The 72,089-nt window shown below is 43.6% G+C and overlaps 2 long non-coding RNA genes across 8 annotated transcripts; both read left to right on the plus strand.

The window, feature by feature from the left end:
* The first annotated feature begins 13,275 nt into the window (after positions 1 to 13,275).
* On the plus strand, positions 13,276 to 17,001 carry LOC130276682 (uncharacterized). 5 transcript variants are annotated; one of them, XR_008845216.1, is made up of 7 exons: positions 13,276 to 13,448; positions 14,266 to 15,119; positions 15,221 to 15,257; positions 15,886 to 16,025; positions 16,208 to 16,244; positions 16,605 to 16,702; positions 16,821 to 17,001. It is a non-coding gene; the product is annotated as an uncharacterized LOC130276682 (long non-coding RNA). The 5 variants fall into 5 exon arrangements; XR_008845215.1 differs by having other exon boundaries at positions 15,930 to 16,025; XR_008845217.1 differs by having other exon boundaries at positions 14,266 to 14,362; positions 14,911 to 15,119; positions 15,930 to 16,244.
* Positions 17,002 to 17,954: 953 nt separating this feature from the next.
* LOC130276681 (uncharacterized) lies at positions 17,955 to 46,403 on the plus strand. 3 transcript variants are annotated; one of them, XR_008845210.1, is made up of 9 exons: positions 17,955 to 18,837; positions 20,642 to 20,758; positions 21,444 to 21,573; positions 28,950 to 29,087; positions 31,825 to 31,950; positions 42,681 to 42,779; positions 43,850 to 43,983; positions 44,721 to 45,123; positions 46,301 to 46,403. It is a non-coding gene; the product is annotated as an uncharacterized LOC130276681 (long non-coding RNA). The 3 variants fall into 3 exon arrangements; XR_008845212.1 differs by having other exon boundaries at positions 28,953 to 29,087; positions 43,847 to 43,983; XR_008845211.1 differs by having other exon boundaries at positions 28,953 to 29,087.
* Positions 46,404 to 72,089: the final 25,686 nt, after the last annotated feature.

Here is a 72,089-nt window from a genome sequence, read left to right on the forward strand (position 1 = left end):
GCCCTTTTACTGTGCATGCTGGGAGTTGTTGCTAAGCAACAGCAGGAGGCAAACAACTCCCCTCCTGCTGTGTCCGTCCACCGCCGCTGACACCGCTGCTGCCACCGCTGCTGCCCCCGCCACCAGAGACCCCTGACCGCCCCGATCGCCATCCAGATCACCGCCCAGCAGGCTAGATGATTGGTTGGTTGTCCGGAGCAACCAATCCTGCTATTGTGAGGTGATACATTATTTCAGACCGCCACAAATAGCCGGTCTGAATTGACCGGGTGGGGGGGGGGGAGGGGGGTTGCATGGCATGCCTGCTGAATGATTTTAGCAGGCATCCTGTTCTGTTCACGACGTACAGTTATGCCCTGGGTCCTTTTGTCCCAGGTCGCCAGGGCATACCTGTACGCCCTGTGTCCTGGACAGGTAAATTTTTATGGGGGGGGGGGGGCAGATGGGTAATTGTGTAAGGGTGAGTGTATATGTAGTGTTTTACTCTTTATTAAGTGTAGTGTTTTTAGGGTACATTTACACGGGCGGGGGTTTACAGTGAGTTTACCACTGGGAGTTTGAGCTGCATCTGAGAACTTGAAGCGGGAAACTCATTGTAAACTGTAACCCCCCCCCGCCCCTGTGAATGTACCCTGTAAATTCACATGTGGGGGGGGGGGGTGGAGTGCACAAACCTTCAGCTGTTGCAAAAATAAAACTCCTACATGCACTGACAGACGGTGCATACTGGGAGTTGTAGTTATGCAACAGCTGGAGGCACACTGGTTGGGAAACACTGAGTTAGGTAACAAACCCTAACCCTGTGTTTTGCAACCAGTGTGCCTTCAGCTGTTGCAAAACTACAACTCTCAGCATGCACTGACAGCCGAAGGGCATGATGAGAGTTGTAGTTCTGCAACAGCTAGAGGTACACTACTGCAACTCACAGCATGCCCTTTGGCTGTCCGAAAATGCTGGGAGTTGTAGTTATGCAACAGCTGGAGGCACATTTTTTTTCATGGAAAAAATGTGCTTCAAGCTGTTGCATGACTTCAACTCCAAGCATGAACAGACAGCCAAAGGGCATGCTGGGAGTTGTAGTTTTGCTTACATCTGTTGGAAGTAGGAAGCACAAAGGCCTCCCATGACAGTGTTGTCACAGGATGCCTGCTGAACGATTTCAGCAGGCATTCCATTCCGTTCACTGCTTGGTTACCGGCAGTGAACGGAAATGCTGAGGGTGTTCATGTATGCCCTCGGTCCTTATGTATCATTATCGCACTGGTGGGGATAATATACAATCCTTATTAGGGTGGGTTCACACCACGTTTTTCTAGTATGGTTCTCGTATACGTTTTTCTTACAGACAAACAACTGAAAACCGTATGCACCCGGATGTATCTTGATGCATTTCCCATTGACGTCCATGTTGAAAAAAAAACGTATGCGGCTGCAATACATTTTTTTCCCGTACTCAAAACCGTGGGTGGCCACGGTTTTGTCTCTGGGTTAAATACCGTATTGCAACCGCATAGGTTTTTTTTTTTTTAACATGGACGTCAATGGGAAATGCACATGTATACGGTTCCATACGGGAAACTGTATATGGTTTTTAATTTGCACATACGCATTTGCATCCTAAAATTTAAATTTAAAAAAATGTATTTATTTTAAATAAAATTTTCAAAAACGTATGTTTTTTTAAAATTATTATTAAAAACAGACAAAGCCGTATGAACTTTTAAAAAACGCATACGGTTTACTTTTTCCCAGTATGGCAAAAATGTGGTGTGAACTCAGCCTTACAAGGAATTTCCTTTTTACAAGGAATTTCATTAGTTCAGCACTGAAAGGGTGTTTGTGATTCCTCCTCTGGAGGAGGCGTGGCCAGCTAATTAAGGACCCTTAAATACAGCTGCCTTAGTGCAGATCAGGTTTCATGGAGGAGATGAGGATAGCTTTGCACCAGACTTTTTGGAGGGAACTGGCAAGTGGCAGCTGTGACCAAAGTAAGTGAACCTTGTGGTGTAATTGTGTGGAGGGCTCTTTAAGAACATGTTTCCTATGCTTTACTGCACCTCCATGTGGGATTTGAGATCTGTACCCAAGCCCCCTGATCCCTAGGTGTTATGGTGCTAGTTGGAACTGACCCTATATCAGTGGTCTTCAACCTGCAGACATCCAGATGTTTCAAAACTACAACTCCCAGCATGCCTGGACAGTCAACGGCTGTCCGGGCATGCTGGGAGTTGTAGTTTTGCAACATCTGGAGGTCTGCAGGTTGGACTACTGCCCCATATACTAGTGCTGGGGGCGGCCATGTTTTATGTGTACATATACTCTAATGCTGGGGGCGGCCATGTTTTATGTGTACATATACTCTAATGCTGGGGGCGGCCATGTTTTATGTGTACATATACTCTAATGCTGGGGGCGGCCAGGTTTTATGTGTACATATACTCTAATGCTGGGGGCGGCCAGGTTTTAGGTGTACATATACTCTAATGCTGGGGGCGGCCAGGTTTTAGGTGTACATATACTCTAATGCTGGGGGCGGCCATGTTTTAGGTGTACATATGCTCTAATGCTGGGGGCGGCCATGTTTTAGGTGTACATATGCTCTAATGCTGGGGGCGGCCATGTTTTAGGTGTACATATGCTCTAATGCTGGGGGCGGCCATGTTTTTGGTGTACATATGCTTTAATGCTGGGGGCGGCCATGTTTTAGGTGTACATATGCTCTAATGCTGGGGGCGGCCATGTTTTTGGTGTACATATGCTTTAATGCTGGGGGCGGCCATGTATTTGGTGTACATATGCTTTAATGCTGGGGGCGGCCATGTTTTTGGTGTACATATGCTTTAATGCTGGGGGCGGCCATGTATTTGGTGTACATATGCTTTAATGCTGGGGGCGGCCATGTTTTTGGTGTACATATGCTTTAATGCTGGGGGCGGCCATGTTTTTGGTGTACATATGCTTTAATGCTGGGGGCGGCCATGTTTTTTGTGTACATATACTCTAATGCTGGGGGCGGCCATGTTTTTGGTGTACATATGCTTTAATGCTGGGGGCAGCCATGTTTTTTGTGTGTAGCTATGCACTTGTGCTTTCATCACTGATCCTGTATGGTCTAGCTAACTAGAGTAACTACATTAATGTTTTGGAGCCATATTATTGGGGAGATTTATTAAAACCCGTACAGAGAAAGTTGACCAGTTGCCAATAGTAACCAATTAGATTCCTTTAATTTTAAAAAAGGCCTCTGAAAAATAATATAAGCAATCTGGTTGCTATGGGCAACTAGTCAACCTTTCTTCAGCACAGGTTTTGCTAACACTCCCCAAATACTGTGACTCTGCATGGTGTATTTATATCAGTGGTGTCAAATTGTGGCCCTCCAGATGTTGCAAAACCACAACTCCCAGCATGCAGCATGGGAGTTGTAGTTTTGCAACCTCTGGAGGGCCACAATTTGGACACCACTGGTTTATATGGACAATTGGCCTTCTGATAATGTGGAATACATTTTGCTTTACTTTTTTACCTTTCTTGCCTCAAATATGTAAAGTTCATGACTAAGGCTAAGGGGGAGATTTATCAAAACCTGCCCAGAGGAAAAGTTGCTGAGTTGTCCATAGCAACCAATCAGATCTCTTCTTTCATTTCTAACAAGGCCTCTGCAAAATAAAACAAGCAATCTGATTGGTTGCTATGGGCAACTGGGCAACTTTTCCTTTGCACAGGTTTTCATAAATCTCCCCATAGGGCTCACATAGAATGAAAGCTCCGTTCTGAAAAAGACAGTATTACTATTAGACAGTTTTTGATTATTCCAAGCATGTCATTTTGGTAAATATTCTTCGCCAAAACCATAAATGTGCCTAAAACATGAGTGGTAATTGAGTGGTAATTGGTGGTAATTGTTCCATTATAGTTTATTGTGGTGGTACACTTGTTTTGACAAAAAATATAACCAAATGGGGCCCAAAAACTGTCCAAACTACATGTGACCCTAGCCTAAGAACCATATAATCTCAGCATGCTTTGAACCAACTCCCACTTTTTTTTTAACTAAATTTTTGGAGCCATATTATTGGGGAGATTTATTAAAACCTGTGCAGAGAAAAAGTGGATCGGTTGCCGTTAGTAACCAATTAGATTGCTTTGTTAATTTTTAAAAAGGCCTCTGAAAAATAAGATAACCAATCTGGTTGCTATTGGCAACAGGTCAACCTTTCTTCTGCACAGGTTTTGATAACACTCCCAAATGTTGTGACTGTGCATGGTGGGGGAAATTTATCAAAACCTGTGCAGAGGAAAAGTTGCCCAGTTGCCCTTAGCAACCAATCAGATCGCTTATTTCATTTTTAACAAGGCCTCTGCAAGATGAAAGAAGCGATCTGATTGGTTGCTATGGGCAACTGGTCCACTTTTCCTCTGCACAGGTTTTGATAAATCTCCCCTGGTGTGTTTAGATCAGTGGTACCAAATTGTGGCCCTCCAGAAGTTGCAAAACTACAACTCCCAGCATGGCTGGACAGCCGTTGGCTGTCCAGCCATGCTGGGAGTTGTAGTTTTGCAACATCTGGAGGGCCACAGTTTGGATACCACTCATTTATATGGACAATTGCCCTTTAATGTGCAATACATTTCGCTTTACTTTTTTACCTACCTTGCCACTTCCTCAAATATGTAAAGTTCATGACTAAGGGGGAGATTTATCAAAACCTGTCCAGAGGAAAAGTTGCTCTGTAGCCCATAGCAACCAATCAGATCGCTTCTTTCATTTTGCAAAGGCCTTGATAAAAATGAAAGAAGCAATCTGGTTGCTATGGGCAACTTTTCCTCTGGACAAGTAAATCTCTGAAAAAATATCTTCCTGCCTACATTTCAGGCTAGGTCCACACTGTAACTGGGGGAGATTTATCAAAACCTGTTCAGAGAAAAAGTTGCCCAGAGCAACCAATCGGATCGCTTCTTTCCTTTTTACCAAGTCCCCTGTAAAATGAAAGAAGCGATCTGATTGGTTGCTATGGGAAACTGGGAAACTTTTCCTTTGCACAGGTTTTGATAAATCTCCCCCATAGTCATGAACCTTACATACTTGAGGCAGTGGCAAGAAAGGTAAAATGTAAAGCATTGCACATTATAAGGGCAATTGTCCATATAAATGAGCGGTGTCCAAACTGTGGCCCTCGAGATGTTGCAACTAGAGATGAGCGAACTTATAGTAAATTCGATTCATCACAAACTTCTCGGCTCAGCAGTTGATGACTTTTCCTGCATAAATTAGTTCAGCTTTCAGGGGCTGGAAAAGGTGGATACAGTCCTAGGAGACTCTTTCCTAGGAATGTATCCACCTTTTCCAGCCTACCGGAGCACCTGAAGGCTGAACTAATTTACGCAGGATAAGTCATCAACTGCCGAGCCGAGAAGTTTGTGACAAATCGAATTTACTGTAAGTTCGCTCATCTCTAGTTGCAACAGTAGGAGGCACACAGGCCTCCCATGACAGATGTTGTCACACGATGCCTACTGAACGATTTCAGCAGGCATTCAGTTCCATTCACTGCCTGGTTACTGGCGGTGAACGGAAACGCTGAGGGTGTTCAGTTACACCCTCGATCCTTTTGTATCAGTATCTCACTGGTGGGGTTAATATACAATCCTTATTAGGGTGGGTTCACACCACGTTTTTAAAGTAAGGTTCCTGTATGTGTTTTTATTATAGAAAACGTATGGAACCGTATTGAAAACCGTATACATAGACAAACAATTGAAAACCGTATGCACCCAGATGCATCCGGTTGCGTACAGTTTGCTTGCAATACATTTTTTTCCCATACTCAAAACCCTGGTTGACCACGGTTTTGTCTCTGGGTTAAAAACCGTATTGCAACCGCATCCTTTTTTTTTTTTTTTTTTTTTTTTTTTTTTTAATAACATGGATGCCAATAGGAAATGCACATGTATACGGTTCCATACGGGAAACTGTATATGGTTTTTACTTTGCCCATGCACTTTTGCATCCTAAAGTAAAAATTTTTTAAAATGTATTTTATTTAAAATGTTCAAAAACGTATGTTTTAAAAAAAATTATTATTAAAAACAGAGCTGTATGTACTTTTAAAAACGGATACGGTTTACTTTTTTCCAGTATGGTAAAATGTGGTGTGAACTAGGCCAACGGCTGTCCGGGCATGCTGGGAGTTGTAGTTTTGCAACATCTGGAGTTTCGCAGGTTGAAGACCACTGCCCTATATGCTAGTGCTGGGGGCGGCCATGTTTTATGTATACATATACTCTAATGCTGGGGGCGGCCATGTTTTATGTGTACATATACTCTAATGCTGGGGGCGGCCATGTTTTATGTGTACATATACTCTAATGCTGGGGGCGGCCATGTTTTATGTGTACATATACTCTAATGCTGGGGGCAGCCATGTTTTTTGTGTACATATACTCTAATGCTGGGGGCGGCCATGTTTTTATGTGTAGCTATGCACTTGTGCTTTCATCACTGATCCTGTATGGTCTAGCTACCTAGAAGTAACTACATTAATGTTTTGGAGCCATATTATTGGGGAGATTTATTAAAACCCGTACAGAGAAAAAGTGGATCAGTTGCCGTTAGCAACCAATTAGATTGCTTTGTTAATTTTTAAAAAGGCCTCTGAAAAAGAAAATCACTCTGGTTGCTATGGGCAACTGGTCAACCTTTCTTCAGCACAGGTTTTGCTAACACTACCAAATATTGTGACTGTGCATGGTGTGTTTATATCAGTGGTGCCAAATTGTGTCTCTCTAGAAGCTGCAAAACTACAACTCCCAGCATGGCTGGACAGTCCAAAAAAGATTAAAAAAACACCTGCAAAAACGCCAATGTTAAAACCCACATATCGTTTTTATTGGCGTTTTCTCACTCCCATAGACTTCTATTGGAGCAAAACGCCACGATTTTGACTAAAAACGCCGGTTTGAGCGACATACAGCGTTTTTTTTTTTTTTTTCAAAACTCCAAGGAGTTGAAAAAACTGAAAAAAAAGTGAGAAAACGCCAAGTGGAATCAGAACTTTCCGATTTATCATTGATTTACTGCTAACATCTGGCCGCAGTGTTTTTTGGCCGAAAAAACGCCATGTGGCAGAATTGGCGTTTTTCTTGGCGTTTTGGGCAAAAAAAAGTGGAATCCTAGCCTTACTGTGCACACTGGGAGTTGTACTAATGCAACAGTAGGAGGCACACAGGCCTCCCATGACAGAAGTTGTCACACGATGCCTGCGGAACGATTTCAGCAGGCATTCCGTTCACTGCCTGTGACTGGCGGTGAACGGAAATGCTGAGGGTGTTCATTAACACCCTCGGTCCTTATGTATCAGTATCGCACTGATGGGGTTAATATAAAATCCTTATTAGGGTGGGTTCACACCACGTTTTTGAAGTATGGTTCCCGTATACGTTTTTATTATAGAAAACGAATGGAACCGTATTGAAAACCGTATACATAGACAATCAATTGAAAACCGTAAATGCACCCGGATGCATCCAGTTGCGTACAGTTTGCTTGCAATACATTTTTTTCCCTTACTCAAAACCGTTGTTGACCACGGTTTTGTCTCTGGGTTAAATACCGTAGTTGGAACTGACCCTATATCAGCGGTCTTCAACCTGCAGACCTCCAGATGTTGCAAAACTACAACTCCCAGCATGCACAGACTGCCAACGGCTGTCCAGAGAAAAAGTTGCCCAGTTGGCCATAGCAACCAATCAGATCGCTTCTTTCCTTTTTTAATAAGGCCCCTGTAAAATGAATAAAGGGATCTGATTGGTTGCTATGGGAAACTAGGCAACTTTTCCTTTGCACAGGTTTTGATAAATCACCCCCATTGTGTATGTTTAACATCTACATTTATTAACCCCTTAAGGACTCAGGGTTTTTCCGTTTTTGCACTTTCGTTTTTTCCTCCTTACCTTTTAAAAATCATAACCCTTTCAATTTTCCGCCTAAAAATCCATATTATGGCTTATTTTTTGCATCGCCAATTCTACTTTGCAGTGACATTGGTCATTTTACCCAAAAATGCACGGCAAAACGGAAAAAAAAATCATTGTGCGACAAAATCGAAAAAAAAACCCCATTTTGTCACTTTTGGGGGCTTCCGTTTCTACTCTGTGCATAATTCGGTAAAAATTACACCTTATCATTCTGTAGGTCCATATGGTTAAAATGATACCCTACTTATATAGGTTTGATTTTGTCGCACTTCTGGAAAAACGGTATGATTTTTGTTTTGATCTGACTTTTTGATCACTTTTTATTCATTTTTTTAATGGTATAAAAAGTGACCAAAATACGCTTTTTTGGACTTTGGAATTTTTTTGCGCGTACGCCTTTGACCGTGGGGTTTAATTAATGATATATTTTTAGTTCGGGCATTTACGCATGCGGCGATACCACATATGTTTATTATTTTTTTTTTTTTTACACTGTGTTATTTTTTTTATGGGAAAAGGGGGGTGATTCAAACTTTTATTAGGGAAGGGGTTAAATGACCTTTATTAACACTTTTTTTTTAACATTTTTTTTGCAGTGTTATAGGTCCCATAGGGACCTATAACACTGCACACACTGATCTCTCATGCTGATCACTGGCGTGTATTAACACGCCTGTGATCAGCATTATCGGTGCTTGACTGCTCCTGCCTGGATCTCAGGCACGGAGCAGTCATTCGTCGATCGGACACCGAGGAGGCTGGTAAGAGCCCTCCAGGTGTCAGATCAGCTGTTCGGGATGCCGCGATTTCACCGCGGCGGTCCCGAACAGCCCGACTGAGCAGCCGGGATACTTTCAGTTTCACTTTAGAAGCGGCGGTCAGCTTTGACCGCCGCTTCTAAAGGGTTAATACCGCACATCGCCGCGATCGGCGATGTGTGGTATTAGCCGCGGGTCCCGGCTGTTGATGAGCGCCGGGACCGAAGCGATATGATGCAGGATCGCGGCGCGATCCCGCTTCATATCGCGGCAGCCGGCGCAGGACGTAAATATATGTCCTGCGTCGTTAAGGGGTTAATAAATGTGCCAGCATGGTAGAATCTTGTTTCCCTTTGACTTGACTTGCATTATTTTTTGTTGTATATGATAGTTTACTATACGCCCAGGCGACAGCAAATTTACATAAAACTTCAACTAACCATCTGCAGCCCCCAAAACCTTTCCAGAGGAAAAGTTGCCCTTTGCAACCAATCAGATCGCTTCTTTCATTTAACAAGGCTGCTGCAAAATGAAAAGCAATCTGATTGGTTGCTATGGGCGGCTGGGCAACTTTTCCTTTGCACAGGTTTTCATAAATCTCCCCCAAAGGGCTCTCATAGAATGAAAGCTCAGTTCTGATTGGAAAAAGACAGTATTACTATTAGACAGTTTTTGATTATTCCAAGCATGTAATTTTGGTAAATATTCTTCGCCAAAACCATAAATGTGCCTAAGGCTGGGTTCACACTACGTTTTTGCCATACTGTTTTCAATCCGGTTTTCTAAAGAAAACCGTATGGCAAAAAAACGGATGGAACAGTATGGAAAAAAGTAAACCGTATGCGTTTTTAAACAGTATACTGTTTTTAAAAGTGCATACAGTTCCGTCAGTTTTTATAGAAAAAAAAAACATACGTTTTTGAAAATTTTGTCCATTTTTAATGGCAGGGGTCTTGGGTGGGGACTTTAGGATTCAGATGCGCATGTGCAAAGTAAAAACGTATACGTTTTTCCCGTATGGAACCGTATACATGTGCGTTTCCCATTGACGTCCATGTTAAAAAAAAAAGTATGCGGTTGCAGTACGGTTTTTAAACCGGAAACAAAAATGTGGTCAACCACGTTTTTGTCTCCGGTTTAAAAACCGTACTGCAACCGCATACCTTTTTTTTATTGGTGGTGTAGTTCCGTAACCCAAAACCACTCTGACCAGGCTTCACAAATCTAAGGGGTGGTTGCTGACCACAACCGCCATATGTCCAAGAAGACGTCATGAGTCCTCATTGCTCTATCGGACATTTCCTCAAACCTGCACACCTGTTGAACCTTTGTAGACCATTCCTAAAGCATAGGTGGATCTTTTTGTAACCAGTGGAGCGGAATCAAAGCTTTCGCTACTGCAACTAACTGAGTAATCAGAGTGCTTATTTGGAGTGAAACCACCAGATGGCAGACTGAGAAGCACTGCCTCTGGGGTTAACGTGACCTTATTGGGAACAATAGTTAATTTTGGAGTTAATTTCATGCCAGTAAGAAGCTTATAGGGCCACCAAATGTGCAGGTGAGTCCCCACATGCTGTGTACACCAGCAGAGGTTTGAAGATTCTCGCTATGCTCTGACACCACTCCAACTTTTTTTTTGCCAGTTACCAGATGTTTGCCCCAACTGGGAGGAGGTGCCATTGGAAAGTTAAGTATCTTTGTTTGATATATGCCATGTCTTTGTTCTATAAAACTTAATCTTCATACTTTATCCAGAAGGTGTTTATTATTCATCCTGTCTGTTTTTTCAGTGTTCTGATAATCATTATGGTTAGGTCCATCTCTAGTACTAGCAGGTTACCAATGGTTACCTAGCTACCTAGGTTGGATAGCTACCAAAGCATGACGTGCTGCATTGCAGTTCTCAATGATACCAAGTAAATATAGCCATAATAACTAGTTAAACCTAGACTGTTAGTATTTCTGTAGGTTAGTCAGCTATTGTCATAAATCTTAGCAAAATGGCAATTTACCACATAACTTAACAGTGAATATCAGCCCCTTTCCTAGTACAAGCAGGTAATACATTGGCTACCTATGCATGACTTGTTGCATTGCTAACTTGGGGGAGTTATCAATGTGACACCATGTGTAAATAGTCATAATAACTAGTTAAACATAAGGTATCAGTGATTCTGTACATTAGTCTCCTATTGTATTAAATCTAAGCAAAATGGCAATTTACCATACAACTCTATGGTGAATGTCAGCCCCATTCCTCGTACCAGCAGGTAATACATTGGCTACCTATGCATGACTTGTTGCATTGATAACTTGGGGGAGTTATCAATGTGACACCATGTGTAAATAGTCATAATAACTAGTTAAACATAAGGTATCAGTTAGTGATTCTGTACATTAGTCTCCTATCATATTAAATCTAAGCAAAATGGCAATTTACCATACAACTCTATGGTGAATGTCAGCCCCATTCCTCGTACCAGCAGGTAATACATTGGCTACCTATGCATGACTTGTTGCATTGATAACTTGGGGGAGTTATAAATGTGGCACCATGTGTAGATAGCCTTAGTAACTAACTAAACCTAAAGAAACAGTTAGTGGTTTTGTAGATTGGTCAGATATTGTAATAAATCTTAGCAAAATGGCAATTTACCATACAACTCTATGGTGGATGTCAGCCCCATTCCTAGTACCAGCAGGTAATGTAGTGGCTACCTATGCATGACTTGTTGCATTGCTAACTTGGGGGAGTTATCAATGTGGCACCATGTGTAGATAGCCTTAGTAACTAACTAAACCTAAAGAAACAGTTAGTGGTTTTGTAGATTGGTCAGATATTGTAATAAATCTCAGCAAAATGGCAATTTACCATACAACTCTATGGTGGATGTCAGCCCCATTCCTAGTACCAGCAGGTAATGTAGTGGCTACCTATGCATGACTTGTTGCATTGCTAACTTGGGGGAGTTATCAATGTGGCACCATGTGTAGATAGCCTTAGTAATTAGTTAAACCTAAAGTAATTAGTTAAACCTAAAATCAGTGAATCAAATAAGTGAAGGTCGGAATGCATTCGGAAAGTCATAGCTGTAAGTATCTGCAGCCACTATCGTTGTTGTTTTTAACATGCTGCTTTTTATCTGTTTCTCCAGCACTCTAAACAATGTATAAGAATATAGAATTAGTGGCACACCTTCCCTAAAGAGCAGAGGTTACATGCGCAGCACCCTCTTAGTACTAAAGCAAAATTGTAATAGAAAATGGCTGACTCCTCAAGGCTATACATTACAGGACAAAATGGATTTGGATAAATGACTAAATTAATAATGAACAATATAATTTAGGAATATAATATTTTATAGATAATACAAACATTTTCATGTATTTTAAATTTGGAATGCATGATGATCTAAAAGCTATACTTTGTCTTGTACTCGAATAGTTGCAACAAGAGATAAAAGGTATCAAGTGTACCTACAGAAAATCATAAAAAAATAGGAAAAAATTGGACAGTAAGACACAGGGTAGTAATGGCTGAAGTGGTATGGAGTCCTCCTTCTGTCTGTATGGCTATATGGTATCTAACAAAGTTCCATTATGGATGGATAATTTTGACTCAAATGAAGCTTTTTAGTTACTTTTTAGGAAATGGCAAAATCAGAATTCTTATTAACAGAGAGTATAACCCTACACAGACTTCATGTTATGTGGTGGTAGCACTACTCATGGGTCTTCTTGAGTGATGTCTGCACTGCTCCCCTTTCCGTGATGTCCTGTATCAGAAGCGCTGCTCCCCGATCACCTAAAGCTGTAACAGCACAAAGTTCTGTCAGACCTGGCATCCCATAGCCTTGTGGCTTGAAAGTGCCTAAAAGAGTATCGTCCACCACAGGACATCATGAAGTCTGTCCGTAGGGTTACACCCTCTGTTTATGAGAATTTTGATACTGCAAAGTTTTTTTCTAAAAAGGAACAAAGCTACATTTTAGTCTGAATTATCTATCTATAACGGAACTTTGTTAGATACCCTATAGCCCATGCAGACATCGCATTATCTGAGGTGAGGAAGGACTCAATACTACTTCAGCCATTGCCCTATATTTTACTGTCCATTTTTTTTTCCCAATCATTTTTTTAATTTTCTGCACTTGTGATACCTTTTTATATGCTGTTGCAACTGTTGGCGCAGAAGATAAAGTGCAACTTTCAGATTGTCATGCATTTCAAGTTTAAATAAATATTTTAATATTTGTAATTATATATTTAATATTCCTAAATTGTTTAATTCATTCTTTTACCCAAATCCATTTTGTGTGGTGTTGTATAGCCTTTTCTTTTTTTTTTTTTTTGCTGGACATGTAACCTCTGCACTTTAGGGAGGGTGAGACAGACATTTTTTTTTTATATTTTATTACAATGTAAAAGCTGCTTAAATTTTCTAACTGATTTTGTCTTTCTCTCAAGTATCTAGGTAGGCTTTTTTTTTTTTTTTTTTTTTTTTTTTTTTAAATTCTTTCCCTGTTAGGAAGAAAATTTGATGCTGCCTGCTAGCCCTGGACACGAATACTAAAGGGAGAGTGAGATGACCATCCACCCAGACTGGAAGGAGCCCTGTTCAGATGTTAAGGTCTTCTCTATATGGCCTATGCCATTGGCTTGTTCTGATAGCCTCCGTCTTTGTGCTTCCTCCAGAAGCTGTTCTATTGGGTAAGACAACAGATATTTGTTTTTTCATTAATTTATCAAAATCCATTTTGTACTGTACTGTATAGCCTTGAGGAGTTTAATTACAAGTTTCCTTTAATGATAATAGGTGGTGCTGGGCATGTAGCCTCTGCTCTTTAGGGAGGGTGAGCCAGACATTTTTAGATTTTATTACAATTCGAGAAGAGTAAAGTTACAGTAATTTGATTCGGCACGAACCTCGCAGCTCAGAGGCTGCTGACTAGAGATGAGCGAACTTACAGTAAATTTGATTCGTCACGAACTACTCGGCTCGGCAGTTGATGTCTTATGCTGCATAAATTAGTTCAGCTTTCAGGTGCTCCGGTGGGCTGGAAAAGGTGGATACAGTCCTAGGACTGTATCCACCTTTTCCAGCCCACCGGAGCACCTGAAAGCTGAACTAATTTATGCAGGATAAGTAATCAACTGCTGAGCCGAGAAGTTTGTGACAAATCGAATTTACTGTAAGTTTGCTCATCTCTACTGCTGACTTTAGCCTGCATAAATTAGTTCAGCTCTCTGGCTCTGCAATGGGATGGAAAAAGTGGATACAGTCCTAGGAGATGCTCCTAGGACTGCCCACCTTTTCCACCCCACTGGAGCACCTGAAAGCTGAACTAATCTATTCAGGCTAAAGTCAGCAGCCGCCGAGCTGTGAGGTTTGTGTCAAATCGAACTACTGTAATTCCGCTCATCTCTATTTACAATGTAAAAGTTGCTTCATTTTCTAACTGCTTTTGTCTTTCTCACAAGTATCTAGGTAGGCTTTTTTTTTTTTTTTTTATTCTTTTCTTGTTAGTAAGAAAATGTGATGCTGCCTGCTAGCCCTGGACACGAATACCCAAGAAAGAGTGAGATGACCATCCGCCCAGACTGGAAGGAGCTACGTTGAGATGGTAAGGTCTTCTCTATATGGCCCATGCCACAGGCTTGTTCGAATAGCCTCTGTCTTCGTGCTTCCTCAAGAAGCTTTTCCATTGGGTAAGAGAACCAACATTTGTAATTAATTAATTCATTAATTTATCCAAATCCACTTTGTACTTTACTGTATAGCTTTGAGTAGTTTAATTACAAATTTAATTTAAAGGAGTACTTCACTCCCCAGCCTTTGGAACATTTAGTTCTGAACGCTGGTGCACGCTTCGTGGTTCTCACACCCCCTTGTGATTTCATGCTCCACCCTTGTGACCTCACGTGCAGCCCCTCAATGTAAGTCTATGGGTGGGGGTATGGTGACCCCCAAAGCCCGCACTAACTAGCGTTCGGAACTAAATATTCCGAACGCTTGGAATCGGAGTACCCCTTTAACTACAATAGGTGGTGCTGGGCATGTAACCTCTGCTCTTAAGGGAGGGTGAGCCAGCAATTTTTATTTTTATTTTTTTATTTGTTACAATATAAAAGTTGCTTCATTTTCAAACTGCTTTTGTGTTTTTCTCACAAGTATCTAGGTAGGCTTTTTTTCCTGTTGGTGAGAAAATGTGATGCTACCTGCTAGCCCTGGACACGAATACCCAAGAAAGAGTGAGATGACATCTGCCCAGACTGGAAGGAGCTCCGATGAGATGGCAAGGTCTTCTCTATATGGCCTTTGCCATAGGCTTGTTCTAATAGCCTCTGTCTTCGTGCTTCCTCCAGAAGCTTTTCTATTGGGTAAGACAACAAACATTTGTAATTTATTTATCCAAATCCACTTTGTACTGTACTGTATAGCCTTGAGGATTTTAATTACAAATTTCCTTTAATGATCACAGGTGGTGCTGGGCATGTAGCCTCTGCTCTTTAGGGAGGGTGAGCCAGACATTTTTAGATTTTATTACAATTCGAGAAGAGTAAAGTTACAGTAATTTGATTCGGCATGAACCTCGCAGCTCAGAGGCTGCTGACTAGAGATGAGCGAACTTACAGTAAATTTGATTCGTCACGAACTACTCGGCTCGGCAGTTGATGACTTATCCTGCATAAATTAGTTCAGCTTTCAGGTGCTCCGGTGGGCTGGAAAAGGTGGATACAGTCCTAGGACTGTATCCACCTTTTCCAGCCCACAGGAGCACCTGAAAGCTGAACTAATTTATGCAGGATAAGAAATCAACTGCTGAGCCGAGAAGTTTGTGACAAATCGAATTTACTGTAAGTTCGCTCATCTCTACTGCTGACTTTAGCCGGCATAAATTAGTTCAGCTCTCTGGCTCTGCAATGGGATGGAAAAAGTGGATACAGTCCTAGGAGAGGCTTCTAGGACTGTCCACCTTTTCCACCCCACTGGAGCACCTGAAAGCTGAACTAATCTATTCAGGCTAAAGTCAGCAGCCGCCTAGCTGTGAGGTTCGTGTCGAATCGAACTACTGTAATTCCGCTCATCTCTATTTACAATGTAAAAGTTGCTTCATTTTCTAACTGCTTTTGTCTTTCTCACAAGTATCTAGGTAGGCTTTTTTTTTTTTTTTATTCTTTTCCTGTTAGTAAGAAAATGTGATGCTGCCTGCTAGCCCTGGACACGAATACCCAAGAAAGAGTGAGATGACATCTGCCCAGACTGGAAGGAGCTCCCATGAGATGGTAAGGTCTTCTCTATATGGCCTTTGCCATAGGCTTGCTCTAATAGCCTCTGTCTTCGTGCTTCCTCCAGAAGCTTTTCTATTGGGTAAGACAACCAACATTTGTAATTTATCCAAATCCACTTTGTACTGTACTGTATAGCCTTGAGGAGTTTAATAACAAATTTCCTTTAATGATCACAGGTGGTGCTGGGCATGTAACCTCTGCTCTTTAGGGAGGGTGAGATGGCTATTTTTTTAAAGTTTATTACAATTCGAGATGAGTGAAGTTACAGTGGTTCGATTCATCATGAGCCTCGCAGCTCAGCGGCTGCTGACTTTAGCCTGCATAAATTTATTCAGCTTTCAGGTTCTCCAAGACTCTCCTAGGACTGTCCACCTTGTCCAGCCCTCCAGAGCACCTGAAAGCTGAACTAATTTATGTAGGCTAAAGTCAGAAACCGCCGAGCTGAGAGGTCCGTACTGAATTGAACTACTGTAACTCCGCTTATCTCTAATTACAATGTAAAAATTGCTTCATTTTCTAACTGCTTTTTGTGTCTAGGTAGGCTTTTTTTCTCTTTAATTCTTTTCCTGTTAGTAAGAAAATTTGATGCTGCCTGTAGCCCTGAACACTATAATACCCAAGAAAGAGCAAGATGATCATATGCCCGGACTGGAAGGAGCTGCAATGAGATGGTAAGGTCTTTCCTATGTCCAATGCTGTTATATTGTGCAAGACAACCAACATGTGGCAGGAGCTGCTGTCTGACAAATAAGTTACTACTTTTGACCCATGTCATATTCTTCTTTAAAGCTCTACTAGTTTGCTTTCTTAAGAAGGTGTACCTGATCTTCCCTGGCTGGAATTGTGATCCCTGCTCTTGGACCGAAGTGTAAGTAATTAAAATCATGTCTATTCTTGTCACAATGTGTTACATTTAGGGGACAATTTGTTTAATGCTATAATTTAAATGAATTTGTCTCTTGCCTTTGCAGTCGCCGCACTTTTTTGGCCGTTTGGCCAGTCTGCTGCACTTCCTGGCTGTTTGGCCAGTCTGCTGCACTTCCTGGCTGTTTGGCCAGTCTGCTGCACTTCCTGGCTGTTTGGCCAGTCTGCTGCACTTCCTGGCTGTTTGGCCAGTCTGCTGCACTTCCTGGCTGTTTGGCCAGTCTGCTGCACTTCCTGGCTGTTTGGCCAGTCTGCTGCACTTCCTGGCTGTTTGGCCAGTCTGCTGCACTTCCTGGCTGTTTGGCCAGTCTGCTGCACTTCCTGGCTGTTTGGCCAGTCTGCCGCACTTCCTGGCTGTTTGGCCAGTCTGCCGCTCTCCCTGGCTGCCTTTTGGCCAGTCTGCCGCTCTCCCTGGCTGCCTTTTGGCCAGTCTGCCGCTCTCCCTGGCTGCCTTTTGGCCAGTCTGCCGCTCTCCCTGGCTGCCTTTTGGCCAGTCTGCCGCTCTCCCTGGCTGCCTTTTGGCCAGTCTGCCGCTCTCCCTGGCTGCCTTTTGGCCAGTCTGCCGCTCTCCCTGGCTGCCTTTTGGCCAGTCTGCCGCTCTCCCTGGCTGCCTTTTGGCCAGTCTGCCGCTCTCCCTGGCTGCCTTTTGGCCAGTCTGCCGCTCTCCCTGGCTGCCTTTTGGCCAGTCTGCCGCTCTCCCTGGCTGCCTTTTGGCCAGTCTGCCGCTCTCCCTGGCTGCCTTTTGGCCAGTCTGCCGCTCTCCCTGGCTGCCTTTTGGCCAGTCTGCCGCTCTCCCTGGCTGCCTTTTGGCCAGTCTGCCGCTCTCCCTGGCTGCCTTTTGGCCAGTCTGCCGCTCTCCCTGGCTCTCGATGCCCCCCAAAAAAAAAAAAAAAAAATTAAATAAATAAAAAGCTATTAATAACCATAGTCTAGTTAAAAAAAAAAGCCCAAGAGAGGCATATCTTTAGTGTAGGGTCCATCCCAAGGAGGTCACCTTACCGTGGTGGGATGGTACACACTATTTGGCCAAATGGTATGCTAAGAACCTCTATAGCAGTATTGCAGTTCCATATTATACATATGAGAACTGTATTTCTGGGGGATTAGCAGATGGCTGCAGCTGCTATTATACCTTGAGCAGTTGCCCCATAGTCTAATGACCACAACTGCCGTCAACCCTTAACTGCTGAGAATTATTATTATTATTATATTTTTTTTTAAAGCCCAGGAGAGGGACACTTATTTTTATTGGGTCTGTACCAATGAGGTTACCTTTTCATGGTAAGATGGTACTATTTGGCCAAATGGTATGCTAAGAACCTCCATATTTGTTTTTTCTCCAGCAGTATTGCATTCATATGCTGTATATACTGTACATATTGCTTAGTGCCAACAGTGCACTACAGATTTTTTTTTGTTTCTAGAAAAAAAAAAAAGAAGCTTTGCAGCCACGGTTACATCTTCAGCAGGTGTCTAGTTAATTTTACACACAAAAAAAAAAAACATAACCGTGTAATTTGGTCATCACCCCACATTTTGGAGCCAAACATTTGTGTTCTGGTAGATCAGGGGTAGATTTTATTTTATTTATATTGTTGTTTTTGTGCTAGTTTTTTTACTATTGTGGGAGATTTTTAATATGCAGTTGAAATAGTGTCATACCTTTTTTTTTTTTTTAGTGCTACTTTTGGTTACTTTAGTATTCAGTGGTTCCAAAGATTTGCAGTTTAAAGTTTACTTCAACTTACTGATTTTTCTTTTTCTAGGTTAAACAAGTTCATTCTGCTACCTGGTGTAGTAGGCCATGGCAAGAATCTTAAACTTACTACCTCAACAGCCATTGAATCTGCTCAAGACATGACATCTACCTAAAAATCGCATGGTAGGTCAGGATCTTCTCTTCTCATACAGAATGGCAGTACAAAGCTTTTCGCTTGTCACTTGAAGGCATAATGGTTCATATTCCCCCAATATGGATCTAAACCTTTTTTGTGCTGGTGGATCAGTGGAAGACTGCTATTTTGGTTAGTCTTGCTTTGGTAGGAGCTTAGACTTAAAATGAGTGTGCTAACTCACTTTAGTGCAAACAATTCAGTAGTGCTTTTGCTGAAAATGGCAGTACAAAGCTATCTGCTTTTCACTTGAAGGCATAGTGGTCCATAATCTCCCCCAATTGTGGATCCAAGTCTCCTTGTGCTGGTGGATCAGTGGAAGACTGCTATTTTTGGTTAGTTTAACTTTGGTAGGAGGATCTTAGATTTAAGATGGCAGCGTGCAAACTCTCTTTAGTGCAAAGAAATTCGGTAGTGATTTTGCTTAAAATGGCAGTACAAAGCTATCTGCTTGACACTTGAAGGCATAATGGTTCATAATTCCCCCATTATGGATCAAAAACCTTTTTGTGCTGGTGGATCATTGGAAGACTGCTATTTTGGTTTGTCTTGCTTTGGTAGGAGGAGCTTAGACTTAAGATGAGTGTGCTAACTCACTTTAGTGCAAAAAATTCAGTAGTGCTTTTGCTTAAAATGGCAGTACAAAGCTATCTGCTTGTCACTTGAAGGCATATAGCGGTCCATAATCTCCCCCAATTGTGGATCCAGGCCTTGTGCTGGTGGATCAGTGGAAGACTGCTATTTTTGGTTAGTTTTGCTCTAGTAGGAGGATCTTAGATTTAAGATGAGTGCAGAGTGCAAATACATTTGGTAGTGATTTTGCTTAAAATGGCAGTACAAAGCTATCTGCTTGTCACTTGAAGGCATAATGGTTCATAATTCCCCCACTATGGATCTAAAACCTTCTTGTGCTGGCGGATCAGTGGAAGACAGCTATTTTGGTTAGTCTTGCTTTGGTAGGAGGGCCTTAGTTTAAGAATGAGCAGTGTGTTGGCTTGCTTTAGCTCAAGAAATCAATTTGCATGTCACTTGAAGGCATGGATCTAAACCTTATGCTGGTGGTTCAGTAAGACTGATATATTGGTTGGTTTTCCTTTGGTAAAAAAAGCTTTAGATTTAAGATAAGCAGTGTTAGCTTATATTAGTACAATAAATTCAGTAGTTAATTTGCTAAAATAATGGCAGTACAAAACTATATGCTTGTCACTTGAAGGCATAATGGTTCATAATTCCCCCATTATGGATCAAAAACCTTTTTGTGCTGGTGGATTAGTGGAAGACTGCTATTCTTGGTTAGTTTGCTTTGGTAGGAGCTTAGACTTAAAATGAGTGTGCTAACTCACTTTAGTGCAAACAATTCAGTAGTGCTTTTGCTGAAAATGGCAGTACAAAGCTATCTGCTTTTCACTTGAAGGAATAGTGGTCCATAATCTCCCCCAATTGTGGATCCAAGTCTCCTTGTGCTGGTGGATCAGTGGAAGACTATTTTTGGCTAGCTTTGCTTTGGTAGGAGGAGCTTAGGTTTAAAGATGGGCAGTGTGTTGGCTTTAGTTTAAGAAATCCATTCACTTGTTCATTGTGGATCCTAACCTTTTTGTGCTGGTGTATCAGTGGAAGACTGCTATTTTGGTATGTTTTTGCTTTGGTAAGAGGAGTCTAGTTTTAAGATGGCTTTAAGATGTGCAGAGTGCAGATGAGCCAGTTACTGGTAGTTACAAGCTAATTATAGTTACTATTGTTACAAAGATTGATATTTCACAGTACATTTTGTTAAAAAAGTTTGTGCTCTTGTAGGTATGAGACGTTCATTCGACCTGTTACAGAAGATAATGTGAAGATTGTGAAGTACCTTACCATACTCTGCTCTACTCATGCTATTAGCAAAAGACTTGAAATCTTGACAAAATCATGGTAAGGTTTAAACTTTGACCTATAATACCCCATAGGTTGGTAGTCCAAAGCTATTAACTAGTCACATGAAGTCAAACCTGTTAATCCAAACATTTTTGCCGGTAGATCAGTGGTAGACAATTTGCTTTGCGAGGAGTTTGGATTTAAGATATATATTTGAGATGAGCCCTTTATGCCCTTTATCGGTCTGGGGACATTTATAAATACCAAGTTAATTTGTTCCTTTTTCTCAGCTTAATCGGTGTTCATCCATTTTCTGATCTCTGGTCCTAAATCCATTCCAGATCTGGTATATCTTGGTTCCTAAAACTACACATAAGATATGAGAAAGCATGAGGAAAACATATGATGTCTCAGTACAGGTACACAGTCCAGTATTACCTGTAGGCCCTGTCAGGTTGAGTCCCTCAGTGACCTGGGGGCTTCCCTTGTTCTGTTAGTTTATTAAATGTGGTGTATGTGACTTTAAGGTCATAGACAGGATCTAGATAGTATACAAGGCCTGTGGAGATTTCAGAGACCTGTTGGTCACATGTTATGTTATACAGGTATATGATTTGTTGCAACATGTACCCCCAGAGAGCACCAGATTTAACCTATGTCCCACAGCTTGACCTATGGGCTATAGTCCAGGCCTCCACTATATAAAGGGCTGGCAATCTTTAATTAGCTCTCTTTTCCACAGACTCTGACAGTAACATCGAAGTCTTTGCTGAAGCAGCTACCAGAGGCCTTAGAGACCAGTGTTAATCATCTAGAGTACCACCAAGCTACAACTCTCCTGCAAGTCTACAAGTCTGTCTGCTGTCACTGAAGTTAGTAAAGTCCTGCACATAGTAAAAGTCAAGTCTAAATAACAAGTCAAAGTCAAGTCTATTACAAGAATTGTTCTAGCAAGCTGTGAGGTCCTCTGGGTACTGATCACCTCTGTGAATTCTGCCCATAGCTGTGAAGATAATTACCTGTCTTCTATTCAGTAAAGCCTCCATTTACCCTCAACTGGTTGTGGATTCTTTACTCGCTACTGGCCCGTGGGATAGCTGAGAATCCGGGCGTGTGGTGTTCCGGGACCCGAAAAACACACGGGTTAATACCATCTGACCCCCAGGGTTAAGAACATCTGATCCCACCACTCACACTGCAACACTCGTGGTTGCGCAATTCACTGCAGTGGTGCACCACACATACATAAAATAAATTCTCCCGTATTGCATTGATTCCTAAAATCAATTATCTAAGCCAATGATTGCCAACACTGTTTAGTAAACACTGAACTAAGGCCAACCTTTTTGAAATTTTAGTTTGGAAAGAAAAAATGTCAATATGTAGTAATCCCAAGCACCACTAGAGGTCTCCCTTGTGAAGAGAATATTATGCTGCTATTGTCCAGAGACACTTTATTTTATAATAGAATCCTTGATTCAGTTTTCTTTTCTGTCAGACTCCACTGAAACAAAATTGATTTACAATGAATATTATTTTCATTCTGGTCCTCTAAAAGACCATTGTTTAAATCACAGAACGGAATGTTAGCAGCGATCGGACAATGCAAACAGATAAAAAAAATAGTCTAATCATTCTATCTTTCAGTGCGAAATAGCTACATCAAGATTATATTGCCAATAATGACTTTCATTTGTCTTAATTATTCCTAAAAATGTTAAGTAACAGAATGCGCCTCTGTTCTGTCCTTTTTTTATGTACTGAAAATCTGAGTGAAACGAAGAGTTGTTTCGAATATATGGCGTGAGTTACTTCTCATAATAAACTTTATGTCCTGAAGAATGTGATGTTTTCAGAATGGTAATGTGGCTGGCACAAAGAATCAGGATCAAACTGGGCATAAACAGGGGAGATGATTCTACATGGCTCTTTGTGTACTTGATCACTACAACCTATGAACTTACTGTAAATCCAATAAAAATAACCTGTCAACACAACAGCTCAGACTATTTTATTTTAACTAAATGTTTTGTTTATAGTTTAATATGCTGACAAAAAAAAACACAAATTATCAATGGAAATTTATCAACCCATGGAGGTCTGGATATGGAGTCACACTCAAAATCAAAGTGGAAAACCACACCACACCACACTACAGGCTGATCCAACTTTGTAATGCCCTTAAAACAAGTAAAATGAAGCTCAGTATTGTGTGTGTGTGTGTGTGTGTGTGTGTGTGTGTGTGTGTGTGTGTGTGTGTGTGTGACCGCCACGTGCCCCTATGACCTCCCTACAACAACTGGGCATGCTGCTGCTGATGGTCTCCTGAGGGACGTCCTCCCAGACCTGGACTAAAGGATCCGCCAACTTCTGGACAGTCTGTGGTGTAACCTGGCGTTGGTGGATGGAGCGAGACGTGTCCCAGATTCAGGGATGCCATCAGAAATTTCAGGGCCCCTTACACATCTGCTTCCAGCAAACTGCCGGCCCTGTGCAGGAGATCAAAAGACCCCCCCCCCCCCACGATCTAGAACTTATCCCCTATTTTTCACCAGACTACTCCTTTAAGAGGGTCCCTGATGCTAGAAACTACTGGGCCCTGATGCAAAAAATTAACTGGGCTCACCTCCCAAGGCCCGGGCATTTTAGAATAAGCAGCTATTTTTTTATTTTTTTTTTGGTGGGGGTCCGACTGCTGAGACCACCACCGATCACCTCAGTTGAAGTGGTTCTCCAGCTGTTAGTAAAGTTAGTAACAGCTGGAGAGACACAGATTGGACAGTTTTACCCATCATCACTGCAGAACTTACAAGTGACTACAGCTCTGATGGGACAGTCAGGAGAACACATTATCAGTGACCTGAGTGACATCTTCTGACCTGAGTGATATCTTCTGTTATCTTTTCTTCATCTGGTCCAGAGCCACACACTACCCACTAAATATAATACCTCTTATCCCTCTGTGTCTTCATCATTCCTCATCACACCCATAACCCCCCCTGCACCTCTCCTCATCACTACTATAACCCTCCCCCGCACCTCTCCTCATCACTACTATAACCCCCCTGCACCTCTCCTCATCACTACTATAACCCCCCCTGCATCTCATCACCCCCATAACACCCCCTGCATCTCATCACCCCATAACACCCCCTGCATCTCATCACCCCCATAACACCCCCTGCATCTCATCACCCCCATAACACCCCCTGCATCTCATCACCCCCATAACACCCGCTGCATCTCATCACCCCCATAACACCCCCTGCATCACCCCATAACACCCCTCTCATTACCCCTGTAACCCCCTCTCATTACCCCTGTAACCCCCTCTCATCACCCCCTGCACCTCCCCACGCACTTCATCCCTTGCACCTGTCATCACCATTGTAGTCTGCAAACACCCCCCCCCCCCCCGCTTCTGCGCATAATTTAGAATTAGGCAAAAGGGGTAAACTGCTTCTACCATACACAAATGATACATGTCCCCCTAAATCCCTTGATTAATCTCCTATATATCACTTTGTGGTTTTAATAATACTTATTTAATGTAAGTATAAAATATATAAAACTCCCTTCCAAACGGTTAAAGATATTTCCGTGAAATTTGGTCACGTTGCTTATATGCCAACTAAAAATATAGGATAGGTTAATTGACCGTTACCCACCCTCATTTGCGACGGTCAGGTTTTTGTTTAAAGTCCCATAAAAGTCTATGGGAAATGTAAGTGTGTGAAAGACTTGTGAAGACTTGCAGAAAACGTTTGACCCCTGTCATTGCCAACCCAAAGGTATATAACAAAGTATTGAGATGAACTTTGGTTATTGACCAAATACTTATTTTTCACCATAATTTGCTAATTCTTTAACCCCTTAAGGACGCAGGACGTAAATGTACGTCCTGGTGCGGTGGTACTTAACGCACCAGAACGTACATTTAAGTCCTGTGCATAACTGCGGGCATCGGAGCGATGCCAGTGTCATGCGCGGCTGATCCCGGCTGCTGATCGCAGCCAGGGACCCGCCGGCAATGGCTGACGCCCGAGATCTCGCGGGCGTCCGCCATTAACCCCTCAGGTGCCGGGATCAATACAGATCCAGTCATCTGCGGCAGTGCACGATTTAAATGAACGATCGGATCGCCCGCAGCGCTGCTGCGGGGATCCGACCATTCAGAACGCCGCACGGAGGTCCCCTCACCTTCCGGCTCCCGGTGTCTTCTGCTCTGGTCTGAGATCAAGCAGACCAGAACAGAAGATAGCCGATAACACTGATCTGTTCTATGTCCTATACATAGAACAGATCAGTATTAGCAATCATGGTATTGCTATGAATTGTCCCCTATGGGGACTATTCAAGTGTTAAAAAAAAAAAAATAAAAAAAGTGAAAAATCCCCTCCCCCAATAAAGTAAAACGTCCGTTTTTACCCCCAAAAAGCATAAAAAATTTTATAGACATATTTGGTATCGCCGCGTGCGTAAATGTCCCGTACGGTGAACGGCGTGAACGTTAAAAAAAAGTCCAAAATTGCTACTTTTTTAATACATTTTATTAAAAAAAATTATAAAAAAATGTTAAGTTTTTTATATGCAAATGTGGAATCAAAAAAAGTACAGATCATGGCGCAAAAAAATGAGCCCTCATACCGCCGCTTATACGGAAAAATAAAGTTAGAGGTCCTCAAAATAAAGGGATTATAAACGTACTAATTTGGTTAAAAAGTTTGTGATTTTTTTTTTCAAGCACAACAATAATATAAGTATGTAATAATGGGTATCATTTTAATCGTATTGACCCTCAGAATAAAGAACACACGTCATTTTTACCATAAATTGTACGGCGTGAAAACGAAACCTTCCAAAATTAGCAAAATTGTGTTTTTCTTTTTAATTTCCCCACAAAAAGTGTTTTTTTGTTGCGCCATACATTTTATGATATGAGTTATGTCATTACAAAGGACAACTGGTCGCGCAAAAAACAAGCCCTCATACTAGTCTGTGGATGAAAATATAAGAGTTATGATTTTTAGAAGGAGAGGAGGAAAAAATGAACACGTAAAAATTCCTTAAGGCCAAAATGGGCTGAGTTCTTAAGGGGTTAAAAATCAGACAATGTGATTTTATGGATTTTTTTTTTCTCATAGTTGAGGTATGCCTATGATTAACTTAAAAAGATGAGAGGCCTGTAAATTTAAGAACTTTCACAATTGGTGGCTGACTAAATACTTTTTTGCCCCACTGTATGTAAAGGATGGGGTTTTTGTCTTAAAGGGGTACTCCAGTGCTTAGACATCTTATCCCCCTATCCAAAGGATAAGATGCCTGATCGCGGGAGTCCCGCAGCTGGGGACGCCCGTGATCAGTCCCCGGAGCGTGTTCGCTCCGGGTCTGATTATGCTCCACCACAGGGCCGCAGGCGTGTGACATCACGCCTCCGCCCCTCAATGCAAGCCTACGGGAGGGGGGCGTGATGGCTATCATGCCCCCTCCCATCGGCTTGCATTGAGGTGCAGAGCGTGACGTCACACGGGGGCGTGACGTCACGCTCCGGGAACTGATTACTACCGGGGTGCCGCGTGCATGATCACAGGTGTCCCCAGCTGCGGGACTCCCGCGATCAGGCATCTTATCCCCTATCCTTTGGATAGGGGATATGATGTCTAAGCACCGAAATAACCCTTTAAGTGTCATGCAAGTATATAGGATTTCCAATACCTTAATCCACAAGCTCTGCTCTGCATCCCCTGGTGAGTGGCAGTCCGGCCACACCCCGCTCACTTGCCACACCCCGCTCACTTGCCACACCCCATCTCTCAAAGATATTTCCACCATTTAAGCCACACCCATTTTATTTTCTACTCTTTTTGAGCATTGGTCCAGCTTGTAAGTCTTGCCCACTACCACAAAAACCATCTTTTATTTTTCGGACTAAAATTTTTTCATGACAACTAAGCCCCACCTGAGGACGGGATATGAGGACCCCCCTCCTATGCTGCTTCTCCTCCCCCGCAAGGATTAGGTAGGAAAACACAGGGCAACACCAGGTACTCAGCTAGGATATATATCTCAATGTGTGTGTGTGTGTGTGTGTGTGTGTGTGTCCAGCATCACGTCCAAACGGCTAAAGATATTAACATGAAACTTGGTACACATGTTACTTATATGTCAACAACAAACATAGGATAGGTGATTTAACCCTAACTCTCTCCCATTTGCCAGGGATGTGGTTTATGTTTAAAGTCCCATACAAGTCAATGGGAAATATGTTACTGCATAACTGCAAACGTCTGGAGATATTTCGATAATTTCACATGTTACTTATATGTCCACTTAAAATATAGGATAGTTAATTTAACCCTTAACTACCCCCATTTGTGAGGTTCGGGGTTTTTGTTTAAAGTCCCATGCAAATCAATGGGAAATGTATGTTCCTACATAACCTCCATATGGCTGGAGATATTTCAATACCTGGTACACATATTAGGGGTCGGATATGTGTCATATCTAACTTAATGGGGTCATTTATCATTGTTGGAATGTGATGCAATTTTCTACACCTTTGTGTGTGCCGGTAATGTGTAGGTTGTTGCCACATATTGCCTCTTGAGAACGCTGTGTGACGGCGAAACATGTAGAGGCGGCAATTTTGTGTTTTAATTAGTGTCACAATTGGGAAGCTTGGGCTTCTGCAGAGCCCTGTACACTGGAGCCATGTTGCCCCAATAACTATTATTCTCCCATGTGACATTGCATTTTTAATTATCACTTTCTGGAATTGTTACTTTTTAGATATATACTATTAAAAGTTATGTTTTAGGGGGGAGAAAATTGAGGTGTTTTGCACCCCAGGCTACGGCCTTGGGGTTTGGTTAATTATATTGTTTTGGCCTCATAGCCCCCTTTTGGGTCATTTTGTAGTTTTTGGTAATGTGTAGGAGCACCAAATTTATTAAATGGTAGCAGAGCATTTGATACATTTTGTGCAGGTACACATTTTCTGTAATTTCACTCTTCACATACACCAAAAAGCTAAACTTAGTCTGGGCTGGTGTAGGTTTTTGGCAGTTTAGCAATTTTTTTGGTTTCGCACCTCTTCACAAAAAGGCGCAGTTCATAAAGCCCGCCTTTATCATGCATATTGTCAAAATCGGTGGATTGCAACTCAAAATTGGCAGAGTTGTGTTAATGAAAAGGCGCAGAAAAGGAGTCTTGCGCCAAATATAGACACGGAAAAAAGGTAAATCCCCATGATAAATGCCAGCCAATGTTTGTATGATCCAGCATAACTTCCAAACATCTGGAGATATTTTGATGAAACTTGGTACACATGTTACTTTTTTCAAATAAAAATGATACCCTAACCTAACCACTTCCGTGAAAGTTGGGGTTTTTGTCTCAAGTCCCATGCAAGTAAATAGGACTTCCAGTACCTAGCTTCAAGCTCTGCATCTCCTTGTGAGTGCGTCAGTCCAGCCACAACCCTCCCGCATGCCACACCCCATCTTGAAAAAAAACGCCCACAATTTAAGCCACACCCCTTTTATTTTCTAACCTTTTTGTGTGTTGGCCCGGCTTGTAAGTCATGCACACTTCCACAAAACCATGCCGCCTTCTATATTTGGCCTACAATGTCTTCATCTCAACTCAGCCCCAACTGAGGATGGAATATGAGTATGAGATATCAGAAAAGGAATATGAGGGTGGGTGATGAGCACAAGTACTTTCTCCTATGTTGCTTTTCCTTTCTCACAAGGATTAGGTAGGAAAAACCAGGCAACTTGGGTACTCAGCTAGTAATAATAATTGAGCACCTCGTAAAAGGGATTCTGTCCCTGAGGGGTGTGAATTCCAAAGGGTTTTGTGATATACATTGCAGACTGGCTGGATACATATTTACATAGTTAAATATTTTATAAGGTTGAGACAAATGTTCACAAAAATCAACCTAAACCCCTACTGTATTGATCCAAAGGCAGGTAATTACTAACTGAGAACTCCCTTCTTGACCCCAATATGGGAATCAGCATAAATCCCTGGATCAACGTTCTATCACCAGAAATCTTATAGCCATAACTTGTATTTTTCTTCTCCCAAAAAAACATCCTGACCCCTTTTGAACTTGAGTCAGCCATCACAACATCATGTGACACAGTTCCATAGTCTCACTGCTCTTAAAGTAAAGATTTCCGCCTGTGATTATGGTGAAACCTTCTTAGAAAAATATAGTTTATTTATTTTTTCCTGTTAGCAGGACCTTTTTGATGTGTCCTCCTCGCGCTGAACAGAAATTCTCATCAAAGTGAAACCACCACCATCGTGGGCATTGACCTCTACCCCATTTAGTTAGTGGATATCTGCCCTGACTGGAAGGAGCTGCTACTAGAAAGTAAGGGAAGATTAATAACCCTTTCTAATGCCTCATAGCATATTGGCACGAAACTGGCCAACACGCCCCCTCCATGCAGTTCTATGGCATAGCTGGAGATTGCTGAAAGCAGTGCTCCGGCTCTCCCATACAGCTGCATGGAGGGGGCGTGTCGGTCGCAGCTTTGTGCTGTGGTTTAAAAGGGCACCGTTCGGGAGATCGAGGGGGGGGGGGGCCCCAGCGGTCGGACTCCCATGATCTAACACTTATCCTCTTTCCTTAGAATAGGGGATAAGTTGTTATATCCCGGAGTTATCCTTTACCTGTACTCCACTGGGAAAAAAAAACGTTGTTTAGATAAACTGGTGCCAGAAAGTTGCAGCTTTGTAAATTACTTCTATTTAAAAATCTTAATCCTACCTGTATTTATCAGATTCTGTATGCTCCACTGGAAGTGAATACAATAAATGTCACATTTAGGAAGCCCCTATGGTGCCAGAACAGCAAAAATACCCACATGGCATACAATTTGGAAACTACACCCCTCAAGGAACGTAACAAGGGGTACAGTGAGCCTTAACACCTCACAGGTATTTCACGACTTTTTGTTAAAGTTGGATGTATAAATGAGAAAAAAAATTCACTAAAATGCTGTTTTCCCCCCCAAATTTTACATTTTTACAAGGGGTAATAGGAGAAAATTACCCCCAAAATTTGTAATCCCATTTCTTCTGAGTATGGACATACCCCATGTATGGACGTCGAGTGCTCTGCAGTCGAACTACAATGCTCAGAAGAGGAGGAGCGCCATTGAGCTTTTGAAGAGTGAATTTGTTTGGAATGGAAGTCAGGGGCCATGTGCGTTTACAAAGCCCCTCGTGGGGCCAGAACAATGGACCCACACGTGACCCCATTTTGGAAACTACACCCCTAACAGAATTTAATAAGGGGTGCAGTGAGCATTTACACCCCACTGGCATTTGACAGATCTTTGGAACAATGGGCTAAGCAAATGAAAAATTAAAATTTTCATTTTCACAGACCACTGTTCCAAAAATCTGTCAGACACCTGTGGGGTGTAAATGCTCACTGTACCCCTTATTACATTACATGAGGGGTGTAGTTTCCAAAATGGGGTCACATATTGGGGGGTCCATTGTTCTGGCACTATGGGGGCTTTGTAAACACACGTGGCCATCAATTACGGGTACATTTTCTCTTCAAAATCCCAATGTCGCTCCTTCTCTTCTGGGCATTGTAGTGCACCCACAGAGCACTTTACATCCATATATGGGGTATGTTCTTACTAAGAAGAAATGGGGTTACAAATTTTGGGGGGCTTTTTTCATATTTTCCCTTGTAAAAATGCAAAATTTAGGGTAACACCAGCATTTTAGTTTTTTTTTTTTTTTCATTTTCCCATCCAACTTTAACGAAAATTTGTCAAATAGCTGTGGGGTGTTAAGGCTTACATTCCGTGAGGGGTGCAGTTTCCAAAATGGGATCAAATGTCGGTGTTTATTTATTTTGCGTTTGTCAGAACCGCTGTAAAATTAGCCACCCCGATGCAAATCACCAATTAAGACCTCATATGTACATAGTGCTCTCTCACTCCTGAGCCTTATGTGTCCGCAGATCATTTTACGCCCACATATGGGGTATTTCTGTACGCCGATCTCCGACGCTGATAGTCTCCCGCAGCTTCGTGGACTCCGGCGTCGTTCCCCTTCAGTTTCCCCGTTCTGCCCTGCCTATTGTGGTTGGACAAGACGGGGAAAACGAAAGTTAACCCCCCCCCGCCACCGATCTGCTATTGGTGGTCGCGTCTAGACCACCAATAGCAGGGATAAAAGGGGTGGCACTCCTGCCACCTCACTCCTATCCCTTCAGGGGGATTGTGGGTGTCTTGGACAACCGCGATCCCCCTTATATTCCGAGTCACCATAGACCCGTAATGACCCAGAATAGCACAAATCGCAAGTGTGATTTCACTTGCGATTTGCGCTGATTGCCGACATGGGGGGTCTGATGACCCCCAACCCCCCCGGGCATTTGCGCGGGGTGACTGCTGATCGATAACAGCAGTCACCCTGGTCCCTGCCCGGCGCGCGGCAGGTACCGAAATTCCCACGGACGTTCGCGTTTGTCCTTGGTCCTTAGCTACCAGGATGCTTACAAGTACGCTCTTATGTCCATGGTCCTTAAGGGGTTAAATACAAGTAATTTAATAATCTGTACAAGTAATCTGTGTAACGTTCTGACACCAGTTGATTTAAGAGAAAAAAAAATGTTTTCCAGCGGAGTACCCCTTTAAAAATAACATTGGGATACTTGATATACAAAGTCTGCTCTAGCCTTTCCCGGAGCGATATGTGATAGAATTTCAAAACTTTTCCTCCAAACAGTGGCAGGTAAAAACATGCCCTGCAAGAACCTGTTTGTATCCCGACACTATTTGATGGAAAGGTTTTGGAGTTCTGGTTAGTTTCAGCAGGAAAGTCAGGATAGCAGGACTCCTTGCATTGGCACCATCCACACCTTCAGATGTGCAAACAGTAAATAATTCTTGTCTGGAATGTTAACTTAAAGGGAGTTTACATGGAATTAAAACAATGGCTGCTTTCTTTAAATAACAGGGTCACACCTGTCAATGGGTTGTATGGTATTGTAGATTAGCTACACTCAATAGAAAACACGGCTGATGACAACTCTCTTACTATAAATCCATATTAAGATTAAATATCTTTTTCTTTATTAGCAGGAATATTTGGTGTTGCCTTCTCACTCTGTAGACACATTCCCAGGAGAATAATACTACCAACCTCCGCATCAGCCTCAGCATTACTGGATATCTGCCCCATCTGGAAGAAGCTACTATGAAACAGTAAGTCACAATTTCATATTCATACAGTTTGCCCCTTAGTGGTACTACCGTATATACTCGAGTATAAGCCGAGACCCCTAATTTCAACCCAAAATCCCAGGAAAAGTTATTGACTCGAGTATAAGCCTAGGGTGGGAAATACCTCATCCCCCCCCTGTCATCATCCAGACCCGTCATTAACATCCTCATCATCATCCCCTTGTCATCATCCCACACATCCCCCCCTTCATCATCCCCTTGTCATCATCCCACACATCCCCCCTTCATCATCCCCTTGTCATCATCCCACACATCCCCCCTTCATCATCCCCTTATCATCCCGCACATCCCCCCTTCATCATCCCCTTATCATCCCACACATCCCCCCTTCATCATCCCCTTGTAATCATCCCCACACCCCCCCTTCATCATCCTCTTCTCATCATTCGCCCTCAGTGGTCTTCAACCTGCGGACCTCCAGAGGTTTCAAAACTACAACTCCCAGCAAGCCCGGGCAGCCATCGGCTGTCCGGGCTTGCTGGGAGTTGTAGTTTTGAAACCTCCGGAGGTCCGCAGGTTGAAGACCACTGCGGCCTTCAACATCATCCAGCCCCCTCTCACCCCCTTTAGTTCTGAGTACTCACCTCCGCTCGGCGCTGGTCCAGTGCTGCAGGGCTGTCCGGAGAGGAGGTGGTCCGGTGAGGAGGTGGTCCGGGCTGCTATCTTCACCGGGGGCGCCTCTTCTCCGCGCTTCCGGCCCGGAATAGAGGAGTTGCCTTGACAATGACGCAGAAGTACGTTGGCAATGAACGCACCTCTGCGTCGTTGTCACGGCAACGTGACTATTCTGAGGCCGGGCCCGAAACGCTTAGAAGAGGCCTCCCCGGTGAAGATAGCAGCCCGGAACCAGTATCCCACCGGACCACCTCCTCTCCGGACAGTCCTGCAGGACCGGACCAGCGCCAAGCGGAGGTGAGTACTCAGAACTAAAGGGGGTGAGAGGGGGCTGGATGATGTTGAAGGCCGCAGTGGTCTTCAACCTGCGGACCTCCGGAGGTTTCAAAACTACAACTCCCAGCAAGCCCGGACAGCCGATGGCTGCCCGGGCTTGCTGGGAGATGTAATTTTGAAACCTCTGGAAGTCCGCAGGTTGAAGACCACTGCGGGTGGGGGAGTTCACTCGAGTATAAGCCAAGGGGGGTGTTTTCAGCACGAAAAATCGTGCTGAAAAATTCGGCTTATACTCGAGTATATACGGTACTTTATGGGACCCAGTTGGAAGTGTAAAACAAATTTGCCTATATAACTTCAGCCTAAAGCTTAAAACAGTGCTCACCCTTTTTTGCAGTTAGCTCACCTTTCCCTTAGGCTAGGATTCCACTTTTTTTTTTTCTAAAATGCCAAGAAAAACACCAATTCTGCCGCACAGCGTTTTTTTTTTTTGCCAAAAAACGCTGCGGCCAGATGTTAGCTGTAAATCAATGAGAAATCGCAAATTTCTTATTCCACTAAACTTTTTTTTTTCACTTTGGCGTTTTTTTTTTATTATCCTTTTGGCGTTTTCTTCAGCTCCTTTGCGTTTTCCAAAAAACGCTGTCTGTAGCTCAAACCGGCGTTTTTAGTCAAAATTGTGGTGTTTTGCTCCAATATAAGTCTATGGGAGTGAGAAAATGCCAAGAAAAACGATATGTGGGTTTTAACTTTGGCGTTTTTGTGGGCGGTTTTTAATCTTTTTTGAACTTTAGCGATCCAAAAAAGTAATGGAGATATCGGTTTTGAATAAAATTTCGTAGGGTACCAATAAAAAAATAAAAAAGATACAGTAGTCAAGGAAAAAATAGTATCTAACGAAATTTATATTTTATATAAAAAAAAATGTATTACTTTTTAAAAAGGGATCAATTTATGTGTGCGGGGAAATAAAAATGTACCTGACAATTATAAAAATGTTTTGTGTTTCACATGTTTTTTTTTATTGTTTTATTTTCTCAGTTAGTACTACTACTCCCAGCATGGAACACACTGGTCCATGATGAGAGTAGTAGTACCTGTACTAATAGACAGATCGCTCATTGCGATCTTTCTGTATAATGTATAGATGCGGCGGGCACTCTTCTATGGTCTCCTGCCCTGCCCTGACGTGTGTGTATATGTATATATGTATATATGTATATATGTATATATGTATATATATATATATATATATATATATATATATATTTATTATTATTCATATTTCCATATTTCCTGCAGAGCTGTGATTGGCCAGATGGTTCCAGCCAATCACAGCTCTCTGGGAGAAATAGGAATATGTGTATATATATGGCCGTGCAGGGGACCATAGGAGAGCGGCCGCTGCTTCTATACATTATACAGGTGGATCACAGCTGGTGTCAGGAGTGATACCCGCAGTGATCTTTCCATAACTGCAGGTAATACTACTCCCAACATGGAGCACACTCTGCCTCATGCTGGGAGCTGTAGTACCTGCATTAATAGACAGATCGCAGCGGGTGTCAGAAGTTACACTCGCTGCAATCTGTCTATTAATGCAGATACTACAGCTCCCAGCATGAAGCAGAGTGTGCTCCATGTTGGGAGTAGTAGTGCCTGCTTAAGGACACATCACAGTGCATCTCACTACTGACACCCGCTGTGATCGTCCTGTCTATAGCAGAGATGGAGCGGTTGTAGAACGCTCTAACATCCCTGTTCTGCACTCATTCATATTTCTCTCAGAACTGTGATTGGCTGCAACCATCCGGCCAATCACAGCTCTGGATGGGAAATATGAATGAATTATGTTCTATTGACATCACTGGCCGGAGTATAGCGCAGAGATGTGAGTGCTGTATACAGCCACATCTCTGCTATATAATGGACGATTGCATTGGGTGTCAGGACTGAGACCCGGGGCGATCTGTCTATTACTACAGGTACTACAATACCCAGCATGGAACAGTGTGTTCCATGCTGGGAGGAGTAGTAGTACTACCTAAAAAAAATTAAAAAATAGAGAATAAAAAGTGAAACACACTGTGTTAAAAAATAATAAAAAGTTTGTTATAAAATATACACATTTTGTTTAATAAAATGTTTTCCATCACTGCAGCAGCATTTAGTTTTTTTTTGGTACCCAACAAATTTGGGGTACCAAAAAAATTCCAAAAGGTGACAAAAATGCAATTTCCACACAAATGAAAAAACGCCAGACGCAGGACATCGCACTGGTGTTTTTTTTCAGGCGTTTTTTTAATCCCAAAAAACGCAGAACAAAAAAACAAGTGGAATCCTAGCCTCACAGTGCCTACCATCTTCTGTACCCTTCTACACTACTCCCAAAGTGGCTACACCCCATCGAGAATTTCTTGCAACTTTCTGTATTACTGAACCCAGCAAAGTCTGCTGCCATGTGTCTCCTTGAGCCCCAAAGCTCACAGCAGCAGTACAAAGCTCATTCATTGTTATTGCAAAGGCAAAAGGATTCATTAAAAATAATCCAGCAGCAGCTGTTATCCCTTAGCTGTTGAAACATAGCCTAATGTCTCCAGCTGTTGTTAACCCCTTGGCCGCTTAGAAAAAAATATTCCCGCAGCATCTCTTATCCCTTAGCTGATGCAACATAGCCTGCTGACTACAGCCAGCATTAACCCCTGTCTGCTCTGTAAAAAAAGATATATCTATGTATGCCCATAGAAGCTGATATCCCTTAGCTGCTGCAACATAGCCTAATTACTGCCATCATTAACCCTTGTCCGCTTACTGTGAATCCAGACTTTTCTGTGCTTTTGAAGACTGTTGTTCCTGCCACATTCTGTCCCCCTGTACTCTACCCCTAAAGTATTGTACCCCTACCACCCCAACTCCCTCCTCTAATAGAGCCACTTCTAGCTTTTACCTTCCATCTCTATCCATGTCCCCATCTCTCCTTCAAGACTCCCTACCACCTTCTGAGCTCCTGCCCTGGACAAAACTCCAACCTCCCACTCTCCCCATTTCCTGTACCTCACACAGTGCCCCTGCCATCTTCTGAACCCCTTTTCCTAACAGTCCTTCAACTTTTCTGTCTTCTAGATCTCCAACCCATTTTGGCTTCTGCTTCTAGCCTCCTAACAAAGCCCATTAATAGAGCCACTAGCATCTTTTTGACTTTCCCTAACAGAGCCCTTTCCTCCTTTTGTGTTCCATGTCACTGTGCTTCCCCCTTACAGAGGCCTTGGCACTTAAACCATCACTTGCACATCCCTTTCTCAAACAGAGCCCCTGCTAACATATCTAACAAAAGCTGCCCTGCAATACATAGTAGTTTACTCACAGCAGCAACAGTGCAAAGCTCCATACATTGTCGTTGGAAGACATAACGGTCCCTAAAAATAAGCCTGCAACAGCTGTTATCCCTTAGTTGCTGCAACATAGCCTAATGACTACAGCCCCCATTAACTCTTGGCTTCTGACGAGTGAAAGGATATTCCCGCAGCAGCGGTTATCCCTTAGCTGCAGCAATATGGCCTAATGAGAAAAAAATGAGATGTTCTCAGTTGCTGTTATCCCTTAGCCACTGCAACATAGCCTTAATACTACAGCTGCCACTAACCCTTGGCCGCTCAAAACGGAACCCAAACGGATGAGTGGAAGACAGAAGAAATATGATATGCCCACAGCAACATAGCCTAACGAATTAAGCTGCCTTTAACCCTTGTCTGCTTAGAAATGCAATGTTTGCAGTTGCCATTATTTCTTAGCTGTTTACAAAATCAACTCTGCTATTGTTTATCTTGTTTTTTGTTTTTTTTTCTTTCTAGCTGCATCATGTATACATGTATTTTCTCTATCGGCTCCATTGGGGGACACAGACAATGGGTATATGCTGCTGTCTCTAGGAGGCTTGGCAACAGAAAAGTCTTCTCCTCCCAGCAGGGTATACCCACCCACAGGCACCTGAAGTAATCGATTTTAGCTTAGTGTCTAAGGAGTTAGAAACTGGTCTAGAGTTCTCTCCATACCAGGTCTTATGTTTTTTATTTTCCTAGTTTTAGGGATGTTAGTTTTTTTTATTCCATTTTCTTTCCTGTTTTCAGGTGGGGACTCAAACTGCGGCTCACTATTTTCCCATTGTGATTGAGGGGGCAGGCATCTTGGATGTACTGTCAACCCCCTCTCGCCAACTGTCAATGCCTGGGGTTGTACCTCATGGGTCCGGGTCCCCCTACCTCCCTGCTCTCCTCGCTCGCACATGGTAGCCCGGCATGATGCAGGTGACAAAGCTGGCTGAAGACTTCATTCAGAAGAATTCATTAGGTAAGTTCTTCAGTGTGAGGGGAGTATTTTTTTCCCCCTTTTTCTTCCAGGTAGGGACTTTCAGCCTCTGGAGACCCTGAATTTTGGCCCACCCTTGGTACACTGCCTGGATATGGGGCCTGGCTTGAGGGACTTTGTTCCCACCTCCTTGGGGTCTCTTTATTCATGGGTTGGGGGACAATGTCACCCCGTTCTATAGCAGTGGTGCGGAACTAACTTTAAAGATGTGAAGGACAGCTGCACTGTCATGGCAGCGCAGCTTTAAGGCTAGGTTCAGACTACGGAATTTCCGCCGGAATTTTCGCTTTGAAATTTCCGGCAGAAATTCCGCTTACTATAATGCATAGTGTAGTGAATGGTTTTCTGTTCACAAATTCCCCCCCTCGGAATTTGTGAAGCGGAAAATCCGGATGAAAAATCCGCCAGAAAATTTCCACCTGAAGAAAGGGGTTGTTCTTTCTTCAGGCGGAAATCCTAGCGGAACACATAGCAGTCTATAGGAGACTGCAGTGTCCGCGCGGTCTCAGGCGGAACTCGGAATCTCCGGGCGGAAATTTTCTGCCCGGAGATTCTGTAGTCTGAACCTAGCCTAACTTTCGCTTTCTGCCGGGCGCGCGGCTCAGCCGGCCGCGCATCGCATCCGCCATATGTCCCTGTCGGCAGCGTGGGGATGCTGGCGGGGTGCTCGCTTATCGCGTCGTCTTTTTCCCTGTCAGCAGCATACTGCTGCCGGCGGAGTGCTCGCCCGCTCCCTCCCCCTGTTCGCATTCGCATATACGCTCAGGGTTAGGAGCGGGCGCCATTATCAGCCGACATGTATTTCGGACGCGAGCGTGGTTGGGACTTAGCTCCTCCCACCCACAGTTAGCTAAGAGCGCTGGGTTTCTTTCTTCATGGGATGCTATTATAGCCTGGCCATTTTGATTCTCTGGCTGCGGGCCCTTGTAGGGCGCTAGCCCGCCCACTCTCGGACGCAGAAATCCTTCTCCCTCTCAAAAAAAAAGTAGTAGCGCTCAGACCAGTCCCCTTCTCTGCCAATCAGTGCTAAGGGCGCAGAGGTGTCTGAGAGCCAATAGACGGTCCTCTCTTCTGCTACTTTGGGCCGCATTGGCTATGCGTCTTTCTCTTCTCTGGGGAACTGTCCCTCCTTCTAGACGGATAGCCCTGGTCACCTATTATTTTTGCAAGGGCCGAAATTCTACAATGCTTGGTTCTGCTGAACCACTTGTTCCACCTGCACCACTGCTTCCCCTGCTATTTCTACCCCTCTCCCAGTCTATATCGGACTTTGCTCAGGTAACAGCCTTGGAGAGGTCCACCCTACGCCGGTCCTTCAGAGGCACCCGCTCCCCTTTTCTCTATATCACCGCTCTCGCAAGCGTGATAGGGGTGTATTCTCTGACTCATCCTGGGTCTCCTGATGGGCACAGGCGCTTCCTTCATAGGACTCTCCCCGTTGCTCTAGTTTGTCACAAACGTTGCTCCTGCAGAGGACTCTTCCGTGGTCGCCGCTCTGGCTCTCCAGGACCACGTACCCGGTCGGTGTCTCCCTCCTCCAGGCCTGCCTCCACTCGTTTCCTCTCACCTGGAGAACTTGTGGACGAGGTTTCCGATTCGGCATCTGACTCAGAGGCCCGCACGGATGTGGCTGACGCGGTGAACTCATTGGTTTCGGCCATAAGAGACACCTTCCATCTAAAGGACCCAGGAACTTCGGACATGGCTCCAGAAGTCTCCTTTCCTTGTGCCCGTCCGGCACCCAAGGCTTTCAGCTCTCACGCTGAATTTGATGCCCTGCTGGCATCTATCTGAAGGCACCCTGACGAGTAGTTTCAGGAAACAAAGAAGGTCCAGGCGCGGTATCCCTTCGCCAAGGACCTCATTGCTCGATGGACCTCCTCTCCAACTGTGGATCCACCGGTCTCCCGCCTCTCTAAGGCGAAAACCCTGCTTTTGGCTGATGCGGCGGACTTTAAGGATCCAGCAGACAAGAAGGTGGAGACCTTGGCTAAACATGCTTTTGAGACAACAGGTTCCTCACTAGCTCCCCAATGCTCCTCAGCTAGAGATTTTTCTGTGTTCTGCTTCCATGTGCAACTGCTGCGCTGCCTTTGCCACAGGCTACCTAGAAGCCCTCAGTCCCTCCATATGGCTTAAAGCCTGGACAGCAGACACCGCCTTCAAGAAGTGAGGCGACGGACGAAAAAGAGTTCCTTTTTGCCTTTGGATAAGGCTCGCAGACCCATTTTCTGTCGGAAGTCCTCCTCCTACCGGTCCTGTGGACCTTTTGGTTCCAACAATTGGTCCAGCCAGGCGCCTTGATGGGAAGGACTTCCTCCTTCCTGACCCGTCCCTCCCGGAGGTCAGCTAACCGTTCTGGCCGTTTTGAGACCCAATCAGGCACCCGTAGGCCTACCTCTGCCTGAAAGGTCTCCCCCCACCCGCTGATTTTTATCACGTGGTTGGTCGTCTCTTACTCTACCGGGATGCTTGGACCACACCATGAGATTGCCTTTTTCTTTCCTGGACCCCCCCCCCCGGTTACCCTCTAGCGAAGACAGTTCGGGGCGGGCTTCATCTCCTTTTTATCAGGGAGTAATTGTCCCGGTTCCTTCAGGGAAACATTTTTGAGGTTTATTCCAACCTCTTTGTGGTCCCCAAGAAAGGCATTTTCTGTTTGCCCAATCTTGGTTCTCGAGTATCTCAAACAGCATCTTCTGCTTCCCCATCCCAAATGGAGGATCTCCGTTTGGTGCTGGCAACCATGGTTCAAGGGGAGTTTTCATTCCTCGGTGGACATCAAGGATGTCTGCCTCCACATCTCATTGTTTCCCGCTCCGCTTTACTCTTCCGGTCGGCTATTTTCTCTTGTGGCTCTCCATTTCGGTCTGGCCATTTCTCCGCGGACCCTTACCAAAGTCCGGGCTCCTGTGATAGCCCTTTTACGGACAACAGTTGTTCCCGTGATTCCTTACTTGGACGACCTCCTGATCAGAGCTCCAGCCAGGGCCCAGATTAGTCTCAACCTCCAGACCTTGTCTCACTTCGGTTGGATGGTCAGTCGGGACAAGTCCAACCTCTCTCATGGGGCTCCAGTTTGATGCAGCCTCTGCCCGCTTTCGACTCTGCTGAACACTTGGCTGACTCTCTTGTCAAGAGTCCGATGACTTTGGCACCCTGCTCGAGTTTCCGTTATCTTATGCATGGATGTCCTGGGTCGGTTGGCGGCGGCCGTGCCATTTGCCCAGTTTCATCACCGGCCTCTTCAGCTGATGATTTCTCTCCAGTGGACAGGTCTCCATTGTGTCTCGACCGGACGATCATTCTCTCTCGATAGTCTTGGCGCTCCTTCCTGCCCCTCCCTGCCAGTCTGTCGGGCTGGGGAGGTGTTTTCAGGGACCGGTCGGTCTGGGGCCTTGGTCCCCCGAGAAGCCCTTTTCACCTTCAACATGTTGGGCCTAGGACAATCCTTGCTTCTTGGGAAATTCCCTTCTGGTAGAACTCAGGTTTCCGGCCATCTCAGCTATCTTCATCTGGGCATCTCTGGGATGTGGTCTTCTCAGCCGGTCCTCAGTCATCCAAGACAAGTGGCCCCCACATCCGGAGATGTTTGCAGTGATCTGCAACCCCTGGGGCGCTCCAGGCGTGAACCTCTGCACATCCCGCCACAATCGAAGCGTTCCTCTCTTGGTCGGGCTTTGCCCTACCTTATCTGTTTCCTCCCCTTCCTCCCTTTTCAGGGCCGGGAGGAAACACTCAGCAGAGGGCTTTTCTGCCATTCTCGTGGCCCAGCCTGGCCCCGGCGGGCGTGGTACGTCGTCGGGGGCCGGCTACTGAACTACTTAACGCCCTTCTATCGACTAGACCTCTTATCTCAGGTCTTCTGTGCCACTCCAATTTACATCTCTGCTTTGGACGGCGTGGCACTTGAGACAGCGGTTCTGAGGACCATTTGAGGTTTCTCTTCCCAGGTGGTTCGCACCGTTCTGAGGGCGCACAAGCCTTCCTCTGCAAGATTTACCACCATACCTGGTGATCTTATTTTCGTTTGTGTGAAACTCGGCCTTTTTCTCCGTCCGTGGTTTTCCTTCCCGGACCCCTTTCCCTTTCCATTCGGGGCTTGCCTAAGGGTTAGCTTTAAGCTCCCTTAAGGGTCAATGGTTCGGCCCATTCCTTTCTTTTTCAACATCCTCTGGCGTTCAATTATCATGTCAGAACCTGGTTCAGGGAATGGCACAAGCTGCCCCTCCCTATCTGTCCCCTTTTTTCCCTTGGGGCTTACACTTGGTCTTTAGGTGCCCTGCGAGGCGCCCCTTTTGAACCCCCTCTCTTTGTCTCCTTCCCCAGAAGGTGGCATTCCTAATTGCTATTACCTCTGTTAGGAGGGGTCAGAGCTGGCAGCTCTCTCCTGCCGTTCTCCTTTCCTGGTTGTATACCAGGACAAGTTGTTTTCTGTCCAGGTCCCTCCTTCTTTCCTGAGATGGTTCTGATTTTTTCATCTCAATGACGACATTGTCCTCTTCTCATCCCTGGGAGCGTTTGCTCCACCACTTGGTTGTGGTGAGGGCTGTTTGGACTTCCTTTCGGCAGTGTGACTCCCTTTTTTGTTTTTCTGGAAGGTCGTCGTACAGGACCACCTGCTTCTACGGCCACCATTTTTCGGTGGATCCGGTCTGCTATTTCGGAAGCTTTCCACTACAAGGGGAAGATCCCTCCCCTCAGGGTTTTGGCTCATTCCACCCATTTTTCGGGGTATCCTGGGCACTCTGCTACGTGGCTTTGGCCTCACAGTTCTGTAAAGTGTCCATGTGGTCGTCTTTGCACACTTTCACAAGGTCCTACCAGATTCATACCTTTGCATCAGCTGATGCTCCTCTGGGCCATAAGGCGTTGCAGGCGGTTGTGGTCCAGCCGTCCACCTGACTGATTTCCTTACCCACCCAAGATACGGCTTTGGTACGTCCCATGGTCTGTGTCCCCCAATGGAGCAGATAGAGAAAAGGAGATTTTTATGCTTACCGTAAAATCTTTCTCGAAGGATCCATTGGGGGACACAGCCCCCACCCTTTTTCTGGTGTTCATATTTCAGTTATCTGTCCGAGGGTGTGTTCAGTTACCTTTTTCATCTGGTTGCTCGGACAGTTTGGTTTTTCTCTTGACCTGTCGGTCTTCTCCTATTGCTCTGGGACTAAAACTGATTACCTCAGGTGCCTGTGGGTGGGTATACCCTGCTGGGAGGAGCAGACTTTTCTGTTGCCATAGTGTCAAGCCTTCTAGAGACAGCAGCATATACCCATGGTCTGTGTCCCCCAATGGATCCTTCAAGAAAGATTTTAGAGTTAGCATAAAAATCTCCTTTTTTCCTCCACTATCTCTGGTTCCAGCAATTTGAAATTTCACAGTATACTGATATTGGGGTTTCAATAACTCACTGTTTTTGCTCTTCTATGTAGCCTGCTGTGGATGTTAGAAGAACCTTAGACTTCCTCCCTTACTGTACTCTCCTCTAGTGAATGAATCACCAGAAGGCGCGGCATCTACTCAATCATGTGGTAAGACCTCAGGTTTGCATTTTGTTGTCCCTTAGAATAGTAGTACAAAGCTATTCCATTGTCACATGAAAGGCAGAAGTCCCCATTCCCCCCCCCCCCCCCCAATTATAAATCCAAACTGTTCTATGCTGTTGTTGAGCGACCAAATGTTGTTTGGTTGATGGGGCAGTGGTTTAAAGTTACTGGTAATAGGTATTTTGAAACTTATTTTCTAGGATGTATAAAGTAAATGTGTAGACTATACCTTACAAATGTAATGAATGTCCACTCTCTCTCGTTTATCTTCTATACATGTTAAGATCCTTTCACCTTTCCTAGTAAGTTTTATCCTGCAATCCATGTACTAGCTAAGAATTCTCTAAGCTCTCTCCACAGTATCAATATCCTTCTGGAGATAGGTTCTCCAGTACTGCACACGAGTACTCTGTAAAGCGGCATGAGCACTTGCCTCTCTACTGCTAATACCTCTCCCTATACACCCATGAGCACATTTCCCTCACTACTGCTAATGCCTCTCCCTATACACCCATGAGCACTTCCCTTAACTAATACCTCTCCTTATACATCCAAGCATTCTGCTATCACCTATTACATTGTCTGACTACCCTTTAAGTCTTCTGAAATAATGACCCCTAAATCCCTTTCCTCAGATACTGATGGCAGGATTGAATATCATATTTTATATCTTCCCTTGGATTTTTACTCCCAAGGTGCATTATCATTATTATAAACTGCTTTTATCCTTACTGTCTTACTTTTCTCGTTCACGTGCTGTCTGTCTAACAAAGTTCTACTGTCCTGTGTTGGTCCATAACAGAAAAAAAATTCCTTCCGGACTCATAGGGCAATCAGAATAAATCCCTGGATCTATAGTCAATCCTCATAAATCTAGTAGCCATAACTTATGTTTTTCCTGAAAAACTTCCAGGCCCCCCTTGAATTTGTTAATTCCGTCAACCATTACAACATCATGTGGCAGTGTTCCATAGTCCCACTGCTTAGAATAAAGAATCTCCGCCTGTGATGTTTGTTTGAAACATGCTTTTTTATTTTTTTATTTCTGTAAGTAGGAACACTTGATGCTGCCTCCTCACATTAGACAAAAATTATCATGGAAGTGTGACCACCACCATCGTGGGCATTGAACTCCATCCCATCCAGATACTGGACATCTGCCTTGACTGGGAGAAGCTACTGCTAGACAGTAAGTGTAGATTAATAACCCTTTGTTCATAGCATAATGGCAGTTCACCATGGATTCCATGGTGAACATGTCCGCCCATCCATCCTTAGTCTCGGCAAAATAGTCAGTAGCTACCTAAGCATGACTCGTTGCATTGGTAACTTGGGGGGGGGGGGTTATTGATGTAGCACCATGTGGAAATAGCTATGAGAACTAGCTAACCCTAAATCCATTAAGTACTGATGTAGTATATTACTGCTTCAGTGTTAGCATATTCCATACATGTAGGGTTTCTGTAGTCCTGTCACGATAGTTAGTAGCTACCTAAGCATGACTTGTTGCATTGGTAACTTGGGGGAGTTATTGGTGTGGCACCATGTGGAAGTAGCTATAATAACTAGCTAACCCTAAATCCATTAAGTGCTGATGCAGTATATTACTGCTTCAGTGTTATCTTCCATAGATGTTGGGTTTCTGTAGTCCTGTCACAATAGTTGGTAGCTACCTAAGCTTGACTTGTTGCATTGATAACTTGGAGGAGTTATCAATCTGGCACCATGTGGAAGTAGCTATCATTGGTTAAACTTAATGAAACCTCTTCTTACTGATTATCTATATTACTAAGCCCCTAAAGAATAGTGACTAGTGTCTAAGAAATAAAAGTAGTAAATCCTAGGATCACACCACCTGAGTTCAAAAATGGCATTTCATATTGTACTGGCACTTATCTCAATAACTTCTTCTTTTTGCTCTTGTAGGTATGAAAAGTAAATTCTACTGCCTGGTGTGGATCTAAGAAGAGCCTTAAACAATGAATTATCTTAAGGGGGCTGGCCACAATATCCTTAATGTTTTAAGTGCTGTAATTGTAAAGTTCTGTCACTCATGGTTACTTGCTCCTGCTGTGTTTCAGACTCTGAGGTAAATTAATCGTCCCATTCTTCTCCGCGCTTGGCCGTGTTATGGACATGAGTGCCATATTCACCGCAGAAAAGGACAAAGCAGAATGGAGTCGGGGCTTCTTGTAAAGTGAAAACAGGGCACAGCAGGAGCAAGTAACTGAGTGATGAAACTTTACAATTTCTGCACTTTTTTGCAATGGTCTCCCCCCTTTAACGTCATTGAATCAGCATAAAATGTGCATCTGGCTGTATACTTATGGTAAGTCCTTTCTTGTAATAAAATGGCAGTACAAAGCTATTCCATTATCACTTGGAGGTATAACGGTCCATAAGCCCCCCTCCCTATGGATCAAAACCTCTGTACTGGTGGGCCAGTGGAGGATTACTGTTTTTGGTTAAAGAAGCATATTTACAGCAGCAGTACAAAGCTATTCTATTACTTGAAAGCATAACTGTCCATAAGCCCACCTCTCTATGGATCAAAACCTTTTTGCGCTGGTGGACCAGTGGAAGACTATTTTTGGTTGAAGGTTATCCTCTGAATATATTGGAGATGAGCAGTGTGTTGGCTTTCTTTAGACTAATTTCTTTAGCAGTTTTCTTACAGCAGCAGTACAAAGCTATTCTATTATCACTTGGAGGCATAATGGTCCATAAGCCCCCTTCCTATGGATCAAAACCTCTTTGTGCTGGTGGGTCAGTGGAAGACTGCTGTTTTTGCTTAAAGTAGTGCATTTACAGCAGCAGTACAAAGCTATTCTATTGTCACTTGAAGGCATAACGGTTCATAACCCCCCCCCCCCCCCCCCCTTATGGATCCAAACCTTTCTGTGCTGGTGGGACAGTGGAAGACTGCTGTTTTTGGTTAAAGTAGCATATTTATAGCAGCAGTACAAAGCTATTCTATTAGCACCTGGAAGCATAATTATCCATACCCCCCCCCCCTCCCTATGGATCAAAACCTTTTTTGTGGTGGTGGACCAGTGGAAGACTGCTGTTCTTTGGTCAAAGCACATTTACAGCAACAGTACAAAACTATTACATTATCACTTGAAGGCATAACAGTCCATAAGCACACCCTCCATATGGCTCAAAACCCATTTGCGCTGGTGGACCAGTAGAAGACTGTTTTTGGTTGAAGGAGGTTATCCTCCAAATGTATTGGAGATGAGCAGTGTGTTGGCTTTCTTTAGACTAATTAATTTGGCGTTAGTTGTCACTGTATTTCTATAGTAGTTTGCTTACAGCAGCAGTACAAAGCTATTCTATTATCACTTATAGGCATAAAGGTCCATAAGTCCCCCAATTCCCTTTGGATCAAAACCTTTTTGTGGTGGTGGATCAGTGGAAGACTGCTGTTTTTGGTTGACTAGGTTGTATGAAGTAACTTTGTGATGCTGTAATATGATTGAATGTAATAAATCTTTGTTTTCCAGATTCTCACTCAATAGGATCAGTTTGGCATTTCTGCTTACTGCTTTGTGTAGTCGAAAACCATCACATATGAAGAACATGGAGACCTTTGTGTGCCAAATCTTTATTTACAAACATTGTAAAACTTGATTTGACTTTTTTTTTGTATGACATTGCATCTCAATTTCTCCTATGCAATGTTTTTGTATCCTCTTCTTCTGTAAAAATTGTTTTTACTATTTCGTAAATAAAAGTGTTTTTATAAAATTTCAAGGATTTCTTGCATTTACTTGTCTCAGGTGAGGGGGACCTCCAGCAGGCATAAACTCAGACATGCCCATTCAGCATTGTTTTATTTAATATAATTTAATTAAATTTTTTATATTTTTCTAAGAAAGAGCATACTGCAGATGCCTGTGTGTCTTATCCTTCACCTGCCTAAATTCCATATTACTCATCTGCAGGGAAAGTAAGAAAGCACTTATAGTGTCAACAGCCAGAAGGGGAAAAAGACTAATTTTGCTTAGAGATTAGTAGAATTAGTGTATGTTTATCCTGTGGATTGCTGAATAAATCCAATATGATACATACTATGACACATATTTTTATTCTTGTTCTTTTATTTTTTAATTTTCTTCTGTAAATCAGGACAGACATTTGTAACTCTCCATCCCTTGCAAATATTACATATATTATTTACATAGGGAAAACTTATATTAGATTTAAACAAAGTACTTGTCATGATCTTGTTACATTTTATAATTAGAGATAAGCGAATCGAATATGACAAATCCAAATTTGTTAAGAATTTCATGAAAAATTTGATTTGTAACAAATGCGAATATCGACTAAATTCTATTGCGCTAATCACTTAAACTACATTTAGTGCGGTCCAGGCTCCAGAGCATCTAAAATGGTGGAGCCACATGTAAGGACATGGGGCAAGGAATCCTGGGAAGGCGGGAACAAGGGTAGGTGGGATGACACTGAATCACATGCAGGATGCAGCCCATCAGCAGCCAGTCAACCCCTGTGATGTCACAGCCCTATATAATCAGCAGCCATATTGCGACCAGTCACTTCATCGTTTCACAGCAGAGAGAGAGATAGGCACAGACAGCGCTATGTGTTGCACAGAAAAGCTTTTTCCAGCAGAGTTTCCCCTCCGTCATGTCAGCGTTCTGGTGGACAGAGAGCAGTGGATTTTTCACAGAAAATAATTTTTACTGCAGCGATTAACCTCCGTCACTTTCTACAGCATATTATTAGAGAGTGGCAGAGAGCTGTGTGTTGCCTCATATGTTTGAACAAGCTGGCTCAGCTGGAGAAACCTTAAGAGGAGTGAGGAATAAGTTTGTTGCGCAATTGTGTTTTTGTTCCACAACAAATGGTCTGCTGGTTATACTAGTTTGTAGACTGTATAATATCCAGCAGACCATTCCTAATAGTCTTTGAGAGAGTGCGATTTTGGGTTTAGTACACAGCAACTGTGTGCCGCTGCACTGTTGTGTACTGCTGGTGTTGTGCACAAATAAGCTTTTAAAGCGAACTTATGAGGGCAGAAAAATGCGCTACAGTACGGAGTCAGTCCTGAAGCAGACACTGTTGAGGAACCTGAGGACATCAGTGACATGCAGACACTTGATGATGATGATGCCGATCACAATTAGGAGCTGGGTTCAGAAGGGGCTTCATCAAGAGAAAAGGGTTGCAGGTTGCCCATAAGGCAGCAGCTGAGCAAGCAAGGTGGAAGCATGGTTGGCAGTCAGCATGGTGGCAGAAGTGGAAATTCTGGAGCCAAACGTGCCCAGCCTACCTTCCCGGGAGGTAGTGAAAAAAGAGTTCCTGGAGAAAGCTGTAGAAAGCTTTTGGCACCACAGCCCCAGATCAACATATACTGCGCCATGATAAAGTGGCCTGGGAGAATCATGGCTCCTATGTAGTGGTCCAGCCTGCTGCATCACCCAGTGGCACGCCGCTCCCTCTTTCAGCTAGCCAAGGCTCCACCACCTCAGCCAAAGGGAGCTGTGTCATACCCATCTTCTGTTGCTCCAGATTCTCCTGCTCCTTTTTAGTCAGTCACTCCTTCAGCAATCCATCGTCGAAGCCATGTCCAAGAGACAACAGTATGCCCACTCATCCAACTGCACAGGAGCTGAATGTGCTCCTGTCTAAGTTGCCGTTGCTGCAGTCCCTCCCTTATCAAGTGGTTGACTCTGAACCTTTCAGAGAACTGATGGCTTGTGCCAAACCAAGGTGGAGAGTCCCAAGCCATCATTTCTTTGTGAAGAAGGCAGTACCAGCCATGCACTATTTTGTGGAAGAGAAGGTGGGCCAGTCCTTGAGCCTGTTGGTGTGTACCAAAGTGCACGGCAGCGCCGACATCTGGAGCTTTAACTACGGTCATGGACGATAAATGTCCTTTACGGCCCACAGGGTGAATGTGGTTCCTGCACAGCCACAACCGCAATTTGGACAGGTCACGCCGCTTCCTCCTCCGTGACCTCCAGCCTCCACTGCACAGACAAGTCTCAGCATACCATGTGTGCAGGGCACGGCGCTGTCACGCTGTTCTTTAAATGGTTTGCCTTGCCAAACGGAGTCACACGGGAGGAATTGCTATGTCATTCATAAAGAAATCGAATCATGGCTTACTCATCGAAAAGTGGAAATGGGAACCATGGTGACTGACAAAGGAAAGAAAATCTTGCCTGTGCTGCGATAAGAAAGGCTGAGCCATGCGCCCTGCATGGCACACATGTTCAGTCTGGTTCTCAAGGGGTTCCTGAATTGTTCCCCCTCCCATTTGCAAGACCTCCTAACAATGGGAAGGAAACTTTGCATGCACTTAAGCCAGTGGTACACTGCAAAGCACACCCTCCTTGATCTTGCAGCGTCTGAACGGCATCCCCCAACGTTGTCTAATTTGCGACCTTGCCACTCATTGGAATTTAACCCTCCATATGTTGGATCGACTATAAGAACAGAGAAAAGGCTTTCTTAATGATCCAAGCGGATAGGGGAACTCCCCGGTGTAAGTTCAATGTGACCCAGTGGCAGCTCATACGTGACACCTGCCGTTTGCTTAGGCCCTTTGAGGAAATCGCATTATTAGTCAGTCGCCAGGATTACAGGATGAACATCATTCAACTGCTTCATTTCCTACAACATGTGTTGGAAACAATGGCTGGTCAGGGCACTGGAGACATGGCGCCTACATCTCATGGCCACATGAGCCCTGTGGGGGCTGAACTGGGGGAGGGGCACAGTGGAGCACAGTTTAGGTTTCTCGAAATGGGCGGTTTTTCTAGTTATCTGACTGGAGAGGAGGAGCAGGAGTAGCTAGAGGGTTATGAGAATGGTGGGACAGAGGACCCAGACACATTGGGGGATATTTATCAAAGTTGTCTATGTCCCGCATCAATATAGACCAAACTACAGAGGATTAGTCTGGTCTATTGTGCACCTAATTTATCAAATGGCGCACAGCTCTTGATAAATTCTGTGCACAGACTGCATGATCAATTCTTTAGTCTATATTTAAACCTTCTCCAACATGGTCTGACATTTCGGCGTACTTTCAGCCTATGCGACTTGTCGCTGAAAAGTCTCTTTTGATAAATTCAGCACCAATGCATTTTTCAATGCATGTCAGTCTAAAATAGACTAGCATGCATCATGTTCTAAAAATCCTCTAGAGCAAAAGTCGCAGAAAAGTCGCACATATTTAGACTGCGACTTTCTGTGCGACAAATTTAGACAAGAAAAACCAGTCTAAATACTTTAATAAATCTCCCCCAGTGTGACAGTATGCAGTGGAGAGGGAGTTGGGGAGTCCCTCCGAGTCACTTGCAAAAACGGCACGATGCATGCTCGCTTGCTTGTGTAGTGTCCGCTGAATTGTTATCAATGGCAGTGGGATGACTTGTGACTCTCCACCTTATTGGACCCTTACTATCTCCAAAAAATAGGGGCCTTTTTTACACCCACTGAGAGGGAGGACAAACTGACCTACGATAGAGGCATCCTACATAGTCAGTTGGCGACATCTATCTGCGCCATCGTCCATCCTCTCGCAGGTCTCGGGATGCTAAAAACTTCAGATCACGGCACAAAAAATGAGCCCTCATACTGCTCTGTATGCAGAAAAATAAAGTTAAAGGGGTCAGATGATGACAATTTTAAACTTATTAATTATTATATAAATTAATTTTCGTTCATGTAGTTATGATTTTTTCCAGAAGTACAACTTTATCATTTTAATCATATGGACCTACAGAATAAAGGTGTCATTTTTAAAAATGCTCTGCGTTTAAACGGAAGACCCCAAAAGTTACAAAATGGAGTTAGTTCTACAATTTTGTCGCACAATGATTTTTTTTTTTTTTTTTGCCGTATATTTTTGGGTAAAATTACTGATGTGATTACAAAGTTTAATTGGTGGTGCAAAAAATAAGCCATCATTTTGGATTTTTAGGTGCAAAATTGAAAGAATTCTGATTTTATTAAAGGTAAGTAGGAAAATAACAAAAATGCAAAAACTGAGAAACCCCTTAAGGGGTTAAACACAATCTAAAACAAAAACTTTTTATAAACAAAGTACATTAAAAAGATTTTTTTATTTACCATAAGGAGTGCAATAGCAAAAACTAATTTTAATGAGTGCCCATTTAATGGGTTCTACATTCTAATAGGCATTTAGAAACACCCACATATGTTCAAAATCCATGCTATTCTAGGTCCTCTACTTTATTCATGTTGCTCACAGTTCTCAAGTGAGTCTGGCTTACTTTAGACAAATCCTCTTAATCTTCTGACACATCTTAAACCCCTTAAGGACCCAGCCCATTTTCACCTTAAGGACCCGGGCATTTTTTTCACATCTGATCACTGTCACTTTAAGTATTAATAACTCTGGGATGCTTTTACTTTTCATTCTGATTGCGAGATTGTTTCTTCGTGACATATTCTACCTTGTTAGTGGTAAATTGTTGTCAAAACTTGCGTAATTTCTTGGTGAAAAATTCAAACCAATTGAAACCACCCCATTTAATTTAAGATTGCACTTAACCCCTTAAGGACTCAGCCCATTTTGGCCTTAGGGACCATTTTTTGCAAACCTGACCAGTGTCACTTTATGCATTAATTGGTGTGCCAACATTATTTCAGTGTTGCTTGTTTTCTTTTCTTTGTACTTTATGCATTGATAACTCTGGGGTGCTTTTACAAATCATTGTCATTCTGTGATATTCCAGTTTTTTTTAAATAGAAGTAATTTACACATTTGTTTAACTTTCTGGCACCAGTTGATTTGAATTTTTTTTCCCACCGGAGTACCCCTTTAAATGGGAAGGAGGGGGGGGGAATTCAAACTTTCATTAGGCAAGGGGTTAATTCAAATTTTTTATTTTTACACAATTTTTTGTCCCCATAGGGGACTATTACATGCAATCCTTGTATTGCATACACTGTTCAATTCTATGCCATAGAATAGCATTGATCAGTGTTATTGGTGCTCTGCTGCTCCAGCCTGCCATGGCTGGCTGGATCATCAGATCAGCAATCAGATGGCGAGGAGGCAAATAAGGTTTTACTGCGGTTGTTCCGATGAGCTTTGATGTGCTGCCACATCAAAGCTCATCGGAACAACCGCAGTGGTTTACTTTCAACAACTCTGATTGCGGCATCTAAGGGGTTAATGTCGGGCAGCACCGCGATCGGTTATGTCTGTCATTGTACACAGGTCCCAGTGGCTTCCTTCTAGGGCAACAGCCATGCAGACCAATTTGATGTAGTGTGTGGAATATAGTCTGCGCACTGCTATACTGACCTCTGCAGCAATGCTGGCAGCACTCATACATATTTTTCCAACAGACAACCTTTGAATATGATGTTGAGCATGTGCACACAACTTCTTTGGTCATCCATGGTGAGGCCTGTTCGGAGTGGAACCTGTCCTATGAATCCATATGGTCCTGCCCACCATTCTACAGCTCACTTTCAGAGTCTTGGCAATTTTTTATAGCCTAGGAAATCTTTATGTAGAGCAACAATTATTCTTTTTTTCATTAGATCATCAGAGAGTTATTTGCCATGAGGTGCCATGTTTGAACTTGTATTTTTTGTATTGAATGTAATTTATAGGTGGTTAGCAATAAATAATATTATTTCATTACATCTTGCTTTATCATTTAATCTTAAAAGTATCTTTCAACATACCTTCCAAAAAGGTCACAATTTTCCATGATGATTTCAGGAATTACTCCTATAAACATTATATACTATGTAAACATACAAAACTCTTTACAATTTTATCTTTATTTACATATTATTTTTGTAAATATTTTGTAAATATATGTTGCTAACTCACATGGAATGACTACTCCATATTAGAAAGTTCAGTCCATTTATTAGTAGACAGTATCAGTTTTTAATTTCCCCCAAATTCCTGGAAATACGTAGCTTTCAATACACAAATAAATATATTATGATGCCTACAGCTAAAGAGTAATCTATTAATCTAGGAGACCAAATCTCTCCAAAATATGTCAAATATAATATTATGGCATTCTAATAAACCCACCATATGCCAAGTGCCTTGAGTGCAGAGGGGTGGAAATGTCAAGGCAATTAACTTGGTCATGTTTGCTTTTGAGGTCATGATTCTTATAGGTCATGACATTATACTTTTTATATACACATGCTTGCCTCATCAGTCATGACTTGCCTCTCTACTACTGTATTGCTGTCCATTAAAGTAAAATAGTATTTGAATAGTCTAACGTTACGCTTTTCAGTTCAACCTAAACATCCAGTATTGTATCTGCTACAATGTATGCATTAATGGAAATACAGTAGAATCTCCCAATAGCGGACACTCAAGAGAATAAAAGTGTCCACTATTGGGAGATGTCCTCTATTAGGAAAAAAGGCTTAAAGGGGTACTCCGGTGCTTACACATCTTATCCCCTATCCAAAGGATAGGGGATAAGATGCCTGATCGCGGGAGTCCCGCAGCTGGGGAAGCCCGCGATCATGCACGCGGCACCCAGTTTGTAATCAGCGTGTTCGCTCCGGGTCTCATTACGCTCGACAGCAGAGCCCCCGCCCCCGTGTGACGTCACGCTCCGCCCCTCAATGCAAGCCTATGGGAGGGGGCGTGATAGGTATATACTTAGGTATCACGCCCCCTCCCGTAGGCTTGCATTGAGGGGCGGAGCGTGACATCACACGGGGGCGGGGGCGTGACGTCACACGCCGCCGACTCTGTGGTCGAGCGTAATCAGACCCGGAGCGAACACGTTCCAGGCACTGATTACAAACGGGGTGCCGCGTGCATGATCGCGGTCGTCCCCAGCTGCGGGACTCCCGCGATCAGGCATCTTATCCTCTATCCTTTGGATAGGGGATAAGATGTGTAAGCACCGGAGTACCCCTTTAAACCTCTTTCTAAATTATGAAAAACTGGACTGTACTCATTCCAGAGTGTATTTACCTACAAAACACGATAAAAAGCTAAATATAAATAAACAATTGTAATAAGGCTGTAATAAGGCTTTAAAAAAATTCAACAATATAATTAGGAAAAGTAATGCCAAATCATTCCCCCATTCCCTCATTCTTACTTGGCCAGCAGGCAGTGACTAGTGATGCTCCCCTGCACTTCACTCAATGAGGGCAGCGGCGAGTGACGCTCCATACGTCTCTCGTTATTTCAGGCAGCTGCCGCTGCCTTCAGTGAGTGAGGCACAGAGGTGAATCTATCATCACTTAGGGCAGCCGCCGCTGCTCACGGCCATCTGTCACTGTCCTCACTGAGTGAAGCACAGAGAAGTGTCACTCGTCACTGCCTGCTGGCCAGGTAAGAAGTAAGAAGAACAGGGGGATGAGGGAATGGAGGAATGATTTGGCATGGAGGGATGATTTGGCATGGAGGGATGATTTGGCACAAGTGGTGTGCTGGGGCTGCTACTGGGGGTCCAGCAGGGGCCAGGGTTTCCTGGGAACTCGAGCCACTTACTCCAGTATTGGCTGTATCTCCTGATGGTGGCCCTGTGTACAAGATAGGGTGGCATAGAAGCCTGGTTGTCCCCTATTGGGTGTGTCCACGACTGCTGTTGGGAATGTCCCCTCTTCGGAGGGTGCAAATACATTAAGTCCTATGGGACTCTGCCAGGGAATTGAAAACTTTCTGCTTTTGGGAGGTGTCCACTAAGGGAGATTTCACTGTTTAATATGAGAATAGATAAATTGTAAAAAAGCAGATTGTCTTGCACCATACAGTGTATTTGTGGCCACTCTAAATATTTTAGAAACATACTTTTGGTCACATTGTTATTCTAAAAGTTTTTTTTTTTAAACTTTTTAACAAACAAGTCAAATTAAATGGGCACTGTCAGATCCAAATACCTTTTTTGTTGTTACTGATGAAAATTAAAGACCTTTTTGTAGTATGGTTGTCTAATAAATTTGAAAGGGGTATTCCAGGAAAAAACTTTATATATATATATATATATATATATATATATATATATATATATATATATATATATATATATATATATATAATATATATATATATATAAATAGTTTTTTTCCTGGAATACCCCTTTAAATATTTAATAAAGAAAACTGCTCATGAAAATCCCAAAAGTAGGGGTTCCCATACATACTACATAGGTCGTGGACAAGAAATGAATTATGTACAAGGATGCATAAGCAGACAGACCAATCACCTCCCACCACCACAATGGAAGGACATGCCCTCCGCTGGGAGGATTTCTAACACTGTGAGCTAATAAAAAGAGGTATTTTTTTTATAATAAACTAGCTGAGTACCAGGCGATGCATGGTTTTTCCTACCGTGTCCTTGTGGGGGAGGAAAAGCAACAAAGAAGGAAGCTTTTGTCCTCATATCCTGACCACATAGCCCCTCCTGATATCCCGACCCCATATCCCCTCCTGATAGCCCGACACCAAATACCCCCTCACATTCCGACCTCATATCCTGTCTTCATATCCCGTCCTCAAATCCCGACATCATGTCCCGTCCCCATATCCCATTCCATTTCTAGTCCTCACATCCTGTCCTCAGGTAGGGATGCATTGTGGTAAAGATATTGTAAGCTCAAAACAAAAGGGGTGTGGCTTAAATGGTTGGTATGTCTTTGGAAGATGGGTGTGGCTTACCAGCCGGATTGACGCATTCACCAGGAGCTGCGAAGCTTGTGGAGTAAGGCACCAAAAGTCCTATATACTTGCATGGGACTTAAAACATAAACCCCATCCTTCATATATGGGGGTAGGTTAGGGGTTAATTTAACTATAATATATTTTTGTTTGACATATAAGTAACGTGACCAAGTATTATCGAAATATCTCCAGCTGTACGAAAGTTTCTCTGGAACATGCATTTCCCAAAGGTTTGCATTGGACTTTAAACAAAAACCTTGATCCTCGTAAGTGGGGGTAGGTTAGGGTTAAATTACTTATCCTATATAGGTGAATAAGAGTGAAAAGAAACTCGGCAACTCTCCATTGCTGCAACAACGAGGTAGACTTTATTCCAACGCTGTATACATGGCACACATCATGGCAGGGGGTACCTGTGGAACAGCACAGTTTCGTGCCTGGCTGGCACTTCTTCAAGCTGCACAAATGCTAGCTCCAACAAACACACCTGCTAATGAACCAGGTGAGCAGGGATACCAGGATGGGGCGGGGCCACATATTGGTATACAATTACAATAGCAAAGGATACAAAACATTATAGAAAGACACTCAAATCCTGTCTGTTATTGAGACCAGTCGGTCCCAAGGCATTCAGCTTCATAAGCCACCTGGATTCTTTTTAGTGTTCGGTGTCTATCTTCTCCCTGTCTCGAAATCTTAACTGCTTCTAGCCCGGCAAATCTGATACACCGGCCATTACCCCTGTGGACTTATTTTATATGGCATATGAATATTGATGATCCATGTACTGTGACAATGGAGCGTTTATGTTCTCTTATTCTCATGAAAAGTTGTCTTTTCATCTTCCCTATATAAAGGAGTTCACAGGGGGCAAATAAGGGTGTAGACCACGTAGGGGGTGCGGCAAGTGATCAGGTAAGGAATAACCTGCTCATAGCTGCCAATAAATGTTACTCTACTGTTGATGTTTAATGCACAGAATGAAGTGTCCACAAGGTTTATTACCTTTTGGGGCTGATCTTGTGAGACAGTTCTCATGTGTCCTTTCTATATTCGGGGTAATGGATTTACATTTTTCCATTAGTGTCATATTTTTCCAATATGCAAATATTGGTTACATTTTTGCTGTATCTTTTAAGATCGGGGTTAGACTCCAGAATAAACCGAATAAACCAGCTCTTAAAGATAGCAGCCTTGATAGTCAGATTAAGATTTGGAAAGTTGGAAAAAGAAAACATGAAGCGTGATTTGTTCTGTAGAGGTTTTGTTTTAGTATGTTTGTATGTCAGAAGGGTACTACCATCCACTTTCTTGGCTTTTTCTTAGACTTTATTAATAATCTCATTGGGGGGTAACCCCTATCTTTTAATCGGTTCTTGAGGTCATTAGCCTGTTCTAAATATTTAGTTTCATGTGAGTTATTACATTTGAGTCTGAGAAATTGTGAATAAGGAATAGCATTTTTACATTGGGGAGGGTGAGAACTTGAATAATGCTAAAGAGCATTTTTGGCTGTATTCTTACGGAAATTTAGTGATGGCATTGGCAAATGTGGATATCTAAAATTACCTAAACATCCCCTCCATAACTGCATGTGAACAACATATTGGCCTTATTGTTTACATTCAAGTATTAAATTAATTAAAAATTTTCTCCGAGCCTTCCCGCACCACTAATATGTCATCCACATAACATAAGAAAGATTTATTATGACGGACGTATGGGTTAGACTCGGTGAATATCCATCTTCTTTCAAATGATGCAAGGAACAGATTGGCATACATGCAGGAGTCTGACGTGCCCATGGCAGTTCCGGTGTCATGCCGATACCATATGTCCTCGAACTGAAAGGTGTTATAGTTAAGAATAAATCTTAACCCCTAAAGGACTCTGCGTTTTTAATTTTTTTTCATTTTAGTTTTTTCCTCCTTACCTTTTAAAAATCATAACCCTTTCAATTTTCCACCCAAAAATCCCTATTATGGCTTATTTTTTGCACCACCAATTCTACTTTGCAGTGACATTGGTCATTTTACCCACGAAACAGATAAAAAAATCATTGTGCGAAAAAATTGAAGAGAAAACTCCATTTGGTAACTTTTGGGGGCTACCGTTTCTGCGCAGGGCATTATTCAGTAAAAATGAAACCTTATCTTTGTTCTGTAGGTCCATACGATTAAAATGATACCCTACTTATGTAGGTTTAATTTTGTTGTACTTCTGGAAAAAATCATAACTACGTGCAGGAAAATTTATACGTTTAAAAATGTCCTATTCTGACCCCTCTAACTTTTTTTATTTTTCCGTATACGGGGTGGTTTGAGGGCTCATTTTTTGCGCTGTGATCTGAAGTTTTTATCGCACCATTTTTGTTTTGATCGCTTTTTATTCAATTTTTTAATGGTATAAAAAGTGAACAAAAATACGCTATTTCAGGCTTTGGAATTTTTTTATGTGTACGCCATTGACCGTGTAGTTAAATTAACGATATATATTTTATAGTTGGGACATTTACACATGCGTCAATACCACATATGTTTATTTACACAGTTTTTCTATGGGAATTTATGGCTATAACACTGCACACACTGATCTTTTACACTGATCACTGGCATGTATTACCATGCCATTGATCAATGTTATTGGCACTTGACATCTCCTGCCTGGATCTTAGGCATGGAGCAGTCATTCCCTGATCGGACATCAAGGAAGCAGGTAGGGATCCTCCTGGTGTCGTTAAGCTGTTCGGGATGCCGCAATTTCATTGCAGCGGTCCCAAACAGCCCGACTGAGCTGCTGGGATACTTTCACTTCAGATGTGGTGGTCAACTTTGATCGCCACGTCTGAAGGGTGAATACCAGAATTGGTGATGTCCTGTATTAGCTGCGGGTCCCGGCCGTTGATGGCTGCCAGGACCGACCCGATATGACACGGGGTCACCACGTGACCCTGCGTTATATCGCGGGAGCTGGCGCAGGACGTAAATATACGTCCTGCGCCGTTAAGGAGTTAAAGAATTAACTACAAAGCTGATTAAATCAGGTGAATTATTTGTGGACTCTGCATGCTCTAAGCACTGCCAGGCTGCAGATTCTTAGGATCCGGTCTGCACACGTCTTAGACTCATTTGCAGGGTTCAGTAAGGCCAGTCTTTGTGTCTTTATTAGTGATGTCGCGAACATAAAATTTTTGGTCGGCGAACCGCTATTTAAAATTTAATTACAAACACAACACGTTCTGTTCTGAAGTTATTTATTGGTTTTTGCTAATGTATGCCAAATTTATCAACCCGCGTGATGGTATGATACATATGTCATACATAAGCAATACTAAAGCAAAAAAAAAAAAAAGCCTACAGAACCTCGCTTACCAAAGCAACAATGATAAATGTCCCTGATTTGAGTTTATATATGTCATAGAGACATACAAACTAGATGTACATGGTCAGGATTAGGTACGGAGTAACTTTTTTTCTTTTGTGGGATCTGACAGGTATGCTTTACTCCGTAAAGAGTGCAGAGTACCTGTCATTAGACCATATTTTCTTTACTAACTCATATTTTATTCCCTAACACCTCTCCTGCCCTTAACAGTTTTTTCCAAGCTTTAAAAAGCTCTGTATCATACCTTTCCCCTTGGTCACATTGTGTGAGCTCCTGGCAGGAGAATGTGGGCGTTCCCAAGCAAGCGCAGCATCACTGAAGCCTGCGAAAGCTGTGCCTCGCCATGCCCCTCGCGGACTTCCTGAGTTTGTTCTACTGCCAGACCAGAAGGAGACCAAACTAACTGTTTGACTTGCAGAAAAGAGCCACCTAGTGGCCTTTTTTAAATCACATTAATTACATACAAAGGTTGAGAATTTTAACAGCAAGTAAATAGCAAAGTTTTTTCTCTGAAGGAAAGCGTTACTTTCCGAAATGCGTTAGATGCTTTTTGGCCTTGCGTAGTAGTGACATCACTCTCCCTGTAGTAGTGACATCACTCGCAGTGCTAGGTCACAGCACTCCGTAATCCACCAACAATACGGCAAGCAGGTGAGACGCGACCGGCCGGGGCAGATCTCCCGGCTAATGGGCTGACTGGAACCACGGACTTCTGAAAACTACTCCAAGCACAAAAAACAAGTACTACGGGACAAGCTCCATCCTATCAAGGATGTGGACTTACAGCTTTGCAGGATTTTTAAGTGGAGACAAGAACTTCCCTCTGGGCAGAGGTTCTGAGTACACTCCCCATCAGGATTTTAGTAAGTGAGCCTCCATTACTATTTGTAGTTTTTATTATTAGAGCGCCGATATACATCTATCTGTATGTATGTATGTGTATATGTATGTATGTGTATATGTATATATATATATATGTGTGTGTGTATGTGTAATATATAATACAGCCTTAGATAATGGATTTTAGGAATCAATGAAAATATTTCATGTATGTTTTCCTCATGCTTGCTCATAAATCTTATATTTAGTTTTAGGAACCAATATATACCAGATCTGGAATGGATTTAGGACCAGAGGTCAGAAAATGCACGAACACAGATTAAGCAGAGAAAAAGGAACAAACTAACTTGGTATTCATAAATGAGGGCAATTTTGCCATGCTCTGGATGCCATGTTAAAGGTCTTATGCAATGGTAATTAATTTATTAACTGAGACTTTTTGTGAAAAGGCACAAAACCATTGAAAAGTCTCAATACTACACCAGCCCAGACTTAGCTTTTTGGTGTACGTGAAGAGTGAAATGTCAGAAAATGTGTATCTTCACTAAATTTATCAAATGTCCCGCGACCGTTTAATAAATTTGGTGCTCCTACACATTACCAGCACACACAAAATTATGAATACACTATAGTGTACTCCTACTCCACCCCCACTGATTAGTGCTAAACAACTAATCAGTGGGGTGCCCTCCATCTTATAGGCCTATGGGCCATATATCTTTCTACAAATGCTAAAGTATATGTTCTTTAAATAATCACACCCACAAAAGGTAATAGAGATTTTTCAACCCTTCCGGTTTTATGACATATATATACATCACGGCAGAAAGGTAAATAAGGCTCTATCAGAAGCTGATCCTGTTCTGACTCTAACTCTGTAGATGAATCAGTCAGTGGTGACCACTGCATCTAAAGGGCTCTCCCTATAGCTAGAAATGAGCGAATGTTTTAAAAATTTGTTTTGGCCAATTCGCAGAATTTTCTGAAAAATTAGGTTTGGTCCGAATTTATTTGCGGTGAATTGCTATTAAAAATGGCTATTTCTGGCCCTCACAGAGCTTCAATAGGGGTGTAGAACACTTTGCCTATTCCTAACACGCATAAGGAGTGTGCTGGGTTAGTGAAATAATACTGTTATTCAGTCTGACATGCAGATCATAGGTGTCACTCTTAGAATCACTGTCACAGAGCGGCACAATGACAGATCCTGGAGGTCAAGGTTTGGAGAGGTAAGCACACTGCCTGTCACAAATTCACGGAGGGCAGCAGAAATAAAACCAGGCAGGTTTATTGATTAAAAAGTGTACAAGGACAACGCGTTTCGCAAGGAACCCTTTGCTTTGATCCTCACCAGTGAGGGGTGCTTACCTCTCCAAACCTTGATCTGCCAGACCGCCATCTTCTGATCACTGGGACCAGGATGCAAGGCTGCTACAAGGATTCCTTCTGAGTGACTGCACTCATACATGCGCATGACAGTGTTGTGCCTGCAGCACAACACTGAAAGTTGAGTGGAAAATCTCACCATATATTTAATACCACGTACCTACTCGTCTACAATATCTGACAATTACTTGGAAAACACCTACACTTAGAGAGCGCCTCTTTTTTTCTATTACTTTCTATACATGTAGAGCCTGGAGGTGGCATTAGTATGAGGGGACCACATAGTGGCTGAATGACAGTGTGGAGTCTGCGGCAGCATGAGGAGAACATATAGTGGCTGAATGGCACAGCGTGGAGATGGCGGCAGCATGGGGAGACCATATAGTGGCTGAATGACACAGCTTGGAGGTGGTGGAATCATGAGGAGACCACAAAGTGGCTGAATGACACAGCCTGGAGTTAGCGGCAGCATATAGTGGCTGAATGACACAGCCTGGAGTTTGCAGCAGCATGGGGAGAACATATAGTGGCTGAATGACATAGTGTGGATGTGGCGGCAGCATGAAGAGAACATATAGTGGCTGAATGACACAGCCTGGAGTTGGCGGCAGCATATAGTGCCTGAATGACACAGCCTGGAGTTTGTGGCACCATGAGGAGACCATATGGTGGCTAAATTACACAGACTGGAGGTGGGGGAAGCAGGAGGAGACCATATAGCATCAATAGGAGTATATAACACTTTGCTTTGTCCTAACACACATAGGGAGTGTGCTGTGTTTGTAAAATAATACTGTTATTCAGTATGATATGCAGATTACAGGCATCAACATTAGAATCACTACCACAGTGCATCTGGATATGGAAGCAGGGAAACCATATGGCTCAAAATTGAAGAGAATGAAGAGATTTTTATGTAATTTTAATTTATTTAATTTTAATTTATTTAAATTCTTTGAGTACCCATTCGGGTGAGCATCGAGCTGGTGGTCGTCCGTCAGGTGAGATACCACCTGTTCCAGCCCTTGCCTCTCAGCGCCCCCCTTACTATGAAAGTGCAAATGTTTCATTTAACCTGTTGGGGACCATAGTGAATTGTGGAATAAAGACACATTTTCCCTAAAAAATTATTTCTCCCTCCTCTGAAAACGTTTCTGCAGCTGAGGCACCACACAGCTCTCTGCCCCTCTCTGTAATACAATGCTGTTCACTGGACATGTATCACTGTGTGTGTGTTACACAGAAAAACTTTTTGCAGCAACGCTTCACCTCCTAGTCACTGCAGCCTTCTGTTGGACACAGAGCACAGTGTTTCTGTACAAAAACACTGTGCTTTGTGTCCAACAGAAGGCTGCAGTGACTAGGAGGTGAAGCATTGCTGCAAAAAGTATTTCTTTGTAACACACACACACACACAGTGAAATACGTCCTATCTCTCTGCAGTGTAATGAATGAAATGACGAGCCGGAATTTGGCTCCCGAATGTATAGGGCTGTGACATCACAGGGGTGACTGAATGTTGATAGGCTGTATCCTGCATGTATCCTGATTCAGGGTCATCTCGCCTACACGCCCTCCCGTTTTGCCTTCCTGCCTTCCAAGCGTTCCTTGCCCCATGTCCTGACGTGGATTCATCATTTTAGATGACCTGGAGCCTGGACCGCACTAAATGGAGTTTAACCCCTTAAGGACCGGGGTTTTTTCCGTTTTTGCATTTTCGTTTTTTGCTCCTTGCCTTTAAAAAATCGTAACTCTTTCAATTTTGCACCTAAAAATCCATATGATGGCTTATTTTTTGCGCCACCAATTCTACTTTGTAATGACGTCAGTCATTTTGCCCAAAAATCTACGGTGAAACGGAAAAAATTATCATTGTGCGACAAAATTGAAAAAAAAAAACACTGTTTTGTAACTTTTGGGGGCTTTTGTTTCTACGTAGTATATTTTTCGGTAAAAATGACACCTTATCTTCTGTAGGTCAATACGATTAAAATGATACCCTACTTATATAGGTTTGATTTTGTCGGACTTCTGGAAAAAATCATAACTACATGCAGGAAAATTAATACATTTAAAATTGTCATCTTCTGACCCCTATAACTTTTTTATTTTCCGTGTATGGGGCAGTATGAGGGCTAATTTTTTGTGCCGTGATCTGAAGTTTTTAACGGTACCATATTTGCATTGATAGGACTTATTGATCGCTTTTTATTCATTTTTAAATTATATAAAAAGTGACCAAAAATGCACTATTTTGGACTTTGGAATTTTTTTGCGCGCACGCCATTGACCGAGCGGTTTAATGAATGATATATTTTTATAATTCGGACATTGCCGCATGCGGTGATACCATATATGTTTATTTTTATTTTTATTCACACTGTGTTTTTTTTTTTTATTAGAAAAGGGGGGTGATTCAAACTTTTAATAGGGGAGGAGTTAAATGATCTTTATTCACTTTTTTTTGCAGTGTTATAGGTCCCATAGGGACCTATAACACTGCACACACTTATCTTCATCATTGATCACTGGTTTCTCATAAGAAACCAGTGATCAACGATTCTGCCGCATGACTGCTCATGCCTGGATCTCAGGCACTGAGCAGTCATTCGGCGATCGGACAGCGAGGAGGCAGGAAGGGGCCCTCCCGCTGTCCTGTCAGCTGTTCGGGATGCAGCGATTAGCCGCGGCTATCCCGAACAGCCCGACTGAGCTAGCCAGCAACTTTCACTTTAAGTCGCGTGGCTTAGCTCTGAGCGTGCAGCTAAAGGGTTAATAGCGCGCGGCGCTGCGATCGGCGCTGCACGCTATTAGAGGCGGGTCCCGGCTTCACTATGACGCCGGGCCCGCCGTGATATGATGCGGGGTTACTGTGTAACCCCGCGTTATATCAGGAGAGCAGGACCAAGGACGTACCGGTACGTCCTTGGTCCTTAAGGGGTTAATGAAGCGATGCGCGTGATAGAATCGCGGTGATATTCACATTCGTTTGGAATCAAAATTGTCATGAAATTCGTAATTTGATTCGCTCATCTCTAGCTGTGACATCACGGGGGGGGGGGGGGGGACTGGTTGCTGATAGGCTGCATTCTGCATGTGATTCAGAGTCAACCCGCCCACCAGCCTTTCCTGCCTTGCCTTCTCAGCGTTCCTTGCCCCATGTCCTGACATGTGGATCCTCCATTTTAGATGCCCTGGAGCCTGCACCTCAGTAAATGGAGTTTAATGAAGCAATTCCTTGATAGAATCGCGGCAGGGGGGGCGGAGTCTGACAGCTGACTGGAATGGCCATGTGAGTCTGCTGCTCTCCAGCCTCGCACCTCTGATTCACCGCTTATTCCCTCTTTATCGCATCGGTAATGGTGAAGATAGGTCGCTCGTACCCCAGTGACCCTGCTGAAATGCCAAAATCTCAAAAAAGCCAGGCAGACATGGCTAATTTCTTCGAAAAACGAGCGGAGCGCTCCTCAGCCAGAGCACTCAAGATGACGCCTGAGCCTGCTTCCCATAATAACTCGGAGGAGGATGGCGGACAAGACAGCGACTCAGATGGGAGCAGCGCACCTTCTCTCACACCAGCCTTCTTTGAAGCATTTATGAAAAAGGCACTTTCCCAAGCAATTAAACCGATACGTGCCGACCTTGCTGAGATCAAATCTGAGGTCCAGGCTATAGGCTTCCGCACAGAAGCTCTCGAAACGCTCTGCCATGACCTGACTGCCCACTCGGCAGCGATGGCGTCGAGAACTACGATGTTAGAAACTCACATTAACAGTGCCCTCACACTAATCGAAGACCAGGAAAACTGAAGCCGGCGAAAGAATATACGCCTCAAGGGGCTATGGGAATCCTGGTTGGCTGAAGCCCTCCCCAGGTTTGCTCACAAAATCTTCGAGGGTCTCCTGGGCAAGGACAGAGCCGCAAAGGTTGTGGTCGAACGCATACATAGAGCCCTGAGACCCAAGCCCAAGCCATCAGAACCGCCAAGAGATGTTATATGCGGTCTCCTATTATTTGTGGACACAGCAGCTATCTTGCAGGCGGTGAGAGAAAAAAAAGCCCCATAACTTACGGGGACGCGGAACTTACCTTCTATCAAGATAACGCCCCAACGACTCTCATGAAGAGACGTCCGCTGGAAAAACTCAGGGACAAAGAAACTACCTTATGATTGGCTGCTCCCCTTTGGTCTCTCGGTGCTTAAAGGTGGCAAAAGGATCGTTATCAAGACGCCGGAGGACCTATCGGCTGCATGGACCTCCCTGGGGATCTCCCCAGGGGAGGTCCCTTCTTGGCTACCTCTCTCGGACAACATTCCGCTTCCACAACTACCCCGGCTGGAGGACTGGAAGCAGGTTACGCGGCAAAGGACCCCCAAGCTAAAGAAGACCCCAATCAAGGACGTGCCTTCAGACTGTTAAAGAGAAGTACTGTGTTGAATACCTTCTGTGCTATATGTTGTCGGAGGAAACTAGATCTGTCTCTTTGAGATGGAACTCCTTTACCTACCCGCCCCCCCCCTTGACCTCCCTACTCTGGCCTGTAAAGATGGTCTTTTCGCACTGGGATTTGGCTGCCCCTTCCACTCATGACCCAGCTCACGGGGGTGACACTTTCTGGGGGGATGTATATGGCGTGATGTCCCACCTGAAATGCCTGGCTGCGCGTCTATCTGGAAGGACACGTTTATCACACTCGTTCTCCCACGTTACCAGTACTGTGTGACCACCAGATACGCTGTCACCTTTGAACCTCTTATGCTGGACTTCCCCGGTTACTTACCTCCGAAGTGGCCCCTGATACATTCCCTGGACTTGCAGTAATGGAGTTCTCCCCCCGTGTGCTGAACTGTGTTTAGTTTGACTCCTGCGACTCAATCTTGCGACTTGCGACTGCTAATTGAGTTGGGCCCTGTGAAGGGATGGGGAGCTGCTTGTTCAGTCGGTTCCCTTGAATCCCCATGTGGATATCCTGGATCTGTTACTGCTGCACGGACTATCCCCTGTTCTGGAACTGCCCCTGGATGCCCTCTTATCCCCACAACAATCTCCCTTTCCAGCTGCTGATTTGATCTCTATCTCTACCTCCAGCCCATCTCCCCCACCTTACCCCTCCCGATACTCTTGGATCCCTCTCCTCCTTTGTCTACCCCTACTTCCCCTCCCTCTCTCTCCCTTCCCTCTCGCTCCCCCCCCCCTCTTTCCCTCCCTCTACCTCTTCCCTCCATCTCTCTGCTGTATTCCTGCTGATTGTGCAGGTACCCCTGGGGGGCACTGTGTATGACTTTCCTTAGTTAAAACCTGCCGGCAGCTTACTGCTGTTGAGTGCTTTTAGGTTTATGTTTATGCTATGCTCTGCACATTGCTTACGACAACAGGCTTACTTTATGGTAATTTCTTTTTAATGTGTCACTGATATTTACATTTAGGGACCATTTATGTACTATGCCGTGTAGTTCACCAATGCCGTTTCATTGTCGGTGTGGACGAGGTGCTCCACAGGTCGGAACCTTTCTCCCTCCCTCACATCTTGACACACCAAGACACCTGACCACTAGTGTTGAGCAGCATAGGCCATATTCGAATTTGCGAATATTTGCGAATATATGGACGATTATTCGTCATATATTCGCAAATATTCGCATATTCGTAATATCCTCGTTTTATTTTCGCATGCGCAAAAAATCGCATATGCGAAAATGTGCATAAAAATTTACATAAACGAAAATTTGCATATGCGAAAGTTAGCATATGATAATTTTCGCATATGCGAAAATTCGCACTCCAGTTTCGCACAGTACTATAAGAGCCTTCTTTACACCACACAAGCTGGAAGGAGAGAGGGATGATCACTGTGATGTGTACTGTGAAAAAAAACAAAAAAACGAATATTCGTAATTACGAATATATAGTGCTATATTCGCGAATAAAATTTGCTTTGCGAATATTCGCGAGCAACACTACTGACCACCACTCACATACACATTACTACAGACCCACAGTGAAAAGGGTTTTGCGCTTGTCGCTGCCCTCTCACATCCCTCTCCCTGCCACTCAGCTACCCCCTGCTGAATAACCCACTCGCAACTACCATTCCCTTTTTCTCCCCTCACTTCATACCCTCCTCCCTTCGCCCCTAACCCGCCTCTTCTTTCCTTTCTTAAGCCCTCCTGACCTCCCCTTCCCCCTTGACTACCTCTCCCTACCATCTTCTAACTGCCTCTTTGTCTCCTCTCGATCCCCCTCTCCCCTCCCCTTCTTCCTTTCCACCCTCCGCCCTCCTTATCATCTCTGTCTATATAGCTTTTACTGCTCCCTTTCTCACTCTATTATCTTCTATAATTTGAACCCTTTTACTGCCTCTATATCAAACACCCCTTTTCGGGGAATTCCTCCCCGGCCTGAGTCCTTGAATAATGTCCTCACTCACGTGTGTGTCTTTCAATGTCAGAGGTATGCTAACACCGAACAAACGTCACCATGTACTTACGGTTGTTAAAAAGCTTAGACCATCACTCTTATTTCTACAGGAAACGCACTTAAAAAAAAAAAAAATTCCGAAGTTGCCAACCATGCAGTACTCTCATTGGTACCATTCCAGCCACGAGACCTCTGCATCGAAAAGTGTTTCAATTGCTGTCCACAAGACAGTACAAATCAAAGTCCTCAGAGAACATTCTGACGACGAGGGAAGGGTACTCTTCCTACGTGTATTGATACACAACTCTAAATTCACTTTAGCTAATATTTATGCTCCCAATCATGCACAGTTCCCGTGACTCCTTAGGGTATTAAGTGACCTAAAATTGTTTGCTGACGGCACGATCATACTAGGGGGGGATTTTAATGTAGCTCTTAAACCCACTATGGACACTACGGCCTCTAGATCCTCAATTTCTCATAGAACTCTGGCATGTCTCCGTAATAAACATTCTGATCTCTCCCTTTTAGATGCATGGCCGACGAGAAATCCCACGGTCAGAGACCACTCGCACTTCACGGCTGCCCACATCTCATACCAAAGGTTGGACTACCTCTTCATCCACTCCTCCCTGATCTCATCCCTCATGGCTACAGGTATTGATGTCCTATGTTTTTCTGATCATGCACCTGTCTTTCTGACTCTCCCTAACCACCTCACCTGTACACTCTACCAGATGGAGATTAAACAAGCAAATATTGGAAAATTCCCATGCTAGAGAAGACATCCAATCTCATATTAACTCTTACTTTGAATCCAATATAAATTCTGGTCCGTCCTGTCCTGTAATTTGGGAAGCTCATAAAGCCTACATAAGGGGCATTCTTATTCCCTGGAGTACAAAACTGAAAAAATCTTACCAGGCTGAGATTGATTCCCTTCTTTCACGCATAGCCGCCCTTGAGAAAACCCATAAAACCTTTAGAAATGAAGACACTCAGAAAGAACTTAGTGCGGTCAGGAAAAAACTAGTAGACCATCTAAATTACAAATCTACTAAAGCATACCTGAATTATAGGCATAGACTTTATGCCCATGGTGACAAGGGAGGAAGACTTATGTCCTCATTGTTGAAGAAAGCAAAGGCTAAACAACATATCCATGAGATTAAGCGTACTGATGGTTCCTTATGCTCGTCTACTAATGACATTGCACTAGCCTTTTATTCTAGCCTCTATAATCTGTCTGACCCTTCCAGCTCGCCCTCGAAAGAGGAAAAGGAGAAACTTACACAGAACTTCCTAGATGATATTTCGTTACCCTGCTTGGATGACTCTATGGCAAATGACCTTCACGTTCCAATTACAAAGGATGAGATGAGGAAGGTTCTCTCTTTCTTTCCCCTAGGCAAAAGCCCAGGTCTGGACGGCCTGCCGCTTTTGTATTATAAAAAATTTCTGGACTCACTCTTGCCCCACCTCACTACCTGGTGCTCCTCCCTTCTCACTGGCTCTGCCCCCCCCCCTCCACAGTCCCTTGAAGCTCACATAACACTTATAGCGAAGGAGGGTAAAGACCGTAGTGAATGCGGTAGTTATTGCCCTATCTCGCTCCTAAACTTAGACCTTAAACTCTGGGCAAGAGTTTTTTGAGACAGAGAGACAAGAGTTTGTCTTGTCTCTCCGTCTCAAAAAACTCTTTCCCCATCTCATTGGAGAGGAGCAGGTAGGTTTTGTGCCCGGTAGGGAGGGTCACACCAACATGGTGAAACTGCTCACAGCCATGTCTCAGGTCCATTCCCATAAATCCACCCTGGTCCTTCTCAGCATAGATGCCGAGAAGGCCTTCGACAGAGTCGACTGGCAGTATATGGTGGCGACTACAGAAATTGCGGATTCCTCATCCTTTCACAGATGCTATTATGGCACTGTATTCGTCCCCCTCTGCCTCCCTCCTGGTGAATGAATCCATCTCTCCCTCTTTTGGTATAACGTATGGCACCAGGCAGGGTTGCTCCCTCTCCCCCACCCTGTTTATTTTAGTAATGGAAACCCTTCTCCAGAAAGTACGCCAGTCACCTTCTATAAAAGGACACCAGACGCCTTGGGGGGACTTGAAGGTTTTAGCCTTTGCTGATGACCTACTGTTCCTCTTGTCAAACCCTTTAGAGAGCCTTCCCTCCCTAGTACAGCTGTTCACAGAGTTTGACGCGGTCTCGAATTTCAAAGTCAATGTATCGAAATCGGAGCTGCTTAACATCTCCCTCCCGACCCACGCTTCTGCCCAGCTTCGAGACATCTCCAGCTTTAGATGGACCACATCACACCTCAAATATTTGGGGGTACATATTACCCCCAGGTTGGACAATCTCTATATGGCAAATATTGATCTGCTTCTTGATGAGATTAAATCTATCTTGAAGGAGTATGACATATCATTGATTTCGTGGTTGGGCAGAAGGAATGTCCTGCAATGCTATATAATTCCCAAGATCGCATATAAATTCACGATATTGCCGATCATGCTACCAGGCAAATTCTTTGCCTCCATTAAATCACTCTTCTCTAAATACCTCTGGAAGCAAAAGCGACCTAGGTTATCACACTCTTTGCTCACTCGCCAGCGGTCAGAGGGAGGCATTGGCCTGCCAGATGTCCGTAAGCTCTATGATGAAATTCAACTCAAGCGTTGGACACGCCTGGCACGCAAAGCGTATGGTCCGAGAGCGGTGCAGTGGACAGTGGCAGCATACAGAGGTGATTTACTTAAGGCTCTGTGGCTGCCGACCATGAGAGATAGGCGACATACCGACTCCAACGATCGATTGCTGTTTGGCGGCATCTCCTCATCTTGGTTACGTTTTCCCCCTTTACTATCTCCTTCTATCTCTCCCCTTCTCCCCTCACACCTTATACCTGCAGCCGTGGACATGTCTGTTTCCACCTTTGCTCCTATGTGGAACAAGTTGTCAAAATAGCAGATTATGTATTTTTTCTCTGATGGTGGGATCCTGTCCCACGATGCATTGCGAAGCTTGATGCCTGAGGTAGGGGCCTCCTTCTTACATCTCGAACATGTCAAGAATTGCTGTAGAGCCTTTAGCAACAAGTTCTTACCTCTGAGAAGTCTGACGGACTTTGAGAATTCCATGGTGTTCTCCTGTGATGAACCATGGAAGCTTTCAAAGCTCCGCTCCGCATGTCGATTGGCGCAGCCAAAATGGAAACCACGCTATATCACCTCATGGGAGACGGAGCTGGGTCGCTCCTTTACTGAACTAGAGATAGATTGCATCCTCTCCGCCTCACATGGTCAGTCCAGGTGTATTAGGATGCAGGAAACACACTTCAAAATATTGTTACGCTGGCATAAATTCCCTACACGCGCATGGCCTGTCCCCCTCTGACAAATGTTGGAGATGCCTGACTCAGATAGGTACACATGCTCACATTTGGTGGTATTGCTCCTCCATCGCTCCGTTTTGGCAGGAGATAGAATCAACAATCAGTTCAATAGTGGAGTCTCCCATACAACTCAGTCCAGAGACCGTCCTGCTGGGGTGCCCCTCAATCTTGTATATATTCCGGCATGATATGTTGATCTCACACATGGTGGCTGCTGCCAAATCCCTAATCCCCTTAAATTTGCTGAAACCTGCACCTCCATCCAAAAGTGAATGGCTTACAAAGATTTCTCAGATCTGTAGATTTGAAGAAATATACAGTAGACTTAACAGAACACACAACTCCTATTGCAACATATGAAACCCATGGCTTGAGTCACCCTATGCGCTGACCATGTGACCTTGATTGACTGACACCTATCTGTGTATTCTGGGGCTCAGACTCCCTGACTGTTCCTCTCTCTCTTCTTTTCTTCCCAGTCTTCTTATTCTTCTCCTTTACTTCCTTCCACCTCTCCTTTCCCTCTCCGCCAATTCTATCCTCCCTCCCGCACTTCTTTCATCTCTTTTCTTTCATATGCCTGTCCATACCTGTCTTTACCTTGGCCCCTATCCCCCCCCATTCTCTGACCCCTCCCATCACCCCTCTTCCGTCCCCCCCCAATCACTCGCACACACGTTAGCTCATCGTTACTAGAATACTTTTGGTTACTTCAGCTGCATTTATTGACACTTTGAGAATGCTTCTGTTGAGCCTAACCGTTTTAAAATATTACTGCTGTGTGAACTGTTGGTACTATAGTTTTGGAATCTACTGTTCCCTTAGAAAATTTGTAAAATTGTGAGCATTGATGCCGTGCTACCTGCGAGTGGTATTTTTGTGTTTCTCCTGCTCTATTTTTTTTTCTAATGCTCAATAAAGACAAAGTTGATAAAAAAGAATTGCGGCAATATTCACATTCGTTGTGAACCGAAATTTTCATTAAATTCGTTACGAATTCAGGTTTGTCAGCTTTGAATCGCTCATCTCTAATTGATATTTTTGTGATATACTGGGTGTGTGCTACTTGGTGTACTTCTTTTCTTTGGTTGTTGGATTTGTAATTGTTAGTTCATCATCCACCACTGCTCCTTTCCTTTTGTACATTATTATAAAAGGAAAAAAGGAAATCTAGACAAACACAGCA

The sequence above is a fragment of the Hyla sarda genome, chromosome 6 (genome assembly GCF_029499605.1).
Source record: "Hyla sarda isolate aHylSar1 chromosome 6, aHylSar1.hap1, whole genome shotgun sequence".
NCBI classification, from domain to species: Eukaryota; Metazoa; Chordata; class Amphibia; order Anura; family Hylidae; genus Hyla; species Hyla sarda.